Source organism: Aegilops tauschii, chromosome 7 (assembly GCF_002575655.3).
Source record: "Aegilops tauschii subsp. strangulata cultivar AL8/78 chromosome 7, Aet v6.0, whole genome shotgun sequence".
Lineage (NCBI taxonomy): Eukaryota > Viridiplantae > Streptophyta > Magnoliopsida > Poales > Poaceae > Aegilops > Aegilops tauschii.
The window spans coordinates 44,609,021-44,680,461 of record NC_053041.3 but is presented as its reverse complement, the minus strand read 5'-3'; the positions used below and the strand labels follow the sequence as shown (position 1 = coordinate 44,680,461).

Sequence of the window (71,441 nt, the reverse complement as noted above, 5' to 3'; positions counted from 1 at the left end):
AGGGTACCCTTTAGTCGCGGTCCGCCTCCCCAACCGCGACTAAAGGCATTGTGCTGCTACCACTGCCGCTCCCCTCGTTAGTTTAGTCCCACCTCGCTAGTTGAGAGGGGCGCGCAGTGGTTTATAAGCCCCACTGCCGCTCCCCTCTTGAGCTCCTCTCCATTGCAGGCTTACGGGCCTAATTGTGACTGCTATGCCTGATGAGCCTACTGGGCCTTCTGCGGGCCTGAATCCTGGCCCATCGATGGGTTACTAGTCGTATTCAGGCCGTGGTGGCCCAGTAGGTGGCATATTTTTTACTTTTTGCCTGTTTTTTGTTTTCTTTTTTGCTTTATTTATTTTGTTTTGTTTCTACTTACAACAAAAAACTTATTTATTTTATTTTATTTTGTTTCTAATTACTTATTTATTTTACTTTATGATAATTATTTTTGCTATTAAAGTTTCTAAGAAAAAAAGTTCTTTATGAAAATTCTTTTAGCTTTCAATGATTTTGAACAGAAAATACTTCGATATTTTTAGTTGAATCAATTTTATATAATTTTAGTTTCAAAAATACTAGAGGTTGCTTATAATGTTTTGAACAGAAAATACTTTGATAATTTTAGTGTCATAAATTTTATTTATGTTATTAAAATTTATTTTATTTTGTTTGTACTTATATATTTTATTAAAGTTTATATTATTTTGTTTCTAATTCATTTTAAAATCTTAAAAATGCAATTATATATAAAAAAATCAGAAAAATAAAACTAATTCATTTTAAAATCTTAAAAATACAAATAATATATCAAAAAATTCAGTTCATCGATCCCTTGAAGGTTTGACAAAAGGTTTGATACATCATTCAGTTCATCGACCAAATACAAAGTTTGGTACAATAAATTATTACACATCAATTCTTCCCTTGTGTCCCTGCTTGCTTACGATTGTGCCGTATCCATGGAGCATCCTCATCATTTAACTTAATGCTTGGGTCAGTGTTCACTTTGAAGGGCGGAATTTCACCAAACATATTATAATCTTCTGACATGTCTGTCTTGTCCTCCACTCCCACGATGTTTCTTTTCCCTGAAAGAACAATGTGGCGCTTTGGATCATCGCATGATGTACTGTTCGTTTCTTATCTTTCCGTTTCCTCGGTTTGCTACTCATGTCCTTCAAATAAAAAACCTGAGCGACATCTTTGGCAAGGACGAATGGTTCGTCAAGGTAACCAAGATTGTTGAAATCCACCATTGTCATTCCGTATTGCTCGTCCACCTTTACCCCACCTCCTGTTAGCTTGAACCATTTGCACCGGAACAAAGGGACCATAAAGGAGGGTCCATAGTCAAGTTCCCATATCTCCTCTATGTAACCATAATATGTGACCTTTCGCCCATTCTCAGTTGCTGCATCAAAGCGGACACCACTGTTTTGGTTGGTGCTCTTTTTATCTTGGGCGATGGTGTAAAATGTATTCCCATTTATCTCGTACCCTTGGAAAATCGTTATAGTCGAAGATGGTTTCTTGGCCAACATGTACAGCTGATCTCCAACATCATTGTCATTCATTAAATGTTTTCGCAACCAACTGCCGAAAGTTTCCATGTGGGCCTTTCTAATCCAGGATTCAGGCTTCCCCGGGTTGTCCGAGCGTAAAATATTCTTGTGTTGCTCGAAGTACGGAGCCACAAAGCTGGAATTTTGCAGAACTATCTGGTGTGCTTCAGTCATAGAATGACCGTCCATACATATCGTGGATTTCCTTCCGATCTTGCCTTTTCCACTTAGTCTCCCCTCGTGCCGTGATTGAGGAATACCAATCGGCTTAAGGTCAGGAACATAGTCAATACAGAACTCAATTACCTCCTCATTTCCATAGCCCTTGACGATGCTTCCTTCTGGCCTAGCACGGTTACGAACATATTTCTTTAATACTCCCATGAACCTCTCAAAGGGGAACATATTGTGTAGAAATACAGGACCGAGAATGGAAATCTCTTCGACTAGGTGGAGCAGGAGGTGCGTCATAATATCGAAGAAGGATGGTGGGAACACCAACTCGAAACTGACAAGGCATTGGACCACATCGTTCTGTAACCGTGGTAGATCTTCTGGATTGATTACCTTCTGAGAGATTGCATTGAGGAATGCACATAGCTTCACAATGGCTACTCGAACATTTTCCGGTAGGAGCCCCCTCAAAGCAATCGGAAGCAATTGCGTCATAATCACGTGGCCGTCGTGAGACTTCAGGTTTTGGAACTTTTTCTCCGCCATGTTTATTATTCCCTTTATATTCGACGAGAAGCCAGACGGGACCTTCATACTGCTCAGGCATTCAAAAAAAATGACCTTCTCTTCTTTGGTAAGAGCGTAGCTGGCACGACCTTGAAACCATTCCGGATGCCGGTCATCTGGGTCTTTCAAAAGTTGCTCGTCCTGTTGTGCTTCCTTTGTATCATTTGTCTTCCCATACACGCCCAAGAAGCTTAGCAGGTTCACGCAAATATTCTTCGTAACATGCATCACGTCGATTGCAGAGCGGACATCTAGGACTTTCCAATATTCTAGCTCCCAAAATATAGATTTCTTCTTCCACATGGGTGCGTGCCCGTCAACTCCCCGCGGAACTGATTGTCCGCCAGGACCCTTTCCAAAGATGACTTTCAAATCCTTGACCATATCAAATATCTCAGCACCAGTACGTTCCGCAGGCTTCGGCCGGTGATCTGCCTTGCCGTTGAAATGCTTGCCTTTCTTTCTTACGTTATGATTTCGGGGAAGAAATCGACGATGACCCAGGTACACGTTCTTCTTACAATTAACCAAACGTACACTTTCAGTCTCATGTAAGCAGTGCGTGCATGCATTGTATCCCTTATTTGTCTGTCCCGAAAGGTTACTAAGAGCAGGCCAATCGTTGATGGTTACAAAAAGCAACGCTCGTAGGTCAAATTCCTCTCCTTTGTGCTCATCCCAGACACGTACACCAGGTCTGGCCCACAACTGTAAAAGTTCATCAACTAATGGCCTTAGGTACACATCGATGTCGTTCCCGGGTTGCTTTGGACCTTGGATGAGCACTGGCATCATAATGAACTTCTGCTTCATGCACAACCAAGGAGGAAGGTTGTAGATGCATAGAGTCACGGGCCAGGTGCAATGGCTGGAGCTCTGCTCGCCAAAAGGATTCATGCCATCAGTACTTAGACCAAATCTTATGTTCCTTGCGCCAGCTGCAAAATCTTTGAACACTCTGTCGATCTTTCTCCATTGCGTTCCATCAGCGGGGTGTCTCAACTCCCCGTCGGACTTACGGTCCTCTTTGTGCCATCGCAACGACTTGGCATGCTTTTTGTTCATGAACAGACGTTTCAACCGTGGTATTATAGGAGCATACCACATCACCTTGGCGGGAACCCTCTTCCTGGGTTTCTCGCCCTCAACATCGTCACCAGGGTCATCGCCTCTGATCTTATAACGCAATGCAGTGCATACAGGGCATTCATTCAAATTCTCGTATTCACCGCGGTAGAGGATGCAGTCGTTAATGCATGCATGTATCTTCAGAGCCTCTAAACCTAGAGGGCAGACAACCTTCTTTGCTTCGTACGTACTGGCGGGCAACTCGTTATTCTTCGGAAACATATTCTTCAACATTTTCAGCAAATTTTCAAATGATGAGTCACCTACACCTTCCTGTGCCTTCCATTTTAGCAAATCCAGTGTGCAGCCCAGCTTTTTCAGACTATTATCGCATCCTGGATACAACGACTTTTTGTGATCCTCTAACATGCGATCCAAATTCTCCCTATCCTTGTCAGTTTCGCAGCGTCTCCGTGCATCAGCAATGGTCCGACCAAGATCATCAGCGGGCTCATCATGTGCCTCTTCTTCACCTTCACCTAACCCTTCCCCACCTTCAGCATCATCCTCCATGAAAGTATCACCGAAATGATCATGATAGTTGTCATCGATATCATCCCCTTCTTCATCTTCTTCCATTCTAACCCCTCTTTCTCCATGCTTGGTCCAACAATTATAGCTTCGCATGAAACCGCGCCGAAGCAGGTGCATGTGAACCTCTCTTGAGGAGGAGTAACCCTTCTGATTCTTACAGACAGCACATGGACAGATAATAAAACCTCGCTGCTTGTTCGCATTTGCCACTACGAGGAAATCTTTCAAACCCGTAGTGAACTCGCCGGAGAGTCGGGGACCGTACATCCATTGCCGATTCATCTGCATTATTATTATATAAAGTATATAATTAACCATCATGCATTTGTTAAACTAACTAGCTAGAAATAATACAAATTAAACAATGAACTACACACATGCATATTTTATCAATGACACATGAAAGGTTCAAGTTGCTAACCGCGATCGCGGAGGAAAAATAAATGAGAAAGCTCAAGTGTGGCTCGGACACTTCATATCATGTTTGTTTCAGGCTCTCGGGCATTTCATCGAACACCTTGTGTGCATAGGAGGAACCAAAAGCAAACCCACCACCCCCTTCTGAAAATTGTGAAGTGAGCTGAGTCCTATATATAGGGATGGGCCTTTAGTCCCGGTTGGCCTCGCCAACCGCGACTAAAGGCCTACGGGGACCTTTAGTCCCGGTTGGCCAGGCCAACCGGGACTAAAGCCCCTCCCGTCCGCCAGCTGGATGGGCCTTTAGTCCCGGTTGGCCTGGCCAACCGCGACTGAAGGCCTTCGGGGACCTTTAGTCCCGGTTGGCCAGGCCAACCGGGACTAAAGCCCCTCCCGTCCGCCAGCTGTCGACCGAGCGCGCTGGGCCCAGATAGTTGGTCGCGGGTCCCAGATAGTTGGTCGCGGGTCTCCTCCCGAACCGCGACTAAAGACCCCTTTTGTCGCGGTTCGATTATTTTGGGGACTAATGGGGGCGTATGGAAGCCTCTTTTTCTACTAGTGGAAGTAGTACGTATAGGAATTGGATTAGTTTCGGCTTTGGTACGTGTTGGCTTGGGTGAGTCAGCTTCGAGTAGGATAGTTGGTCCTGGCTATGTGTATATATACGCAGCGTTGGGTGAGTTTTGTAACCGTGGAGAGAAAACTAGAAAATAGAAATAAAGAGAAAAACAAAGGGCTCGATACGGGCCCTTGGCTATCAGTTTTGTGTGTGCGTGTTCATCGTGTGATTTGATGTGACCGATCCTAAGGGTGAATTTCCAACATTTGGTATCTAGAGCAAGGTCGCGGTGAAGCTGCACTTGCCACGGGGTGGTGACCCGACAAGCACCTCGGGGCGGGCGATATAGTTGCTGGGTGGTGCAGCGACGAGGAGCGGGCGATACAGTCATTGGTGTAGCGACGTGGAGGATAAGAGATAGTCGTTCGGCGGAGCGACGACGAAACGGCGGCGTGGACGCTGTCGCAAGCAAGGTGACGAGGTGATCGTCGTTCGACGAAACTACCTGGAGGAGGGCGACAGGGCTGTCGTCAGCAACGCGTTGGTGATCGTTGATGGTTATGGAGGTGCCAAAGTTGCGACATCGAGGAAATCATCGAGATCATTGTTGGAGGGTGCAAGATGGAGATGGCGAAGTTGCAAGCTGTCGTCTAGGTGTGCACATGAGTTCTTATAAGGTGCGTCCAAGAGTTCAGGTGTGTGAGTCTTCTGTTACAGTTGATATGCGTCACTGGCGAAGGAGAATTGCGAGCGAGAGCAGGCGGAAAAATGAATTTGTGCCTTGCATTTCCATTCGTGATCAAGGAGTAACGGCGAGTTCGTATACGGTGGAGATGAGTTGCACGCATATGGCGAGTTGTGTTGCCGCTGGATAGGAGATGTCGTTTGGTAAGTTGTGGCACCAACGACAAAGAAATAAGATGTGGCGGGTGAATAGATGTGTCTCCCCGTGTGCAAGTAGTCAACGAGAAGATGAAGACCAACGTGAAGAGGACGCGCATCAGTTAAGTTGAGTTCCTGCATGAGGCTATACGTTTAGTCTGCATGTAACACGCTAAGATGTGGCAGCGTGGCTGGAACTCCGGGTAATCGTTGGTAGTCCGGGTAATCGTTGATTTCAGTCTACAAGTCGGCATGAAAAAAGATGGTGAGGAAGTGGTGGCCATCGTTGCAAGAAGAGAGAAGTTACGATCCGATAAGTCGCGTCACCAGAGGCAGCCAACATGACAAGTTGAACAGGTGTCGTCTACGTGTCTCGTTTCTATAAAAATTCGGATGTTTGAATTAGGGGTGAATGTTGGAATAATCCAAACAATTCTATGTGTGTGAGCTTTACTAGTTGAGTTTTGTAAGAATTAGTATAAGCGTAATCAAGGTAGCCGGTGGTTAGGAGAGTCCGATTTTGTGTCTTCGTTGGCTTGTATGCCAGGAGTTGGCCGTGTCCTAGTACTGAGAAGTAGTACGTATAGGAATTGAATTAGTTTCGGTTGAGTCGGTTTCATGCGCTAGTTTTGGTACGTGTTGGCTTGGGTGAGTCGGCTTCGAGTAGGATAGTTAGTCCTGGCTATGTGTATATGTACGCAGCGTTGGGTGAGTTTTGTAGCCGTAGAGAGAAAACCAGAAAATTGAAATAAAGAGAAAAACAAAGGGCTCGATACGGGCCCTTGGCTATCAGTTTTATGTGCGCATGTTTATTGGGTGATTTGATGTGATCGATTCTGAGAATGAATTTCCAACATTGACTAGTTCTAGCAATTCCATTTGCACATTGATAAATGGTAGCTATAATCGACGAAATCTGGATGCCATGCCTATGGATGAAATCTGAATGCCATGCCTATAATATTAGTCTGACTAATAACAAAGCGCAAACAGAGGTACACTTCATTCTCCTTGCCTCTACAGAAAGGGAAGAACACCAGAGGATGTCTAAACTCTGACGGAAGTGGCGAAGCAACTGCTGAAGGTGGTTCTGCGAAGGAAATTACGTTTGTGCTCAGTGGTAGATTAAACTAGATTTTTTTCACTAATTAATATGGAACGGGTGTAAAGCATCTATCCTGGCTTGGCTTGAAGATGGGTGCTGAATCACGTACATATCAAGCAAATGTTTGGAGTAATAAATAAAAACTTGGAAGCTACTGCAATTACTCGTGTGTGTTTGACATGAAGAAATGAACTACTTTGACTTGATTATCTTTTGCACCATTTGCTGTTGATGATTTGGGATTGTATTAATTGCACTTAGTCCCTTGTTGTTACATATCATGTTCAAGTGGATGACTTTTGCATCTGTAAATTCAAATAAATAAAATACTGTAGGTAATTGTTCAACAAAAATTACAAAGCTCTTTGCACCATGTGAGTATAAAGCCCTTGATTATATTATAAAAGTAATGCTTACTCCCTGGCACATATGAACCTTGAAATAAACAGAAAACTAGTTCTATCAAAGATAGATAGACAGGTGGCAGTGGATAGATTTCTCAAAGAATCAACCGTCTAGCACACTAGCCCTGGTAAACTACATGAAAAAGATAAAAAAAATCGAGAAGCAGTGGATAGATTTCTCAAAGAATCAACTGTCTAGCACACTAGCCCTGGTAAACTACATGAAAAAGATAAAAAAAATCAAGAAAACGCAAAAGACCTTTGCATTTCATTGCATTGAAAGGATGGGGAAAAGTGCATTAATTCAAAAATTGTTCAGAAAATTGGAAAATTTCATGAATTTCGAAATTTGTTCATGATTTTGAAAAGTTCACAAACTTAGACAAAAATTCATAATTTTTTTTTAAAATTGTTAGATTTGAAAAAACTTCACGAATTGGAAAAAAAGTTCATGGGTTTTGAAATGAAGTTCTCTGGTTTGAAAAAAGTTCATCGATTTGGACCAAAAAGTTCACGGATTTGAAAAAAGTTCATCAATTTTGAAAAAAAATCACATATTTGAAAAAGCATCCGGATTTTGAACAATAATTCTCGGATTTGGAAAATTTTCATCATTTTTTGAAAAAGAATTCATGGATTTTAAAAAAGTTCACAGATTTTAAAAAGGAAGTTCACTAAGAAAGTTGCAAAAAACTGAAAAATATTCATGGATTTTAAAAAATGTTAACTAGACAGTTTGCAAAAAACTGAAAAAAACCACAGATTTGAAAAAAGTTCTAGAAAATTGAAAAAGGTTCATGCTTTTAAGAAAGAAAACAGGAAAAAGGAAAATAAAAAACTGTAGAAAAACTGGCAAAAGAAAACACAAAAAATATAATTAGAGCCTTCGTTGTAGTGTTACATAGTTGACGCATAACAAAAAAGAGGAAAAACAGTTTATTGGCACGTAAGTTGTTGTGGCCGAGTTGGTTGTCCTAGTTGACTTGATCCGTTAGGTTGAGGGATTGTAACCTACTCTTGCCCATTTTTGAAGTTTGGAAAAACAAAAGAAAATATGAATGGGCCAAGCACAGGCCATTGGTGGAGAGGTCCTCTTCGGCGCCATCAGCGCCGCTTAGGCTAGCTGGCGCTCGAAGGCAGCATGGGCCGGCCCAGCATCGCTGGCGTCTAGCAAAAATGAACCAGCATGCCAACTCTAAATACACGAGCGACTAACCACTGCACCACCATCGCTTTGATGTCATCAATTGAAAAACACGCTATTTGACCATTTTTCCGGTCCCAGTATAAATTATTTGGGGAAAAACTCGTCAATATGAAAAAAGATTTCACGAATTCTTAAGAAGTTCATCTATTTTAAAAGCAGTTCTTGGATTTTCTCAAAACAAATTCATAAAATCGAAAAAAGTTCATCAATTTTCTTAAAAAAAGTTCACAAATTTGAAAATAGTTCTCTGAATTTTGAAAAAAGCTCACGGATTTGAGAAAAGTTAATGGATTTTAAAAAGGTTCATCGATTATGATAAAAAAAGTTCACAAATTTTAAAAGAGTTCACCAAATTTTGAAAAAAAAAGTTCATGGATTTGAGAAAAGTTCATTGATTTTAGAAAAATCACCAATTTAGATAAAAAAAGTTCACAAATTTGAAAAGAGTTCACCAAATTTTGAAAAAAGGTTCTCAGGTTTATAAAAAGTTCACCAATTTCGGTAAAAAGTTCACTAATGTGAAAAAGGTTCACTAGTTTTCACAAAAGGTTCACAAATTTGAAAAGAGTTCACCAAATTTTGAAAAAAGGTTCTCAGGTTTATAAAAAGGTTCACCAATTTCGGTAAAAAAGTTCACTAATGTGAAAAAGGTTCACTAATGTGAGTTCGAGTGTCAACAGCCCACAGTTTTTTGCAGTTTAGAACAAAAAAAAGGGCAGAAATGGGCCGGCCCAGTGCGCAGAGAGGGGTATGCGCCCGTTTGCAGAAATGCCATATTCGGGCGCTAAAGGCGCCGAATAGGGTTTGGCCCGTTGGTGGGAGGGGGCCGGGGAGTTGTGCGCCCGTTTCTAAACTAGCCCTGTACGCAAAGACCGTGAGGGGTGGGCCAAGCCAAGGCCGCAGGGGGGGAGGGGGCAGTTCTGTGTCCGTTTCTAAATTAGCCTTGTACAACATATACGGTGATTAGGCAAAAGTCTATACTACCCTTTATACGAGGGGTGTATAACGTAGACTTTCTAACAATGATTCTCTCCCCCCTGATTTTGAGGGAGGTGGCCCCACAATCCTCCTATATCCAATCCAGAGTGTCTATGTTGCACATTACGTAAAGTACATAGATTAGTTTACGTAGATGTAGCATTGTCCTTGTATTAATTGCACTTAGTCCCTTGTTTTTTTTTCGCAGGCAGTTAGTCCCTTGTTGTTGAACATCATGTTCAAGGGGACGACTTTTGCATGTGTAAATTCAAGTAAATAAAATACTGTAGGTAACCGTTCAATAAAAATTACAAAGCTCTTTTCACCATGTGAGTATAAATCCCTTGATTATATTATAAAATTAATGCTTACTCCCTGGCACATATGAACCTTGAAATAAACAAAAATCTGGTTCTATCAAATATAGATGAAGATAGATAGACAGGTGGCCGTGGATAGATTTTTCAAAAAATCAACCGTCTAGCACTGGTAAACTACTTGTAAAAGATAAAAAAAACAAATCGAGAAAACACAAATGACCTATGCGTTTCATTGCATTGAAAGGATGGGGGGAAGTTATAGTCCTCCTAGGAGGTTAATTTTATAGTACATCATACAACTCAGTGGACATCCGAGGATTGGTGAAGAACAACCCGCGGTCCTTGTGCCCCTGCCTTACCCCATCATTGGATCTCATCCTTGCTCTTGTTGAGGAGCCTAGTGATGGAAGGCATTGCGTTGTCGAAGACGCATTCACTATTTGATAATTTAGCTGGACATAGCGCCTATCACTGATTTGATGCCATTGGCGATATTCTTGGCATCTGCTGCAATACCAGCCAATCCTCTCCTTCCTAACCCAGCACAGTAGAGCCCATTTTCGCCTTTCCAATGATTCGGATATTCTTTGATGGGCAGTCCATTGCCATTTAACATGCTCTCGCCATTCTGGGATAAAAAAATAACATAGAGCTTGTTAGCACATTTAACAATTGTTGCACCAAGAAAACAAACTCAGACATATTCAAACATCGATGTTGTTACCTTGAGTCATATATTTGCTGTGCTTTTGTATCCAGTTGCAAACACAATCACGTCAAATGATATCTTTTTACTGCATTGAAATTCAACTATATCGCCCATGATCTTACTAATGCTCCCCTGTACCTGTAGGAGATAAATAGAATATTGATAACTTGCCATATAAAGACAACATATGTTATGAAATTTATGTCATGTTAAGGATATACTTACTTTGATGATACCTTTTTTGATTAACCCAACAGTGCCAACATCAATAACAGCGGATCGGCCGGTTTTTGACTTGAGGATCATTGGATCCATTTTTGGCCTTCTGATGCCATACCTCGATAGGTTTCCAAATATTAAATTCACCGCCATCACAAGGAGCTTATCCACTAGATTCAGTGGAAGGCGGCGAGCAAGTGTCATCCCCAACCGGATTAGTTCCTTTGTCATTACATGAATCTGCAACCACAAAACATGTCACATCTCTTTTGAAGCCTGCATCATCGAATAAAATTTCATAGAATCATCTTCTTTCAAGAGTTAATTTTTCGGTGTAGTTCGTCTAATTGCTTAGTTGTTTGTGCATGTTATAAAACAATCTATCGCTTTATACCATGACATAATTTCTAGTAATAACTCTGAAAAATTGCATCCATCTAGTGGTGGTTATAATAAGAAATTGCCATGTACCCACAGAAAATATATAGTGCCCATAGGGTGGGGGTGGGGGATTCCCTAGTGTTTCCAGGTCAAAAAATAATATATAGTGCGTGTACATACCGGGCTTCGTATAATGACTGAAGTATTGGCACCATAGGCCGCAAGGTCATAAGCAAATTCCATTCCAGGGTTGCCAGATCCAATGACCAATACATTCATGCCAGAGTAGCTCTTGCCTGACTTGTAGCTTGAGGAGTGGACGACATCACCCGGAAAACTTTGCAGTCCGGGGATCATTGGAATATTCTCTGCACTATTCTCACCACTTGCCACAACAAGAAACTTTGCTGTGAACCTGACTATTGTGCTCTTTGCCATGTCATGTGCCATGATGGACCAACATTTTTTGTCATCGTCAAATGTGGATGACTCCACACTAGTGAGATACTTGGGTTGAATATTGAAACGCTCTACATAGTCATCCAAGTACTTCACAAACAAGGTTTTTGGTATGTATGTTGGAGCATCTAGTGGGTATGACATGTGTGGCAACTCACAGAACTCCTTTGGAAGATGCAGCTTGAGGCGATCGTAGGCGCGGTTGGACCAAAGCGACGCGCTGCAACTTTCACGCTCGACAATGAGATAGGGAATTGAGAATTGGCTAAGTCATGCTGCTGTTGCAAGGCCTGCTGGCCCAGTGCCGACAATCAACACTACCACATTATCCATTTCAAAGAGAAGAGTTGACAAGGTTGTGGGATGGGTGCAATGGTAGGCTGGAGTGTTTGCTTGTTTGCTCGATGAATCTTTGGATGCATATATGGGCATATATATACTGGTATGTTTCATGTATCAATCTATTTAGAATGAGGAATGAAAAAGGTAAAGATTTATTGACGCCTTATCCTGGTGTGTACTAGTATTCCGTCTAAATATTGAACCATTGGTGTGAAAGCATGTCCTGATACATTATAGAGGATACAAAATAGGCAGGAAACGCACTCTTGATCGATTGTTTTTCTGGAAACTTATCAACCGGCTTTGGATATGTTTAGACTAAAATCTCTTTAGAATTTCTTTCCGTTCCTGTTGTCATCAATGAAAATTCATACGGGCTAAGGATATGTTTAGTATATACTCCCTCCGTCCCAAATTATTTGTCGCAGAAATGGATGTATCTAGACATATTTTTAGTTCTAGATACATCCATTTCTATCCATTTTCAGGACGTAATTCGGGCGGGGGAGTACTTGTATTGAAAGATCGTGGATGTCGCCTAGTGGGGGCGGGGTGAATTAGTGCATTAACATAATTACGGTTTAGGCTTGAACAAATGCAGAATAAAACTAGCGTTTAATTTGTCAAGCACAAAACCTAAAATATCTAGGCTCACCTATGTGCACCAACAACTTATGCTAAGCAAGATAAACAACTAGGTGATAGCAAGATAGATAACATGAAACACTATGGCTATCACAAAGTAAAGTGCATAAGTAAAGGGCTCGGGTAAGAGATAACCGAGGCACGCGGAGACACGATGTATCCCGAAGTTCACACCCTCGTGGATGCTAATCTCCGTTTGGAGTGGTGTGGAGGCACAATGCTCCCCAAGAAGCCACTAGGGCCACCGTAATCTCCTCACGCTATCACACAGTGCAAGATGTCGTGATTTCACTAAGGGACCCTTGAGGGCGGTCACCGAACCCGTACAAATGGCAACCCTTGTGACGGTCACCGAACTCGTACACTTTGGCAACCCTATGGGGCGGTCACCGGTACCCGTAAAATTGCTCGGGGCGATCTCCACAACCTAATTGGAGACCCCGACGCTTGCCCGAAGCTTTACACCACAATGATTGAGTTTCGACAACACCAACCATCTAGGGTATCAAGGCACCCAAGAGGAACAAGCTCTAGTGTGCCCAAACACCCAAGAGTAACAAGCTTCTCAACTTCACTTCCACGTATCATCGTGGAGAACTCAAACCGATGCACCAAATGCAATGGCAAGGGCACACAGAGTGCCCAAGTCCTTCTCTCCCAAATCCCACCAAAGCAACTAATGATAGGGAGGAAAATGAGAGGAAGAACAAAGAAGAGAACACAAAGAACTCCAAGATCTAGATCCAAGGGGTTCCCCTCACATAGAGGAGAAAGTGATTGGTGGAAACATAGATCTGGATCTCCTCTCTCTTTTCCCTCAAGAACTAGCAAGAATCATTGGAGGGATTGAGAGTTAGCAAGCTCGAAGAAGGTCAATAATGGGGAAGAACACGAGCTTAAAGGATAAGGTTCAAAGGGGAAGAAGAACCCCTTTTATAGGAGGAAAAAAATCCAACTGTTACCTTGCTCCCAGCCCGCACAAAGCGGCACTACCGCTCGGGCGGTAGTAACCCAAAAGTAGTGCAATGGCACGAAGCCACGAGGGGTAGTGCAGCCGGAGCGGTACTACCGCTGGGATTGCAGCTCGGGGTTACTCAGAAGCAGAGCAGGAACAGGAGAGAAGCAGTAGAACTGCTATGGCGGTACTACTGCCCATCTAAGTGGTACTACTGCTTATAGGTAGTAGTGCTGCCCTCCACAGCCGCTTCACCTCCGCTGAGAGTGCATCGAGACCTAGAGGGAGTGGTAGTGCAGCGGTAGTAGCGTGTAGTACTACTGCTTAAAGGCGGTACTATCGCTTCACACTACCGTTGCATTTCCGCGCAAACCCAACACGAAAGCCGAGTTCCCAGAAGCAGCGGTAGTAGCCGCGGTACTGGACATCGGTTGTCACATCCTAGCTAGTTCATGCATTAGAGTGTTGCATCATGTCTACTTTTCCTAGAAACTTGAAATGGGGATGCCAGAAACCCCCAGCACCCCCCTAACACAACTAGGGTTTATTAAAATCCTTTTCAATGAACCTGAAATGCCCTCCAAAAATGTTCACCATCTTTGGTCCTGGCTAAAACCTCTGCCAAAAATGGTTTCATATTTTTGGAGGCTATTCTGGATTTTTCACCAAGCCATAAGTATTTGCATTTGGGCAATTTAAATCCTATAAATATTTTAAAATGCCCAAATAATCTTGAAGGTATTTTTAGGCTGTTGAGAATATTTTCAAAGGTGCCTCTGAATATTTTCTGGATTTTCCTAAATGGAATAGTATTTCTACTATTTCAAAACACAGAACAGAAACAAATAAAAAGAAAAACAGAAAGCAGAGAGGGAACTTACCTGGCAGGCCACCTGGCGGCCCAGCATTGTGCTGGCCCATGGCCAGTCAGCTGCTTGCTCCCGCCAGAGCAGGCACAGAGGTGACGCCGGCGTGCGCGAGCTCGCCACGGCGCCACCTGCTTGCCGCCTCGCCCGTGGACGAGCAGGACGACCCCACGTCGCGCCCCCGAGCCCCTGGACACCTCCTTTCTCCCCCATCGCCTCTCCCTCGCCTTCCTCCACCATGGCCGACGCAGCCGCTGCCACCTCGCCGGAGTAGCCGTAGCCACCGTCGTCCTCGCGCCGCCCCACCGTGTCCAGCAGCTCCGCCGTCGCCTTCTCCTTCGAGCAAGTTGGGCCCCGAGCGCTCGCTTGCCCCGAAGCCACTGCTCCGACCTCGCCTTCACCGCCCACCGCCGGAGATCCCCTCCGCCGTCACCACCGCAGCAGTTCGCCCCCGACCTCGCCGTTCGCTCCGTCGCAACCACCGTGAGCCTGGCCACCTCTCCATCCTCTCCATTCTCCCTCTCGAGCTCCGTAGCAACTGCACGTAGCTCACCCGCACGCGTCGCCGCCGAGCTCGTCGCCGACGAGGCTCCGGCCATCCAACGGTCGCACCACCATGGCCGCTAGCTTCACTGCATCGCCAGGAGCCCGTAGCACCATCGCACGCCCCTCGCCGTGCTCTCTAGCGACGGGTTCGACTACACCCGTACCCCGGCAGCCGTACAGCTCGTCGCCGGCGTCGATTCCGACGACCCCGAGCTCCACCTCCACCACCAATCGACGCGGGTTGCTCCCAGCTACGCGTAGGTGCCCTCCGCCGCCCCTTTGGTCGCCGGAGGAGGAATCCCGCAGCCTCCACCGCGTCTGGACGTCGCCGGCGAGTCAGCGTGGTTTGACCACGGGTTTGACCCCCCAGAGTCACTGACAGTGGGGCCCGCCTGCTAATTAACCTGAGTTAGAGTTAAATTAATTCTAATTAGTTTAACTAACTAACAATGACACTGACACAGGGGACCCACACGTCAGGTTTGACCTGGACGACCCCGTTGACCGCTGACGTCATCGTGACACACTGCTGACGTAATAAACAATTTAATTACTGGAATTATTTCTATACAGGAAATTCCAGAAAATATCACAAACTTCAAAAAATCATAGAAAATAATCTATAGCTCAGAATGAAAAGATTTATATATGAAAAATGATCAAAAAAATCCATTCTATCCATCTGTATTGGTGTCATGCATGTTTAAGCAACTTAACCTACTGTTTAATGCAGAACAAGATAAAGCACTAATAAGGACCACATATGAACTTGGAATTTGAATCTTTGATTCAAAATAGTCCAAACCCATCTGGTCTTAGTTGCATTAGCCCAATACACCCATTTTGCCATGTCTCATGCATGCATCATATTGTTGCACTTGCTTGGTGTTGATTATGCTTCGTTGTGTTCCTCGTGGTAGGTCTTGCCTCCGAGGATATTCACGAGTATCCAACTGAAGGGCAGTATCCCACCACCACTCCGTCATGCAAGCAACCCATTGATCATTTCGATACAAACCCATCTTCTCGCTTCTGCTCTCATTTACTGCATTAAGACAACGCGAATCAAACTGCTGTGTGTTGCGGTAGTTGAACCCACTTTCCTTTGCATGACCTGTCATTGCCACAGTAACTAGTTGAAACCCACTAGCATGTGTAGGAGTTGATTGAGCCATGTTGTGTGCCTACAATGCTATGCTTGCTACGCTTAGAGTCGTGTCAGGTCTGGCTCATCAGGGTGATGGACTAGAGTGAAAGCATGTGTCGGTAATGAGAGTGAGGTGTTGAATACGATTTGGTAAAGGTATCGATGAGAGGCCATGTAGGAGTACATGGTGGGTTGTTTCATTGAGGCCGTCCCTAAGAACTGAGATCTGTATGCGTGATTTAAGATTCAGCTACTACCACGCATTGGGCCCGAAACCAATGGACCCCCTCGGCTTCTTAATCACCCTTGTCCTCTGTCCAGGAGTTGCACGTAGTTTCTGGTGTTTGTAGTAAGCTGGAGGCCGTGGACAGCGCTGACCAAGGGGTGGGCTGTGATGCGGTAGGCTCGTGGCCCGGTGTACCGAGTCGCCCGTTTGGTGTCTCGGGAACCCTGCACACATCGTTCGGGGCCGTATGTGGAAACCTCGGCCGGACTCCCTGCGGATGGAACCTGAATAGGCGATAAACCTGGACTAGAGACTCGAGTGTTTAGGTAGGCTGTGGCCGACACCCACGTTGGGCTTCCGCTTGAAGGTTGCCGAGTACATGTCGTGTAGCGACGGTAAGTGGTGAGAGCGTGTGTGACGAAGTACACCCCTGCAGGGTATAAAACTATTCGAATAGCCGCGTCCGCGGTAAAGGACTACTTGGTCGCTTATGCAGTTCATAGACAAGTAAAAGGATACTACTAAAAGCCTCAAGATAAGTGTGAGTACCGCGGATGGCCCTCTCGTAGGTTGACGAGGGAGGATCCACGGTGTAGTATTGTGTTGGTGATTAGTGGACTCGTGTGCGAAAACTATTTTACAAGTGGTGTCTTGTAGGATAGCTTAGCCAAGAGTCAAAGCTGGCTTGCTGCATTAACTCCACTACCTTCTTGAGAATGAACATGTATAGTAGGATCTGTTGTAAGACTTGCTGAGTACCTTTGTACTCATGTTGCTTCAATTACTGTTTTCAGACGACAACACCGCCCCTTCCGATGGGTTCTATGTAGAACTCGACGACGACGAGTGACTTGCCACCCAGGTGGTGATCTAGGCTTGTGAAGGGCCTACGTAGATAGACAGGCTTCGTCAAGCCTTCTTTCTTTCTAGTGTCTGTACCCAGACAAGTTTGCTTCCGCATGTGCTTGTATGTTTGTATGACTTGAGTGTCGGGTCATGTGACCCCTATCTGTATGAACATGTTATGTAAGGCTCTCCGGAGCCCCTTTAAATAAAGTACTTGAGTTGTAGAGTTTTGTTGTGATGCCATGTTGTATTTACACATATCGAGCATATTGTGTGTATGATTGAAATGCTTGGTATGTGTGGGATCCGACAATCTGGTTGTTTGTCCTTGGCAGCCTCTCTTATGGGGAAATGTAGTCTAGTGCCTCCTTGAGCCATAGTAGTGCGCTACAGCCCGGTTCACCGGAGTCCTGCTAGCCCAGCACTACTGCTCTGGACACTTGACTGGCCGGCATGTGTTTCATATCGTTCCTGTGTCTGTCCCTTCGGGGAAATGTCACGCGGTGACATCCGGAGTCCTGCCTAGCCTGCTACAGCCCGGGTTCCCGGAGTCCTGTTAGCCCAGTGCTACAGCCCGGATTCACACGCTGCTGACCGACACATTCGATGTTGATTCATGTATGTCTGTCCCCATACGTTAGTGGCGCTTTGGGTTCACGACTAGCCATGTCGGCCCGGGTTCTCTGTCATATGGATGCTAGCGACATTGTCATATACGTGAGCCAAAAGGCGCAAACGGTCCCGGGCCATGGTAAGGCGACACCCGTGGGAGTACCGTGCGTGAGGCCGCAATGTGATATGAGGTGTTACAGGCTAGATCGGTGTGACTTAGAATCGGGGTCCTAGCGGTACTATCACTTATAAGCGGTACTACCGCTAACGAGAGCGGTACTATCGCTTGTGGCCTGCAGCTCACAAGCACAACAACAGATGACTAGAAAAAAACCAGAACTGCCATAACTTCTACAAATGAGCTCCGAATTGAGGAAACTCAAGCTTACTGGATAGATGATGATGAATATTATCCAACGGCGAAACCAAAATTGCTGTGCTCAGCATGGCGTGATCAACAAACGAGAGTCATCGGAAGAGGACTGTACATGGAGAGGCTGACAGCTGGGACCCACGAGGTCCATGGTCGCACGCAAGGAAAGTTCCTCCTTATTAAGCGGAAAGAAATGTTTTCTCCCCCTGACAGCTGGAACCCACCAGCTACATCTTCACACGCAAGGAAGTGCCTCCTTATTACATGAAAAACAATAATATGATTATCAATATGACCATATCATGTACATCATTTCTCCCAAATAAATATATGTTCGGTAGATGATGTTTCTTCCATCTCTGCAACTGTAGTTGATTGTGCAGATCTATACTGCAACTTTAGTTTTACTTATGATCAAAGTCTTCACATTTTCTTAGGAATTGCATTACTTATGCTGGACTCTTTTTGTATAAACACCATCTTAGGACTCGCAACATGATCGTCAGTGTAGTAATTTCTCTTGATGTGTATACAAACAACTACTTCACTGTATTATGTAGGACGATAGTTGATGCCACTAGAGATACTAAAGCAGTTGGAATATACCTGCAACATCTCGCCTTACCATGTAGACTTGATGTGCTTTCTTCCATTTATGCTTCTAGAGATGATATGCTCTCCACAGAGAATGACCAAAGTAGTTGTCTTTGTGTAAATTGTTTTTCTTTTTGTGATGTTGTTATCACTTGTATGTTCTCCACTTTATATGTGTTCATATTATTAGCATGACTATATTTATTAAGTGTGTATACATACATTCATTCTACATATAGTAACTTAGATATTTTTGTATTCAACTTTTTTGTCACTTCATATTTACCAAAAATCATATTTATTCTATCGAAAGAAGGGACAGGCGCAACAACGCGCGCTATCATGCTCTAGTTAATTTATAATACTGCCCACTGTGAGAGATTGTACAATCGTGGTTTGGTAGCGATAGCTGCTAGGACCAACAACATTTAGGCCCATCGCAAGGGGCACCATCTCGTGAGGCAGAGACTGGGGGAGGGGGTTGCGTGCTACCCACGGGGGCAGCAACCGAACCGGGAACCAGAAACTTTTTCTTAAGATAGTCCTAATGCCTCACTTTGGAATGTACCTATGTCGTCCATATTGTACACTTGGGCCATAATTTTTCATATGTGTGTGGATCAAAGACCCACACCTAGGTGACCGGTTTCGCTGGACGTGCAGAATCACTAGTTAAGGGGTACCCCTTACAAAGGTCACTCCTACCATCTCTGATGGTGACAAGTGTCGCACTGCATGGTGACACTTGTCGCAACCTGGAAGTTTTGGTGGAATTTCTTCTCATGCGCGGGAGGTACCTGTGGATTTGTCTATGTCTTGAACTGTGCATCTAAATCATGAACCATTTTCACCCTTGTGTTTCTCGCGTTGAGAACTTTGAAACTAGATCCCATGTTGATAGGTTTCGACGATTTTTTTTAGGAAATATGTGCTTCCAAACTCTAAGAATTCGTGCTTCCAAGTAAACTAACTTGTGCTTTTGCGTGATGTGCTTCACGCGGAAGCAGACCTGTACTTCACTTTTGGGGAAGCACAGAAGCACAATTGTGCTTCACGCGGAAGCACATCTATGATTCACTTTTTGGGGAAGCACAGAAGTGCAATTTATGCTTCACATAGAAGCACAATTGTCTTCTCGCATGAAAGCCCAGCTTCACGTGGAAACCAAAAAAAACAGAAAACCTGATATCGAAAATAAATCGAAAACCAAAGAAACCAGAGAAAAAAAAGGAAAAAGAAACCAGAAATAAAAAACTGGAAACCAAAAAAACCAAAAATAAAAAACTAGAAACCCCGAAAAATGTAAAAAAAAAGCACGGAAGCACATTTGTGCTTCACTTTTGTCGGAAGCATGAAATCACATCTATGCTTTATTTTTTTTGTGAGCACAACTATTGTTCATGCGGAACAGAACAAACACCGGAAAAAGTACCCAAAAAACCTGGAAACTCAAAAAACCCGGAAATAAAAGATAAAAGCAAAAATGATGTATGAAAAAATAGAGAATTTTTTTCCAATGAGAGAAGCAGCCAACAAGCGCCACGTGACGGCACTGGGGCGCTCTGCACTAGAAAACTACCTTCCGCCAGGGGTATCCGTATGTTAATTGCTCCCCTGGACGCGACACCCTCGTTTCCTTAGAGCGAGATGTGCATATGCCGAACTCGAAGGAGTCCATGTTGTATGGCACACAAAGCTATAATTCCACCGAGATATACCCCCATGTAAGGTCACCTGCCGCCAAGACAAATGACACATTCAAGATCTGTCAAATACCTAGAATAGCTACCCAGCCAAACCAATCTAGACATTTGTCGATATAGGACTCGTCGAATTAATGCGCAGCTCGCCGAGACCCTCAAAATCCTCCATTGTACTCTGCCTTGAGATAATCACAGATCAGCAGGAGTAGGGCTATTAACTGCATCGAGAGGAGGTGAGCCTGGGCAAAACATGTGTCCTGTGTTCATCTCCATAGGGAAATTATTATTTGAGGAGATTATTTTCTATAACATCTAAGAATATATGTAAGGAATAGAATATATTGGTTTTAGCGAGAGAACTCTCAAAGCAAACTAATTTGTTCCAAAACAACATCTAAAAAGAGTGATAACCCATATGAAAGAAGTGGAAATTGAAATGAGGTCCTAATGGAAAAATCTCTCCTACTACCCACAAACTTAGGAAAACTAAGGAAATAATGAACAGTAGAATGTCCAAGCAGAAAGAGTACGAGAAATACACATAGTGTTTGAATTCTATTTTAGAGAATTTTAAGTGATGGAGAACTAGGAGAGGAATACCAAAAAAAATATAGAGACTTGCTTTCGGTTATCATTGTAGAAAACGAGGTTCATCCCGCTAAACAAATCTCTCTAGCGACAGAATGTCCGGAATCCTTTTTTTTTACCTCAAATGATCAAAACCTTGAGCATTTAGAGTGATTTTTTTAAGCTAAAGTATTCGTGCTTCAGGAGGAAGGTAGGGTGTAAACACATGAACGTTAGCACGGTGCTCTAATTTTTTCTATCACACATCTTAATGGCCTCGAACACACTAGAAGAGCACCTATTTTTGTAGATAATACATAGAAAATCCACTAGCACTGTTTTAGAGGAATGTAGCATTTTGTTTTTCCCGAATTCTCAATCGCGCAGCTGCGCTGGATCGCTGTGTCGAGCGCACCCGGTCTGCGCCGTCCGATCAACGCGCGTGGTCCATGATTGCTGGCTGAAACCGACAGCCGTTTTTCACTGAAATTAAAACCATTCGCGGGCCCCACATCATAATGTCCACCGCTTTCTGTCCAGTCTCTCTTCTCCGCCAAAATTGCCCATTCTAGATGAGCCACAGTGGAGATCATGATGAGCAGTGTCGGCGCGATTCACCGTGATTTTCACTGGGGATTTGCGGGGACACACGTCGCGGTAGGCGTACCACGCGCTTGCACCGGCGAGCAACCAGGGACGGCGAGCGGCGAGCTGCGCGGGCCGCGCCATGTCCTAGGGATTTCAGTGGGGAGGATTCGCCGTGGTCACGAGCCAGTCCCAGCCTCAGTACTCGGGTGCGACTGTGAGGCCCGCGGGAGAAAGCCGTCGGGGTTGACCTCGTCAGCTCGGAGCATCCCGGATCTGTACAAAGAGAGGGGCGTGAGCAGCCTGCGTGTGTAGTTCAGGGCTCGGGAAGCTCCAGGCCACCACCAGCGGCTTCAGCCGGTTGCTCAAAATCAACGAGGGTGGCGTCAGGAGTACTATCTACAGGGGGCTCGTCCGCCTGCCTGTTGGCCCCACCGCCGCCGGTGGCGCCGTGGTTGCCATGACGCCATCAAAAGGCTCAACACCAGCGACCAGTAGGTACTCTTTCTGTGATGGTTAAATTTACATACTCCAGCGACCAGTATTTCATTCGATGGTGTTGATAGGTTGATTCAGTGTAACTTCTAACACGCACTACTATTTAACTCTGCAGATTACTAGTACTTGCCAATTGCGATTTGTAGTAGCAACTTTTCCTTTTGCATAGTACTCCCTCCGTTCCAAAATAGATGACTCAACTTTGTACTAACTTTAGTACAAATTTGGGTGATCTATTTTGGAACGGAGGGAGTAGCTTCTAAAAGGTGGAGGGCGGTGAGGCGGGAGACAGGAAGCATGCAGTGCTCAAGGTTGTGACTGGAGTTGCACAAAATGGCAGAAGGAGTTGCCCAGGAGTGCATCAGAAGTGTCCCGAATTTTTTCTATTTTGTCGAGTGGAGTTGCCCATTAACATTTTATTTATAAGTGTTTTATACCACATGAGCTTGCGTAAAATAACATCAGGAGTTGCCTAAATAATGTATTAGAAGTGGCACACATTATTGGGGGAGGGTATTTTTGTCACCGGGGTAAACACTTGGCGAATGATCATAAAGGGTGGCGGGGTGGAGCTGGTCATGGGACATAACTAAAACCATGAAGTTTTTTATGGGATTAAATTTAAGTGAACCCCTAAAAAATGAACATGTGTATGTTTTTAATACCATTTTCAGGTGTCATAGTTACCCACAATTAACCATACAGTTGCCTAGAAACCATGTATCTAGTTCATCCAGTTGCCATCCAGTTGCCCAATCTTCATGAACAGAAATATTATCAAGGCCATAATTTGGTTAATATGTAAAGGTTTTAGATACCTTTCAATTAAGATTGTGTCATAGAGATGCATCAAGAATATCATCACCTCGGGATGGGATCCCTTGGTATGATCATAAATACTTGGTGAAAGATGATAAAGGGGAGCGATCTGGAGCTGGTCGTGAGGACACAACTAAAACCAGAAAGTGTTTTCAGGGGACTAAGTTTATTTGTGTCCTCGGTTCGCCATCCGTTTAGGCTTAGAAATAACCCCGGATTTGATATCGCTTGTGCTCGGTTCGTCGGTTCAAAGGCTCCCCTGGTTTGATTTTGCTCGCCCTCGCCGTCACCCATTTGGGGTCGCGTGACTCGCGTCCGGTTCGGTTTTGCTCGTCATCGCCGTCGCCCGCTTGGAGTCGCGTACGGTTCGATTTTGCTCGCCCTCGCTATCACGACGATCTGATCCGTCAAGCAGAGCACAGCCGGATTGATCTTCGACTTCCTCGTCAGAGCAAAGACCTACACATCTAGCATGCTGCTGTTATAGGTGTGTGCACGCCGAGGGCGCTACCGTTGCCACTGGTGTATGCATACATGTGTTTGAGCTGTTTGTGCTTTTGTGTTCATACATGCAACACATATGTGAGGTGATTGTCTTAGACAACACATGCTTTTTATGGCATTAAGTTTATATATGAACTCCTAAAAAAATGAACATGTGCATGTTCTTTATCCCTTTTTCAGATGTTATAGTTGCCTACAATCATCCATACAGTTGCCTAGAACCATGTATCCAGTTGCCCAATCCTCATGAACAAAAATATTACCAAGACCATAATTTGGCTGATATGTAAAGGTTTTAGATACCTTTCAATTAAGATTGTGTCATAGAGATGCATCAAAAATTTCATCTCCTTGGGGTGGGATCCTTTGGTATGATTATAAATACTCGGCGGATAATCACAGAGGGGGAGTGGTGTGGAGCTGGTCATGGAGAAATAACTTAAATCACAAAGTGTTTTTAGTGGATTAAATTTATTTATGAGCCTCCTCCAAAAATGAATATGTGTATATTCTTTATCTGTTTTTTTAGGTGTCTTAGTTGCCTACAATCAGCCATACTGTTGGCTAAAACCATGTATCCAGTTGCCCACAATCATCCATACAATTGTCTAAAACCATGTATCCAGTTGCCCACAATCATCCATACAGTTGTCTAAAACCATGTATCCAGTTTGCCCAATTCTCATGAACAGAAACATTACCAAGACCATAAATTGGCTGATATGTAAAGGTTTTAGATACCTTTCAAGTTTGTGTCGTAGAGATGCGTCAAGAACTTATCTCCTTGGGGTGGGATCCTTTTGGTATGATTGTAAATACTTGGCGAATAATCACAGGGGGGAAGCGTTGTGGAGCTAGTCATGGAGACATAACTTAAAACACAAAGTGTTTTTAGTGGATTAAATTTATTTATGAGCCTCCTCCAAAAATGAATATGTGTATATTTTTTTAGGTGCCATAGTTGCCTACAATCAGCCATACTGTTGCCTAAAACCATGTATCCAGTTGCCCACAATCATCCATATAGTTGTCTAGAACCATGTATCCAGTTGCCCAATCCTCATGAACAAAAACATTACCAAGACCATAATTTGGCTTATATGTAAAGGTTTCAGATACCTTTCAAGTTTGTGTCGTAGAGATGCGTCAAGAACTTATGTCCTCGGGATGGGATCCCTTGGTATGATCGTAAATACTTGGCAAATAATCATAGAGGGGGAGCGGTGTGGAGCTGGTCATGGGGACATAACTAAAACTGCGAAGTGTTTTTAGTGGATTAGTTTATTTATGAGCCTCCTCCAAAAATGAATATGTGTATATTTTTAATCTGTTTTTCAGGTGTCATAGTTGCCTACAATCAGCCATACTGTTGACTAAAACCATGTATCCAGTTGCCCACAATCAATCATACTGTTGCCTAAAACCATGTATCCAGTTGCCCACAATCAACCATACAATTGTCTAAAACCATGTATTCAGTTGCCCAATCCTTATGAACACCAAGACCATAATTTGGCTTATATGTAAAGGTTTTAGATACCTTTCAAGTTTGTGTCGTAGAGATGCGTCAAAAACTTATCTCCTCGAGATGGGATCCCTTGGTATGATCGTAAATACTTGGCGACTAATCATAGAAGGGGAGCATGGTGGAGTTGGTCATGGGGACATAACTAAAACCGCGAAGTGTTTTTAGAGGATTAAATTTATCTGTGAACTCTACAAAAATGAACATGCGTATGTTCTTTATCCCCTTTTCAGGCGTCATAGTTGCCCACAATCACCTATACTGTTGCCTAAAACTAACTATCCAGTTGCCCACAATCAACCATACAATTTGCCTAAAACCATGTATCCAGTTGCCCAACCCTCATGAAAAGAAAACTGGTCAGGTTTACTAGCTGGAGATATGAGGCACATGACTATGTGTGTGTGTGTGTGTGTTTTCTTCTCTGCTACTGCCTAGGTGCCCAAGAAAAACTGTGGAGTTCTTTATGCATGGACTACAGATGAGTTGCCTGGTGAGCTTCGTCTTTTCTACATGTGGTCGCTTTATCTATATACCAAGTCAGACTGGGGCTACATATGAGTTGTCTGATAAATGCATTGCAGTTGCACAGAAACACCGCAAAAATTATTGGCTTTTTTAAGTACAACTCAAGTGCATACAAGTCACCTAGTTGTTTTTCTTTTCTACCCCAACAAGCTCTGTTGGGTGAACATAGTCTTTTCTACATGTGTCTGCGTTTATCAATATTCAAAGTTGTTGTTGCCTCCTCCTTGTTACAACAGAAATGGTTGGCTCAGTGGGGACAACGTCTCCTCCTTTACGCGTCATCTAGTTTTGGACGTCGCGTTTGCTCGGGAGGGGCGGAGAAAGCATCATCAGACAACGGTCAGAGGTTGACCGCTAGGTTAGCATCTCCCATTTGTAGTGCGGATTCTTTGTCCATTGCGGGGACCTCAATTAGGAGGGCTGGATTTTTCTCCTCTTGTCGTCTGAGGAAACGTGATCCGACTCGATTCAGAGGGAGAAATGGACGCTGAGGGGCTCTAAGAACGCCCCCTCGTCGTTCGGCTTGGATCATTTCGGACATACGGACTTGTTCGAACAAATTAGATGACCGTCACTGGTTAAAAGTGTCTAGAGAGGCCGATCCCGATATTTGGGCGATTTGGTGATCCACGTTGGAGTTGTCCTTATGATAAGCGACTTAGAGGTGTAGTTAGTCAATTGATAGTCATGGTACCAACTTGTAGTCATCCGCTGATATGTAGTCATACTACGGAAAAAAATGAGTTGCTTTCCTGTAGCACTAAAGTTTCCTCTATAGGACACAAAGTTGCTCGGAAAAAAAGTTCGTCGAAACCTACTCATACGGGATCTAGATTTGAAGAACTCATCGCGAGAAACCCAACGGTGAAAACGGATTTGAATGTCGACACCCGAATCAAAAGTTACAACTTTTTAAAGTTTTTGATCCGTAATAAATACGGGTGGGATATATAACGTGAGCATATGGAACCTGATGTTTTCCTTTTCTAGGTGTTCCTGCGGGAGCGTGGATGCTCTTTCCTATTATGGGGGAGTGCTTGCTCCCCCGTCCGGGCGCTCGGGCGCCGCCTAGTCGGGTCCTTTGTTGAGTGAGTAGCGAAGGGACATGTAGCATTTTGTTTTGGGGAATGCATATGCTTTACTACATTTCACTTTTTTTTGCTTTACTAAATTTCAAGCACTAGCAAGCTGAGTGAGTAGTTCGGGTTTAGTCCATGGGCCGTTAGAAGGCCCAGTAGGGAGCGAAGTAGAAAGGGCTCGGGTATCGCTCTCCATCCTCCCCTTCGGCTTGCTAGCTCCGCCGTCCCATGCCACCCGCAGATCGGAGCCACGCCATCGGTGAATGCACTCTGCTGCTGTCGTTCCTATTCGCCACCTCTCCTTTCCTCGCCGCTTCTTCTTCCCCATTCGTGACCTCTCGCTATCGCGCCACCATGGATTGCCGCTTCTTGGCGTGGGGCAAGCAGGAGACGGGAGATGAGAGGAACTCCAATGCGTCGACCTAATTCGTGTCAGTTTAGATTGAAACGGACAGAAAAATCAGGCAAACATAGCGAATCAAACGGACGCGCGTCCGCTTTTTGTCCACCACGCGACCCATTCCCGACCCAAATTTAGGTCTTGCTTGCGTCGACGCGGACACGAAACGGACGCCCGCGACGCCCGCCTACTCCTCTCCCTGGCCCGCCAATCGGCGGCATAGCCACTGCCATTTCCCTCTCTTTCCCAAAGAACTACCGCTCGCTCGTGCTCCCGGCCACTCGCCATGGACGACGCGCTGACCCTCGACGTCGATGCTGGCCTCGCCTCTGCGCAAGGCAAGCCCCGCGGCACTCGCAAGGCGGCGGCGCCGACCAAGAAGAAGCCATTGACGGACGAGCAGCGGACTATGCATTCGGTCAAGAGGAAGGGGTGGAAGCACGTGCAAGAACGCAAGCTCGAATCCGCGTCCGCCGCCGCCCTGGCCGCCGCCGCACAGCAAGAGGAAAACATTGCCAGAGTTGCTGCGACAACGAGGGAGGCCCTACACTACCTAGGATTAAACCAAGGCCAGCACGGGCTCGTCGGCCTTTCCTCGTTTGCCGTTGCCAGAGTCGCCGTGCTCGTCCACCACGCCGCCGATGCCCGGCTTCCATCCGTACCTGCAAACCTCCCGTTTTTCGTGGAGTGCTTGCCGGAGGTGAGCGTGGTCGCGCCGACCACGCGCGCGCCCATGGCCATCGAGGAAGCGCCCGTGGGAGATCCCAGCCGACATGCATCCCGACACCCGCAACCTGTTCGGCAAAATGCCGGACGAACGACGAGATGGTCAACCGTTCATCATCGAGAACATCAACTTCGAAGGCAGTACGGGGGGCGCGACCTTTGATCTCGATGAGACCCAAACCAAGACGGACGAGGCCCCTTCATGGCCGGCCACGAGGACATGGCCGGCACCTTTGATCCAGGCCATGGAGGCATGGCCGACCCCTTCGCGCAAGGCCAAGATGGCATGGGCGGCACTTCCCCGCAAGACCACGAATTTCCGGAGGACTACGACCTAGAAGAAGAAGATGAAGTGGACATCAACAGGGAGTCTATGTTTTTTGAAGATGAGCTCGCCACCCAAGCCAATGCAAATAAGAAGCGCCAAAGCATTCAAGCGAACGCATACACAAAGGATGAGGACAAGCTCTTTTTTGAATGTTGGAGCGACATTGGACAAGACCCCAAGGTCAGCGCCGAGCAAAAGGCATCAACCTTTTGGCTACGTGTTCATCGCGAATATCCTGAACGTAAGAAGTTCACGCCGTACAAGATCGATAGCAAGCGTGGGTGGGTGTCCCTCTTGAAGCGTTGGAGGGTGATACAACAAGAATGCAACAATTTTGGTGCCACCCTTGAGAGCATCGAGGGACGTCCCGTGAGGGCCTCGGCATTAAGGACATGGTATACATGTGTCCATCTTCGTCTTCTTTGTTTCTTGTCCATTTTCCCATATGCTTGCTGGTCCGTTTGCCCATATGCTTGCATGCTCTTCATTTGTAGGCATCTCAAGCTTTGAAAGATTTCAAGGCCCAACATGGGAACAAGTCGTTCAACCTCAACCATTGTTGGATGGTCATCAACAGGGATGAGAAGTTCAAGGCGCAATATGTCGCCATGAAGGCGTGTGGAGGGAAGGAGGACGGCGAGGATGACGAGGAAGAGAAGCCGCAGCCGAGGGGAAAGACCAACTCCAAGAAAGAGGACAATCGTGGTGCGGCGTTGATTGCCTTGCATGCAACATTGGAAGGCATGATGACCAAGAAGGACATAAGGGAGGAGAAGGGCCGGCAAGACAAAGAAGAGCAAATGAAGGCCTTCATGGTGATACAAAGGAAGAGGCTCGAGATGGAGGCGGAGAAGCAAGCCAAGAAGCTTGAGATGGAGGTGGAGAAGCAAATGAAGATGCTCAAAATCGAGGCCACTAATGCCAAGACCAAGGAAAAAGAAGTGGCGCTCGCTTGCAAGACGAAGGGGGTGGAGATCATGAAGGTGGACTTGAGCATGGTGTCCCCGAGGAAGAAACCTTCGTTCGAGAAGATGCAGACCGATATGCTGAAGTTCGATGACGAGTGATTATGGCGGAGAGCGCCATCTTTTTTTGTATGCCGGCAAGTGTGTCGGCAGGACCACGCTCGAGATGACGTGGTTGAACTCACGCCCCTTCTATGTGCTGGCATGTGTGCCAGCTGCTGGCAAGTGCGCTAGCATGAGCTGTATGGTGTTTTTTAGAAGGATGCATGTGTGTCAATCGCTGGCATGGCACCGGCATTAACTCTGGGCGATGGCATGGCCGCTAGCATGATCTATAGCCACAAGCCTTTTTATAATTCATAGGTTTTCTGCGCGTACGTGAATTGGGTCGGCCGGTTGGATGCATGGCCGAGCCAAACACAGAAGGGGGTGGACGACCTTACCCAAACGGACGAAAAATGGACAAAGCGCGTGTCCTTTTGGATCGGTGTGTTGGAGTTGCTCTGAGGTCAGCTGGCGGGTACGAGGATGGAGATGGAGATGACGCGTAGGCAGAGGAATTTCCCGGGGCCGGTGCTCTGCCGCGCGAGTCGTCGACCAGTGACCACTCCGGTAGGTGCGCTACTACTATACAATCTGTACTGCTGCCGGACAGCCGGGCTACGAATACATGCATAAACAGAATAGTGGGTAATAATAGAAATAAAGAAATGAACATACCTTTTTTTGTTGTTTGTGAGCCATTTTGGCTCCTCTTGCTGCGCTCATCGCCGACTAGTTCTAGCAATTCCATTTGCACATTGATAAATGGTAGTTATAATCGACGAAATCTGGATGCCATGCCTATGATAACAAAGCGCAAACTGAGGTACACTTCATTCTCCTTGCCTCTGCAGAAAGGGAAGAAATGCCAGAGAATGCCTAAACTCTAAAGGAAGTGGCGAAGCAACTGCTGAAGGTGGTTCTGAGAAGGTAATTACGTTTGTGCTCGGTGGTAGATTAAACTGGAAATTAGTTTTCACTAATTAATATGGAATGAAATCCTGTCCTCGCTTGAAGATTGGTGCTGAATCATGTACATATCAAGCAAATATTGGGATACATTGTTACCATTCATTTCAATTACCATCATATTTCTAGAAATCATCAATTTGATTTTCATTTGGCAATTAATAAATAAAAACTTGGAAGCTACTACAATTACTCGTGTGTATCTGACGTGAAACAATGAACAACTTTGACTTGATAATCTTTTGCACCATTTGATGTTCATGATTTGGGATTGTATTAATTGCACTTAATCCCTTGTTGTTAAACATCATGTTCAAGCGGATGACTTTTGCATATGTAGATTCAAGTAAATAAAATACTGTAGGTAACAATTCAACAAAAATTACAATGCTCTTTGCACCATGTGAGTATAAAGCCCTTGATTATATTATAAAAGTAATGCTTACTCCCTGGCACATATGAACCTTGAAATAAACAAAAATTTAGTTCTATCAAAGATAGACATGTGGCGGTGGATAGATTTCTCAAAGAATCAACCGTCTAGCACACTAGCCCTGGTAAACTACATGTAAAAGATAAAAAAATCGAGAAAACGCAAAAGACCTTTGTGTTTCATTGCATTGAAAGGATGGGGAAAAGTTACAGCCCTCCTAGGAGGTTAATTTTATAGTACATCATACAACTCAGTAGACATCCCAGGATTGGTGCAGAACAACCCACGGGCCTTGTGCCCCTGCCCTAGCCCTGCATCGGATCTCATCCTTGATCTTGTTGAGGAGCCTAGCAATGGAAGGCATCGCGTTGTAGAAGACACATTCACTGATTTGATAATTTAGCTGGACATAACGCCTATCATTGATTTGATGTCATTGGCGATATTCTTGGCATCTGCTGCAATACCAGCCAATCCTCTCCTTCCTAACCCAGCACAGTAGACCCCATTTTCACCTTTCCAATGATTCGGATATTCTTTGATGGGCAGTCCATTGCCATTTAACATGTTCTCACCATTCTGGGATAAAAAAACAACATGGAGCTTGTTAGCAGATTTAACAATTGTTGCACCAAGAAAACAAACTCAGACATATTCAAACATCGATGTTGTTACCTTGAGCCATATATTTGTTGTGCTTTTGTATCCAGTTGCAAACACAATCGCGTCAAATGATATTTTTTTACTGCACCAAAATTCAACTATATAGCTCATGATCTTACTAATGCTCCCTTGTATCTATAGGAGATGAATATAATATTGATAACTTGGCATATGAAGACAACATCTGTTATGAAACTTATGTCATGTCAAGGATATACTTACTTTGATGATACCTTTTTTGATTAACCCAACAGTGCCAACATCAATAACAGCGGATCGGCCGGTTTCTGACTTGAGGATCATTGGACCCATTTTTGGCCTTCTAATGTGATACCTTGATAGGTCTCCAAATATTAAATTCGCCGCCATCACAAGGAGGTTATCCACTAAATTCAATGGAAGACGGCGAGCAAGTGTCATCCCCAACCGGATTAATTCCTTTGTCATTACATGAATCTGCAACAACAAAACATGTCACATCTCTTTTGAAGTCCTGCATCATAAAGTAAAATTTCATTGAATCATATTCTTTCAAGAGTTATTTTTTCGGTGTTCGTCTAATTGTTTAGTTGTTTGTGCATGTTATAAAACAGTCTATCACTCTATACCATGAAATACTTTCTATTAATAACTCTGAATAATTGCATCCTTCTAGTGGAGACTATAATAAGAAATTGCTATGTACCCACTGAAAATATATACTGCCCATACGGTGGGGGTGGGGGGATCCCCTAGTGTTTCCAGGCCAAAAAATATATATAATGTGTGTACATACCGGGCTTCGTATAATGATTGAAGTATTGGCACCATGGGCCGCAAGGTCATAAGCAAATTCCATTCCAGAGTTGCCAGATCCAACGACCAATACATTCATGCCAGAGTAGCTCTTTTCTGACTTGTAGCTTGAGGAGTGGATGACATCACCCGGGAAACTTTGCAGTCCGGGGATCATTGGAATATTCTCTGCACTATTCTCACCACTTGCCACAACAAGAAACTTTTCTGTGAACCTGACTATTGTGCTCTTTGCCATGTCATGTGCCGCGATGGACCAACATTTTCGCCATTGTCAAATGTGGATGACTCCAAACTAGTGAGATACTTGGGTTGAATGTTGAAACGCTCAACACAATCATCCAAGTACTTCACAAATAAGGTTTTTGGTATGTATGTTGGCGCATTTAGTGGGTATGACATGTGTGGCAACTCACAGAACTCCTTTGCAAGATGCATGTTGAGGCGATCGTAGGCGCGGCTGCGCCAAAGCGACGCGCTGCAACTTTCACGCTCGACAATGAGATAGGGAATTGAGAATTGGCTAAGGCATGCTGCTGTTGCAAGGCCTGCTGGCCCAGCGCCAACAATCAACACAACAACATTCTCCATTTCAAAGAGAAGAGTTGACAGAGTTGTGGGATGGTTGCAATTGTAGGCTGGAGTGTTTGCTTGTTTTCTTGATGAATCTTTGATGCATATGTGGGCATATATATACTGGTATGCTTCATGTGTCAATCTATTTAGAACTAGGAATGAAAAAGGTAAAGATTTATTGACACCTTATCCTGGTGTGTACTAGTATTCCATCTAAATATTGAAACGTTTGTGTGAAAGCATGTCCTGATACATTATAGGGGATACAGAATAGGCAGGAAACGCACTCTTGATCGATTGGTTTTTTTGGAAACTTATCAACTGGCTTTGCACACTGATTAATTTGTAACCACATCAGTTTGACACATTCAGCTGGTACTGACGGCATTCCACATATTCAGTTTAAACTGATGTATTTCTCAAGACATAGCCATCCAGGCAGCAACAACTTAAAACAAAAATTGCAGTAGAGCACCCTTGTTTCTGTCATATCCTTACATGAACAAGAACAGTACGAGCCAAGTAATAAGAAGGTTGTAAACCTGTACATGGGGAAATGTTAGGACATTGCAATTTCATCACGTAGATCTGGATCTGTCATGGGCAAGGCCATAACAATAGGTTCTGGTATTAGGATCAGTTGTGGAGCTAATATATTGTTGTGACATCAGCAATAGGTTGTTTACTACTTCCTCCAACCACGACAAGAATTATGGAACGGAGGGAGTAGTATATTAGGTACCTTGCATTCAAGCAACCATTTGAGTTGTCTCTTGCTCCTACCGTGGCTTTGGGGCATCCTGAAGCTTTTCTCGCCAAACAAGGAAAGAAAGCAGAGCCACCATCTGCTCTACAGTAGCATCTTTCAAAGTACCACTGAACATAAGTTCAGTCAATGTCAGTTCATCAGGAGCTGACCTCACATGGCACTTTGCCCTTCACTTCGAGAACATCACTGGTGACGTATCTGAAAGAAATAAGATACCCTGATAAGAATTTGTGAAACACAAAAGGTTGGGAACTGAAGCAACAGACAAATTCTTTAAATTCACACAGGAAACGGGCAACATTGGCTTTCATGTAATCACAATACAACAGCATTGCAATTTACAATGAGTATCTGTTAGATACATTTATAAGTTTCAAACGATAAAATAGTTGTGTCATCTGATTGTTTTCATTAGGTCCCCGCACAGAAAGATCATAAATTTGTTCTCCTGCAAATATCCCTGCAAGGAATACTTCCTAAGAATCCACGATGTGCAGTACAGAACAGCAAGGGCTTTGCTGTCAGAAACATCAGAATGTTATATTACCTACTTCACTCAATATTCCCTAACAAGAAAGTTCCCTTTGCAAGTTTCCAAGGAGCAAGCACTCCAAAGACTAACATAATTTTGGATGTGCTACCCCATCCTACGAAGAACTCATTCTTGAAAGCTAGAGCAGTTGAGACCCACTTTGTTTTCTCATGGACTTCATTTTGGCTGATATTTCTTGCTTGGCATGGTCAGCTTATATTGGATGCGAGAAGCATTACGATGTCATGCTTCTCAAATAAGCTCACATGCCCTTCGCCCTTCAGTTCGACAACACCCTCACTAGTGATGTATCGAAGATACAAGATACCCTGATAAACTATTTAAATCCAGGCAGACACATCTGACAACATCTTTCATATAGTCACCGTACAAACTAACTAGTGATGTGTATATATATATATATATATATATATATATATATACACATCACTACAGCCTACCAGTTAGTGATTATCCATTTCAGCAGAATAGGTGTGCTCTTCATTGTTCCTTTCCATTGGGTGCCCAAGAAGAACATAATTTGGCTCTCCTGCAAACATCTAGAGGGGATACTTCCTAAGAATTCAAGATTTCGATGTCAGAAACATGAGAATGCTGTGCTGCCTAATTAACTCAATATTCTGTAACAAGAAAGTTCATTTTGCAACTTCCAAATTAGCAATCACTCCAAATACTAACATCATTAAAGATTCAACAGAAGTGTTACGTCATATAGGCATGTGCGAAGCAGACAGAAACAGAACAAACACCGTTTCAATAGCATTATGAAAACTTCCTGTTTTCAAGCATTGCAACCACATCGTGCACGGATAAAAGCAAGTGCCCTCCCATATTCTACAAATAACCAATTATATGGCTATTTAGTAAATGATCATGCTAGTTATAAGACGGAATTTCATTGCAAGCATAGATCGCTCACCATACCTGGAGCTGTATATCCAAAGCTACCAAATACAAACCCCGCGATAGGCAATGGTTGGTTGAGCCCGGCCATGTTCATCTGTGCAGCACCAAAACTGGCGATCTTGGCATTCAACTCCTGATCAAGCAAGATGTTATTAGAGGTGATGTTGTGGTGGACAATCGGTCTATTGCATCCATGGTGTAAGTGGCAGAGCCCTTGGGCCACGCCAATGGCGATGGCCTTCCTCTGCGGCCAGCTGAGCGGTGGTTCGCCCTCCTCCGCTAGTGCAGCCAGTGGTCAAGGCTGCCATTCACCTCGTACGTGTGAACGAGCATCATCGCGTCTTCTGGATGAAGTGTAGGCTGTTGACGATGTTGTCGTGACAGATGCTGGCTTATAGGATCATCTCTGACTTGCAGCGGTTCTCTAGATTACCGTCCACTATTCCATCCACACTCTGGAGCTTCTTGACGACCAGCGTAACTGGGAGACCGATGCCAGCATTGCCCTGAACATGGATTATGTACAGTTGTTCGTCCTCCACTATCCTTCTGCTAGCCCACATGCTTCTCTGATTAGTTTCAGTAAGGTGGTTCACTATGCTTTGCGCATTGAGCACAGTAGGCAGCGTTGCAGCAAGACAGCTGCTGCGCCGGAGCCGGCGCGAAACGGCCATTTTCAGCGGCCGGGTAGCGCGTGAAGTGGTCTTGTGAAGGATGTATCAACCTGCAGAAGAATTATTTATTAACATTCAATAGTACTCCCTCTTTCTGCAAAGATATATATACATTAATAATTATTGAAAGATAAAGAGAGATGCATGTTCATAATTAGTTTGAGACCAAAGACGTACAGTAACTAATTTGAAAGCAAAATGCTTTTTTTGGGGGGTAAATTTGAAAGCCACAACAAAGATCGGTGAATCTGAAGAAGTTCTGTGCCTTCTCAAAGAGTTCAGGGTATTCCTTCAGTTAAGACGATCAGAAGTTGCTATTTTTGTTGGTGCGCAGTTCATTTTGCATGGTTTTCTGCGCGGATGTGAATTGGGTCGGCCGGTTGGGCGCACGGCTGTCCCAAACAAAAAGGGGGGCGGACGACCCGACCCAAACAGACAAAAAGCGGACAAAGCGCGTGTCCATTAGGGTCGGCGCGTTGAAGCTGCTCTGATGTCAGCTGGTGAGTACGAGGATGGAGATGGAGATGGCGCGCAGGCAGAGGCATTTCCTGGGGCCGGTGTCGCTTGCGTGGCGGAGGGGTGGGAGGCGTCTGTCAGTGACCACTCCGGTAAGTGCGCTATTACTATATAATCTGTACTGCTGCCGGACAGCCAGGCTACGAATATAGGCATAAACAGACTAGTGGGTAATAATAGAATAAATAAATTTTCATACTTTTTTGTTGTTTGTGAGCCATTTAGGCTCCTCTTGCGGCGCTCATCGCCGACTATGTTTGAATAATCCGAACAATTATATGTGTGTGAGCTTTACTAGTTGAGTTTCGTAAGAATTAGTATAAGCGTAATCAAGGTAGCCGGTGATTAGGAGAGTCCGATTTGGTGTCTCGTTGGCTTGTATGCCAGGAGTTACTGAGAACACTGGTAGAAAAAAGCCCTTTAGTCCCGGTTCACAACAGCCTTTAGTCCCGGCTGTGCAACCGGGACTAAATATGCGCGACTAAAGACCCCCTTTAGTCGCGCCACTTACGAACCGCGACTAAAGGCTTTAGTCCCGGTTCTCGTGGCTGACCGGGACTAAAGGCCCGTCCACGTGGCCGCCAGGGGTCCGTCGGGGCGGAGGACCTTTAGTCCCGGTTCTCGTGGCTAACCGGGACTAAAGGCCTCGTCCGCAGGTTTAGGGTTTTAGCCCCCCTAAACCTGCTTTCTTTCTAATTTGTAGTATTTTATTTCTTTTATATTTTATTTTGTGTTTTGTTTTAATTTTGATGAAGTTTCAGTACACATATTCTACGATACTATATACATGCATATGAAATTTCAAACAAGAAGAATTCAAGAGGAATATATAATATATATTCAATCTCGGGTGACCATATACAACTTCGAACAAGTTTCCATACACAATTAGGATGGAGGACCATATACAACTTCGAACAAGTTTCAATCTCGGGTATGCATATAAATGTCTGCGTCCTCGGTATAGTGTTCTCCTTTAGGATTGATGACTTCCCTGAAGAAAAATCCTGCTAATTCATCTTGAATTGGTCGGAAGCGAGCTTCTGGATTAAGCCTCCTCCGCAAGTTATCCATCGCGTTCCGCACGCTATCCGATGCCTTCCGCTCAGAGGTTAGTCTCCGGATGTTCTCACAAACATAGTATCCACATAGATTGGTCCCCGGTGGCTGCTTATCCACATTAACTAACCTTCTGAAATCTAGCTCATGTTTGAATTCACCGACAATTTCTTCTGAGAACCATCTCCAAACCCTACAGGGCAAAGAAAATTAAATAAACAAGGGAGTTATTAGTTACTTGATATTAGGAAATGAACGAAAGAGACCGATCGATATAGAGCTCAAATGATTGAAAATAATTACTTTTGCAGCATTTTTCTCATGTCGGCCCAACGCTTTGGATCCGAATCCATAGAGTCCATGATTAGAACTCTGGAGGTGTGAAGTTCAATATTTAGCAGAATCCAGTGGAACCTGCGGACACGTTACATGCACAGTCATGCATAACTCATCGATTAGACATACCATGCATGGAGTAAACAAAAGAGAATGGGCACAAGAGAGAAACACTCACCCAAAATGGTAAGGAAATAGAATATGACTTTTGAGTTGATGCTTTCTCAGAAACTTGTACAAGTCTTTCTCCACGTCTTCGGGGTGATATTGTAACACATGTCCATTAACGATATGTGGGTCAATGAACCCAACATCATGAATATTTCTTATTTTGCATTCCCAAATCTTCAATCTGCATAATAGCGTACGCAACAATATAGTTAGGACAATATATATATATATATATATATATATATATATATATATATATATATATAGTGTAGGCAATGAAGAACGAGATGAGGTAGAAATAAATCACTTACAGAACGTAGCAACTCAGCATAGATTTGTCGAGGTCGCGCAGATTGAACAGCTGGAACAATTCACTCATATGAACTTGTACAGAGTACCGTTTGGTGTGATGCTCCTCTGTAACATCCGCATAAATATATTCTTTGTCGGCCCATGTTATGAATTGCTTGTACCAACGTAGCAGATTTCACATTTGTGGCGGTAGACTCTTCTCCCGCGCAGGCTCGACGAGAGGCCCATTCCGCACATATTGTAATGCTATCTCACATACTGGCGCATCCTCAAGGCCTAAGAAGGCACGAAGAGTCAAACCCATCTCGGACGCTTGTTTCATGGCACTCGCTACAGTCAATCCAAGTGCTGCCGCAGCTGCTATGATCTCGGGGTCCTCTTCCGGACCGGCTTTCACTATGAGCGGGGGGATCGATTGTTTCTTCTGCATCCCGAGCTGGTCAACTTGTTTCCCGCTTTTTTTACTTTCTTCTTTCTCCTCCTTCAATATTTTTGCTTGCCTACGAAGTTCATGTCCATAGTCGTCAGGCATATTCAGCTCGGCTTGGGATGGTGTCGTCAAAAAATCCTTAGCCCACTTCTTTTGCTTCTCAGTGAATACTTGCTTGGGCTCGGGCTCTTTTATCGCCTTCATATCTGCCTTCCATTTATCATCATCAGCAGACGCGGCCAATTTGGTTTCAGCTTCACTAAGTTCCCCAGGCCTTGGGAGGAGAGGCTTCAGTGATGGCTCCGGTACCCTTGTGGTCTTAGGTACATAAGGGTCCGGGTTAATAGTCCAGGAGCGGGTTTCCTTGCTGTCCGCCTGCTTCTGCTTCTTCGCCGGAGGTGGATTGGGGGGCGTCGTACCCGCCGGAGGAGGATTGGGGGGCGTCGTACCCGCCGAAGGTTGTGGATCGGGGGACGGCGTCGAATGGCGTGAAGGAGGTGTAGGTGAACCACCACGACCACCACCACCGCCACCACCGCCACCACCACCACCACCATCGGAGGGGGGTGGACTTGCTAGCCTTGGCGCCTCGCCTGGAAACACTATGTACTTCTTTTTCCATAGAATGAACTGGCGCTTGACATCTCCAAGTCTTCTCTCCCCTTCGGGTGTAGGTTTGTCAATCTCCAGGTCCTCAAACCCTTGGACTATGTCTTCCACCGTGACACGAGCATAGCCATATGCAATGGGGTTGTTGTGGTGGAGTGCTCCAGGTGTACAGGGTAAAGCACTGCCGCTAGCTACCTTCGTGGAAACGTTCCCCACGGGATAATGCAGATCACATTCTTTCATCTCCTTTACATCATCCACGGGGTAGTGAGGCTCCGGTGCACGAATCTCGATCATCGGTGCACTAGCACCAGGCGGGGCATCCGTGGAAGCCACGCTGCTTCTCCGCTGCTGGCTTCCGCGATCCGCTTCATGATCTTCATGCGGCCCTGCAGCCGATTTTTCTTTTACTAGTTCATGCACGGTCTGCTTCAACTCATGGAGTTCCGATGCAAACTTCATCATAAGATCTGCATCCCGGTCCGTCTTTCTCTTACGGCTTCTGTAACAGTACGGGTCATTGTCCTGGGAAAACCCTACTTTCCACGGAACTTTGCCTTTGCCTCGTACACGTCCTCCGTGTTCATCATTCCCGAGGGCTGTTGTCAGTGCGTCTTTCTCTCTGTTGAACTTGATCAAGCCCACTTGAGCTTGGGTCATTGCGTCAATAAGGGCTTGGGTGGGAGCAAACTGTCTCTGCCGGTGAACACACACCCCGGTCTCCGGGTCTAGCGATCCCCCATGCCCGTACCACCAGCTTTTGGCCCTTGGGTCCCATCCCTCTGTACCTAGAGGGATTCCTCGCACCCTCAGGTCCTCCTCCATCTTCTGCCACCTAGGCTCCGAAAGGCGGTATCCTCCTGGCCCCATAATATGATGGAACTTTTTCTTACTCGCATTATCCTTATTTTTTTTCGATATTTCCTTGAAATGCTCCGATTGCTTTTGCCTCACAAATTCTGGCCAATCATCTTTCAGTTTCTCATGTTGTCCATTGAAATCCGGAGTCTTGCCCTTGTTGACATAGTCACGGGTTAAATTTTTCTTGAAGTTCCGGAATGCTTCGCCCATCTTCTGAAGAGCGAACTCTTTAACTAGCCTCCTCCTCTGACGTCCACCCGGAACCTCGTTACCGAATTCATCGACTTTGTTGTATTCCGGAGGTAGAATGAAATGTTCCATAAGCTTTCTCCAGCAATCCTTTTTCGTTCTCTTGTCGACAAAACTGAAACCAATACGTGCCTTCTTTGGCTCCTTCCATTACTGGACGGTGATCGGGACGTTGTCTCTAACAACGACTCCGCATTGGTTGATAAACTTTGAGGTGTGCTGTAGGGGCTTGCCAGTTTCACTGACAAACTCAATGGCATATGTTTCTCCTGTTTTCATCTCCTTGGATTTGCCATGCTTTGTCGTACTCGATCCGGAGGGCTAAAAAAAGAAAGAGAGTCGCGCGCGTTAATACATATGTATTCACATTTCAGTAAGTTTGTATCACGAGAGGCTCAATGTATATATATACCTCGCCGGAGGTGGTTGCTACTTGCAATTCGAGATCGTCGTTTGTTGACGGTTGACCTCCGTCGACAATGTCCGTTCCTTCACCTTCTTGATCATCGACAATCTCTGTTCCACCTTCAAGGTTCAGAAAAGAAGAGACTACATCCTCTTCTTGCTCATATTCTGAGCCTCGCACATAAGGAATCTCGTTGTTGATGATGCCCATTAGATAACGTTCAGCCTCCGGATCCCTAAGCGGCTCGGCTCTATCGTCCGCCATATGTCACTCCTGCATGTAGTAAAAATTCTTTAAGTATAAAGGAATTAAAAAATAAGATTAAGGGGACATACAGGAGGAGGAATTAAAAAATAAGATTATTGAGCACTGCCAAGTATTTTGTTTTGTTTTCTTTGTTTTTCTTTTTGGTTTTCATTTGGTTCTTTCTTCTTCCTTTTTTCTTCTTTTTTTCTTCTTCTTCCTTTCTTCTTCCTCTTTCTTCTTTCTTTCTTCTTCTTCCTTTTTCTTTCTTCTTTCTTTCTTTCTTCTTCCTTTCTTCTTCCTTTCTTCTTCTTTTTTTCTTCTTCCTTTTTCTTTCTTCTTTCTTTTGGTTTTCATTTGGTTTTCATTTTTTTCTTCTTCCTTTTTCTTTCTTCTTTTTTCTTCTTCCTTTTTCTTTCTTCTTTCTTTCTTCTTTCTTTTTTTCTTCTTCCTTTTTTTCTTCTTCCTTTTTCTTCTTTCTTCCTTCTTTCTTTTTTTCTTCTTCCTTTTTTTTTCTTCTTTCTTTTGGTTTTCATTTGGTTTTCTTTCTTCTTTCTTTTTGGTTTTCATTTGGTTTCTTTTGTTTTGTTTTCTTTTTTTTCTTCTTCCTTTTTCTTTCTTCTTCCTTTTTTCTTCTTCCTTTTTCTTTCTTCTTTTTTTCTTCTTCCTTTTTTCTTCTTCCTTTTTCTTTCTTCTTTCTTTCTTCTTCTTCCTTTCTTCTTCCTTTCTTCTTCTTTTTTTCTTCTTCCTTTTTCTTTCTTCTTTCATTGTGTTTTCATTTTTTTTCTTCTTCCTTTTTCTTTCTTCTTTCTTTTGGTTTTCATTTGGTTTTCATTTGGTTTTCATTTTTTTCTTCTTCCTTTTTCTTTCTTCTTTTTTTCTTCTGTTTTCTTTTGTTTTTCTTCTGTTTTTTCTTCCTTTTTCCTTTTTCCTTTTTTCTTCTGTTTGTTTTTCTTGTGTTTTCTTTTGTTTCCTTTTTTCCTTTTTCCTTTTTTCTTCTGTTTTTTTTCTTCTGTTTGTTTTTCTTGTGTTTTCTTTGTTTTTTTTTTGGTTTTCATTTGGTTCTTTCTTCTTCCTTTTTTCTTCTTTTTTTCTTCTTCTTCCTTTCTTCTTCCTCTTTCTTCTTTCTTTCTTCTTCTTCCTTTTTCTTTCTTCTTTCTTTCTTTCTTCTTCCTTTCTTCTTCCTTTCTTCTTTTTTTTTTCTTCTTCCTTTTTCTTTCTTCTTTCTTTTGGTTTTCATTTTTTTCTTCTTCCTTTTTCTTTCTTCTTTTTTTCTTCTTCCTTTTTCTTTCTTCTTTCTTTCTTCTTTCTTTTTTTCTTCTTCCTTTTTTTCTTCTTCCTTTTTCTTCTTTCTTCCTTCTTTCTTTTTTTCTTCTTCCTTTTTTTTTCTTCTTTCTTTTGGTTTTCATTTGGTTTTCTTTCTTCTTTCTTTTTGGTTTTCATTTGGTTTCTTTTGTTTTGTTTTCTTTTTTTTCTTCTTCCTTTTTCTTTCTTCTTCCTTTTTTCTTCTTCCTTTTTCTTTCTTCTTTTTTTCTTCTTCCTTTTTTCTTCTTCCTTTTTCTTTCTTCTTTCTTTCTTCTTCTTCCTTTCTTCTTCCTTTCTTCTTCTTTTTTTCTTCTTCCTTTTTCATTCTTCTTTCATTGTGTTTTCATTTTTTTTCTTCTTCCTTTTTCTTTCTTCTTTCTTTTGGTTTTCATTTGGTTTTCATTTGGTTTTCATTTTTTTCTTCTTCCTTTTTCTTTCTTCTTTTTTTCTTCTGTTTTCTTTTGTTTTTCTTCTGTTTTTTCTTCCTTTTTCCTTTTTCCTTTTTTCTTCAGTTTTTTTCTTCTGTTTGTTTTTCTTGTGTTTTCTTTTGTTTCCTTTTTTCCTTTTTCCTTTTTTCTTCTGTTTTTTTTCTTCTGTTTGTTTTTCTTGTGTTTTCTTTTGTTTTCTTTTTTGCTTTCTTCTTCCTTTTTCTTTTGTTTTCTTTTGTTTTCTTCCTTTTTCCTTTTTTCTTCCTTTTTCTTGTTTTTCTTCTGTTTTTCTTTTGTTTTCTTCTTCCTTCTTTCTTCTTCTTCCTTTTTCCTTTTTCTTTCTTCTTCTTCTTCCTTTTTCTTCTTCCTTCTTCTTCTTCTGCCGGCGCGCGGAGGATGGCAGGCAGGGGCAGCGGACGGCGGGCGGCGGGCGGCGGGCGGCAGGGCGTCGGGCGGCGGGCGGCGGGCAAGGGCCACGGGCACGCTGCGGCGGCGGCGGAGCGCTAAGGGCAGGGCACGGGCGGCGGCGGCGCTCACTGGGGACGGGGGCGGCGGCGCGCAGGGCTTCGGCGTCGGCGTCGGCGTCGGGGCAGGGCTTCGGCGTCGGGGCAGGGCGTCGGGCGGCGATCGGCGTCGGGGCAGGCCTTCGGCGTCGAGAGAGGAGAATGGGAAGTGGCGGAAACTGCTAAGTGCAGTATATATAGACGTACCTTTAGTCCCGGTTGGGGAGGCGGACCGCGACTAAAGGTACCCTTTAGTCGCGGTTGGCCACACCAACCGCGACCTTTAGTCGCGGTCCTCCTCCCCAACCGGGACTAAAGGGTTTTGGCGCCGCTTTCGTTCCCGCGCACAAAGACCCTTTAGTCGCGGTTGGGGACAACAACCGCGACTAAAGGGTACCCTTTAGTCGCGGTCCGCCTCCCCAACCGCGACTAAAGGCATTGTGCTGCTACCACTGCCGCTCCCCTCGTTAGTTTAGTCCCACCTCGCTAGTTGAGAGGGGCGCGCAGTGGTTTATAAGCCCCACTGCCGCTCCCCTCTTGAGCTCCTCTCCATTGCAGGCTTACGGGCCTAATTGTGACTGCTATGCCTGATGAGCCTACTGGGCCTTCTGCGGGCCTGAATCCTGGCCCATCGATGGGTTACTAGTCGTATTCAGGCCGTGGTGGCCCAGTAGGTGGCATATTTTTTATTTTTTGCCTGTTTTTTGTTTTCTTTTTTGCTTTATTTATTTTGTTTTGTTTCTACTTACAACAAAAAACTTATTTATTTTATTTTATTTTGTTTCTAATTACTTATTTATTTTACTTTATGATAATTATTTTTGCTATTAAAGTTTCTAAGAAAAAAAGTTCTTTATGAAAATTCTTTTAGCTTTCAATGATTTTGAACAGAAAATACTTCGATATTTTTAGTTGAATCAATTTTATATAATTTTAGTTTCAAAAATACTAGAGGTTGCTTATAATGTTTTGAACAGAAAATACTTTGATAATTTTAGTGTCATAAATTTTATTTATGTTATTAAAATTTATTTTATTTTGTTTGTACTTATATATTTTATTAAAGTTTATATTATTTTGTTTCTAATTCATTTTAAAATCTTAAAAATACAATTATATATAAAAAAATCAGAAAAATAAAACTAATTCATTTTAAAATCTTAAAAATACAAATAATATATCAAAAAATTCAGTTCATCGATCCCTTGAAGGTTTGACAAAAGGTTTGATACATCATTCAGTTCATCGACCAAATACAAAGTTTGGTACAATAAATTATTACACATCAATTCTTCCCTTGTGTCCCTGCTTGCTTACGATTGTGCCGTATCCATGGAGCATCCTCATCATTTAACTTAATGCTTGGGTCAGTGTTCACTTTGAAGGGCGGAATTTCACCAAACATATTATAATCTTCTGACATGTCTGTCTTGTCCTCCACTCCCACGATGTTTCTTTTCCCTGAAAGAACAATGTGGCGCTTTGGATCATCGCATGATGTACTGTTCGTTTCTTATCTTTCCGTTTCCTCGGTTTGCTACTCATGTCCTTCAAATAAAAAACCTGAGCGACATCTTTGGCAAGGACGAATGGTTCGTCAAGGTAACCAAGATTGTTGAAATCCACCATTGTCATTCCGTATTGCTCGTCCACCTTTACCCCACCTCCTGTTAGCTTGAACCATTTGCACCGGAACAAAGGGACCTTAAAGGAGGGTCCATAGTCAAGTTCCCATATCTCCTCTATGTAACCATAATATGTGACCTTTCGCCCATTCTCAGTTGCTGCATCAAAGCGGACACCACTGTTTTGGTTGGTGCTCTTTTTATCTTGGGCGATGGTGTAAAATGTATTCCCATTTATCTCGTACCCTTGGAAAATCGTTATAGTCGAAGATGGTTTCTTGGCCAACATGTACAGCTGATCTCCAACATCATTGTCATTCATTAAATGTTTTCGCAACCAACTGCCGAAAGTTTCCATGTGGGCCTTTCTAATCCAGGATTCAGGCTTCCCCGGGTTGTCCGAGCGTAAAATATTCTTGTGTTGCTCGAAGTACGGAGCCACAAAGCTGGAATTTTGCAGAACTATGTGGTGTGCTTCAGTCATAGAATGACCGTCCATACATATCGTGGATTTCCTTCCGATCTTGCCTTTTCCACTTAGTCTCCCCTCGTGCCGTGATTGAGGAATACCAATCGGCTTAAGGTCAGGAACATAGTCAATACAGAACTCAATTACCTCCTCATTTCCATAGCCCTTTACGATGCTTCCTTCTGGCCTAGCACGGTTACGAACATATTTCTTTAATACTCCCATGAACCTCTCAAAGGGGAACATATTGTGTAGAAATACAGGACCGAGAATGGAAATCTCTTCGACTAGGTGGAGCAGGAGGTGCGTCATAATATCGAAGAAGGATGGTGGGAACACCAACTCGAAACTGACAAGGCATTGGACCACATCGTTCTGTAACCGTGGTAGATCTTCTGGATTGATTACCTTCTGAGAGATTGCATTGAGGAATGCACATAGCTTCACAATGGCTACTCGAACATTTTCCGGTAGGAGCCCCCTCAAAGCAATCGGAAGCAATTGCGTCATAATCACGTGGCAGTCGTGAGACTTCAGGTTTTGGAACTTTTTCTCCGCCATGTTTATTATTCCCTTTATATTCGACGAGAAGCCAGACGGGACCTTCATACTGCTCAGGCATTCAAAAAAAATGACCTTCTCTTCTTTGGTAAGAGCGTAGCTGGCACGACCTTGAAACCATTCCGGATGCCGGTCATCTGGGTCTTTCAAAAGTTGCTGGTCCTGCTGTGCTTCCTTTGTATCATTTGTCTTCCCATACACGCCCAAGAAGCTTAGCAGGTTCACGCAAATATTCTTCGTAACATGCATCACGTCGATTGCAGAGCGGACATCTAGGACTTTCCAATATTCTAGCTCCCAAAATATAGATTTCTTCTTCCACATGGGTGCGTGCCCGTCAACTCCCCGCGGAACTGATTGTCCGCCAGGACCCTTTCCAAAGATGACTTTCAAATCCTTGACCATATCAAATATCTCAGCACCAGTACGTTCCGCAGGCTTCGGCCGGTGATCTGCCTTGCCGTTGAAATGCTTGCCTTTCTTTCTTACGTTATGATTTCGGGGAAGAAATCGACGATGACCCAGGTACACGTTCTTCTTACAATTAACCAAACGTACACTTTCAGTCTCATGTAAGCAGTGCGTGCATGCATTGTATCCCTTATTTGTCTGTCCCGAAAGGTTACTAAGAGCAGGCCACTCGTTGATGGTTACAAAAAGCAACGCTCGTAGGTCAAATTCCTCTCCTTTGTGCTCATCCCAGACACGTACACCAGGTCTGGCCCACAACTGTAAAAGTTCATCAACTAATGGCCTTAGGTACACATCGATGTCGTTCCCGGGTTGCTTTGGACCTTGGATGAGCACTGGCATCATAATGAACTTCTGCTTCATGCACAACCAAGGAGGAAGGTTGTAGATGCATAGAGTCACGGGCCAGGTGCAATGGCTGGAGCTCTGCTCGCCAAAAGGATTCATGCCATCAGTACTTAGACCAAATCTTATGTTCCTTGCGTCAGCTGCAAAATCTTTGAACACTCTGTCGATCTTTCTCCATTGCGTTCCATCAGCGGGGTTTCTCAACTCCCCGTCGGACTTACGGTCCTCTTTGTGCCATCGCAACGACTTGGCATGCTTTTTGTTCATGAACAGACGTTTCAACCGTGGTATTATAGGAGCATACCACATCACCTTGGCGGGAACCCTCTTCCTGGGTTTCTCGCCCTCAACATCGTCACCAGGGTCATCGCCTCTGATCTTATAACGCAATGCAGTGCATACAGGGCATTCATTCAAATTCTCGTATTCACCGCGGTAGAGGATGCAGTCGTTAATGCATGCATGTATCTTTAGAGCCTCTAAACCTAGAGGGCAGACAACCTTCTTTGCTTCGTACGTACTGGCGGGCAACTCGTTATTCTTCGGAAACATATTCTTCAACATTTTCAGCAAATTTTCAAATGATGAGTCACCTACACCTTCCCGTGCCTTCCATTTTAGCAAATCCAGTGTGCAGCCCAGCTTTTTCAGACTATTATCGCATCCTGGATACAACGACTTTTTGTGATCCTCTAACATGCGATCCAAATTCTCCCTATCCTTGTCAGTTTCGCAGCGTCTCCGTGCATCAGCAATGGTCCGACCAAGATCATCAGCGGGCTCATCATGTGCCTCTTCTTCACCTTCACCTAACCCTTCCCCACCTTCAGCATCATCCTCCATGAAAGTATCACCGAAATGATCATGATAGTTGTCATCGATATCATCCCCTTCTTCATCTTCTTCCATTCTAACCCCTCTTTCTCCATGCTTGGTCCAACAATTATAGCTTCGCATGAAACCGCGCCGAAGCAGGTGCATGTGAACCTCTCTTGAGGAGGAGTAACCCTTCTGATTCTTACAGACAGCACATGGACAGATAATAAAACCTCGCTGCTTGTTCGCATTTGCCACTACGAGGAAATCTTTCAAACCCGTAGTGAACTCGCCGGAGAGTCGGGGACCGTACATCCATTGCCGATTCATCTGCATTATTATTATATAAAGTATATAATTAACCATCATGCATTTGTTAAACTAACTAGCTAGAAATAATACAAATTAAACAATGAACTACACACATGCATATTTTATCAATGACACATGAAAGGTTCAAGTTGCTAACCGCGATCGCGGAGGAAAAATAAATGAGAAAGCTCAAGTGTGGCTCGGACACTTCATATCATGTTTGTTTCAGGCTCTCGGGCATTTCATCGAACACCTTGTGTGCATAGGAGGAACCAAAAGCAAACCCACCACCCCCTTCTGAAAATTGTGAAGTGAGCTGAGTCCTATATATAGGGATGGGCCTTTAGTCCCGGTTGGCCTCGCCAACCGCGACTAAAGGCCTACGGGGACCTTTAGTCCCGGTTGGCCAGGCCAACCGGGACTAAAGCCCCTCCCGTCCGCCAGCTGGATGGGCCTTTAGTCCCGGTTGGCCTGGCCAACCGCGACTGAAGGCCTTCGGGGACCTTTAGTCCCGGTTGGCCAGGCCAACCGGGACTAAAGCCCCTCCCGTCCGCCAGCTGTCGACCGAGCGCGCTGGGCCCAGATAGTTGGTCGCGGGTCCCAGATAGTTGGTCGCGGGTCTCCTCCCGAACCGCGACTAAAGACCCCTTTTGTCGCGGTTCGATTATTTTGGGGACTAATGGGGGCGTATGGAAGCCTCTTTTTCTACTAGTGGAAGTAGTACGTATAGGAATTGGATTAGTTTCGGCTTTGGTACGTGTTGGCTTGGGTGAGTCAGCTTCGAGTAGGATAGTTGGTCCTGGCTATGTGTATATATACGCAGCGTTGGGTGAGTTTTGTAACCGTGGAGAGAAAACTAGAAAATAGAAATAAAGAGAAAAACAAAGGGCTCGATACGGGCCCTTGGCTATCAGTTTTGTGTGTGCGTGTTCATCGTGTGATTTGATGTGACCGATCCTAAGGCTGAATTTCCAACATTTGGTATCTAGAGCAAGGTCGCGGTGAAGCTGCACTTGCCACGGGGTGGTGACCCGACAAGCACCTCGGGGCGGGCGATATAGTTGCTGGGTGGTGCAGCGACGAGGAGCGGGCGATACATTCATTGGTGTAGCGACGTGGAGGATAAGAGATAGTCGTTCGGCGGAGCGACGACGAAACGGCGGCGTGGACGCTGTCGCAAGCAAGGTGACGAGGTGATCGTCGTTCGACGAAACTACCTGGAGGAGGGCGACAGGGCTGTCGTCAGCAACGCGTTGGTGATCGTTGATGGTTATGGAGGTGCCAAAGTTGCGACATCGAGGAAATCATCGAGATCATTGTTGGAGGGTGCAAGATGGAGATGGCGAAGTTGCAAGCTGTCGTCTAGGTGTGCACATGAGTTCTTATAAGGTGCGTCCAAGAGTTCAGGTGTGTGAGTCTTCTGTTACAGTTGATATGCGTCACTGGCGAAGGAGAATTGCGAGCGAGAGCAGGCGGAAAAATGAATTTGTGCCTTGCATTTCCATTCGTGATCAAGGAGTAACGGCGAGTTCGTATACGGTGGAGATGAGTTGCACGCATATGGCGAGTTGTGTTGCCGCTGGATAGGAGATGTCGTTTGGTAAGTTGTGGCACCAACGACAAAGAAATAAGATGTGGCGGGTGAATAGATGTGTCTCCCCGTGTGCAAGTAGTCAACGAGAAGATGAAGACCAACGTGAAGAGGACGCGCATCAGTTAAGTTGAGTTCCTGCATGAGGCTATACGTTTAGTCTGCATGTAACACGCTAAGATGTGGCAGCGTGGCTGGAACTCCGGGTAATCGTTGGTAGTCCGGGTAATCGTTGATTTCAGTCTACAAGTCGGCATGAAAAAAGATGGTGAGGAAGTGGTGGCCATCGTTGCAAGAAGAGAGAAGTTACGATCCGATAAGTCGCTTCACCAGAGGCAGCCAACATGACAAGTTGAACAGGTGTCGTCTACGTGTCTCGTTTCTATAAAAATTCGGATGTTTGAATTAGGGGTGAATGTTGGAATAATCCAAACAATTCTATGTGTGTGAGCTTTACTAGTTGAGTTTTGTAAGAATTAGTATAAGCGTAATCAAGGTAGCCGGTGGTTAGGAGAGTCCGATTTTGTGTCTTCGTTGGCTTGTATGCCAGGAGTTGGCCGTGTCCTAGTACTGAGAAGTAGTACGTATAGGAATTGAATTAGTTTCGGTTGAGTCGGTTTCATGCGCTAGTTTTGGTACGTGTTGGCTTGGGTGAGTCGGCTTCGAGTAGGATAGTTAGTCCTGGCTATGTGTATATGTACGCAGCGTTGGGTGAGTTTTGTAGCCGTAGAGAGAAAACCAGAAAATTGAAATAAAGAGAAAAACAAAGGGCTCGATACGGGCCCTTGGCTATCAGTTTTATGTGCGCATGTTTATTGGGTGATTTGATGTGATCGATTCTGAGAATGAATTTCCAACATTGACTAGTTCTAGCAATTCCATTTGCACATTGATAAATGGTAGCTATAATCGACGAAATCTGGATGCCATGCCTATGGATGAAATCTGAATGCCATGCCTATAATATTAGTCTGACTAATAACAAAGCGCAAACAGAGGTACACTTCATTCTCCTTGCCTCTACAGAAAGGGAAGAACACCAGAGGATGTCTAAACTCTGACGGAAGTGGCGAAGCAACTGCTGAAGGTGGTTCTGCGAAGGAAATTACGTTTGTGCTCAGTGGTAGATTAAACTAGATTTTTTTCACTAATTAATATGGAACGGGTATAAAGCATCTATCCTGGCTTGGCTTGAAGATGGGTGCTGAATCACGTACATATCAAGCAAATGTTTGGAGTAATAAATAAAAACTTGGAAGCTACTGCAATTACTCGTGTGTGTTTGACATGAAGAAATGAACTACTTTGACTTGATTATCTTTTGCACCATTTGCTGTTGATGATTTGGGATTGTATTAATTGCACTTAGTCCCTTGTTGTTACATATCATGTTCAAGTGGATGACTTTTGCATCTGTAAATTCAAATAAATAAAATACTGTAGGTAATTGTTCAACAAAAATTACAAAGCTCTTTGCACCATGTGAGTATAAAGCCCTTGATTATATTATAAAAGTAATGCTTACTCCCTGGCACATATCAACCTTGAAATAAACAGAAAACTAGTTCTATCAAAGATAGATAGACAGGTGGCAGTGGATAGATTTCTCAAAGAATCAACCGTCTAGCACACTAGCCCTGGTAAACTACATGAAAAAGATAAAAAAAATCGAGAAGCAGTGGATAGATTTCTCAAAGAATCAACTGTCTAGCACACTAGCCCTGGTAAACTACATGAAAAAGATAAAAAAATTCAAGAAAACGCAAAAGACCTTTGCATTTCATTGCATTGAAAGGATGGGGAAAAGTGCATTAATTCAAAAATTGTTCAGAAAATTGGAAAATTTCATGAATTTCGAAATTTGTTCATGATTTTGAAAAGTTCACAAACTTAGACAAAAATTCATAATTTTTTTTTAAAATTGTTAGATTTGAAAAAACTTCACGAATTGGAAAAAAAGTTCATGGGTTTTGAAATGAAGTTCTCTGGTTTGAAAAAAGTTCATCGATTTGGACCAAAAAGTTCACGGATTTGAAAAAAGTTCATCAATTTTGAAAAAAAATCACATATTTGAAAAAGCATCCGGATTTTGAACAATAATTCTCGGATTTGGAAAATTTTCATCATTTTTTGAAAAAGAATTCATGGATTTTAAAAAAGTTCACAGATTTTAAAAAGGAAGTTCACTAAGAAAGTTGCAAAAAACTGAAAAATATTCATGGATTTTAAAAAATGTTAACTAGACAGTTTGCAAAAAACTGAAAAAACCACAGATTTGAAAAAAGTTCTAGAAAATTGAAAAAGGTTCATGCTTTTAAGAAAGAAAACAGGAAAAAGGAAAATAAAAAACTGTAGAAAAACTGGCAAAAGAAAACACAAAAAATATAATTAGAGCCTTCGTTGTAGTGTTACATAGTTGACGCATAACAAAAAAGAGGAAAAACAGTTTATTGGCACGTAAGTTGTTGTGGCCGAGTTGGTTGTCCTAGTTGACTTGATCCGTTAGGTTGAGGGATTGTAACCTACTCTTGCCCATTTTTGAAGTTTGGAAAAACAAAAGAAAATATGAATGGGCCAAGCACAGGCCATTGGTGGAGAGGTCCTCTTCGGCGCCATCAGCGCCGCTTAGGCTAGCTGGCGCTCGAAGGCAGCATGGGCCGGCCCAGCATCGCTGGCGTCTAGCAAAAATGAACCAGCATGCCAACTCTAAATACACGAGCGACTAACCACTGCACCACCATCGCTTTGATGTCATCAATTGAAAAACACGCTATTTGACCATTTTTCCGGTCCCAGTATAAATTATTTGGGGAAAAACTCGTCAATATGAAAAAAGATTTCACGAATTCTTAAGAAGTTCATCTATTTTAAAAGCAGTTCTTGGATTTTCTCAAAACAAATTCATAAAATCGAAAAAAGTTCATCAATTTTCTTAAAAAAAGTTCACAAATTTGAAAATAGTTCTCTGAATTTTGAAAAAAGCTCACGGATTTGAGAAAAGTTAATGGATTTTAAAAAGGTTCATCGATTATGATAAAAAAAGTTCACAAATTTTAAAAGAGTTCACCAAATTTTAAAAAAAAAAGTGCATGGATTTGAGAAAAGTTCATTGATTTTAGAAAAATCACCAATTTAGATAAAAAAAGTTCACAAATTTGAAAAGAGTTCACTAAATTTTGAAAAAAGGTTCTCAGGTTTATAAAAAGTTCACCAATTTCGGTAAAAAAGTTCACTAATGTGAAAAAGGTTCACTAGTTTTCACAAAAGGTTCACAAATTTGAAAAGAGTTCACCAAATTTTGAAAAAAGGTTCTCAGGTTTATAAAAAGGTTCACCAATTTCGGTAAAAAAGTTCACTAATGTGAAAAAGGTTCACTAATGTGAGTTCGAGTGTCAACAGCCCACAGTTTTTTGCAGTTTAGAACAAAAAAAAGGGCAGAAATGGGCCGGCCCAGTGCGCAGAGAGGGGTATGCGCCCGTTTGCAGAAATGCCATATTCGGGCGCTAAAGGCGCCGAATAGGGTTTGGCCCGTTGGTGGGAGGGGGCCGGGGAGTTGTGCGCCCGTTTCTAAACTAGCCCTGTACGCAAAGACCGTGAGGGGTGGGCCAAGCCAAGGCCGCAGGGGGGGAGGGGGCAGTTCTGTGTCCGTTTCTAATTAGCCTTGTACAACATATACGGTGATTAGGCAAAAGTCTATACTACCCTTTATACGAGGGGTGTATAACGTAGACTTTCTAACAATGATTCTCTCCCCCCTGATTTTGAGGGAGGTGGCCCCACAATCCTCCTATATCCAATCCAGAGTGTCTATGTTGCACATTACGTAAAGTACATAGATTAGTTTACGTAGATGTAGCATTGTCCTTGTATTAATTGCACTTAGTCCCTTGTTTTTTTTTCGCAGGCAGTTAGTCCCTTGTTGTTGAACATCATGTTCAAGGGGACGACTTTTGCATGTGTAAATTCAAGTAAATAAAATACTGTAGGTAACCGTTCAATAAAAATTACAAAGCTCTTTTCACCATGTGAGTATAAATCCCTTGATTATATTATAAAATTAATGCTTACTCCCTGGCACATATGAACCTTGAAATAAACAAAAATCTGGTTCTATCAAATATAGATGAAGATAGATAGACAGGTGGCCGTGGATAGATTTTTCAAAAAATCAACCGTCTAGCACTGGTAAACTACTTGTAAAAGATAAAAAAACAAATCGAGAAAACACAAATGACCTATGCGTTTCATTGCATTGAAAGGATGGGGGGAAGTTATAGTCCTCCTAGGAGGTTAATTTTATAGTACATCATACAACTCAGTGGACATCCGAGGATTGGTGAAGAACAACCCGCGGTCCTTGTGCCCCTGCCTTACCCCATCATTGGATCTCATCCTTGCTCTTGTTGAGGAGCCTAGTGATGGAAGGCATCGCGTTGTCGAAGACGCATTCACTATTTGATAATTTAGCTGGACATAGCGCCTATCACTGATTTGATGCCATTGGCGATATTCTTGGCATCTGCTGCAATACCAGCCAATCCTCTCCTTCCTAACCCAGCACAGTAGAGCCCATTTTCGCCTTTCCAATGATTCGGATATTCTTTGATGGGCAGTCCATTGCCATTTAACATGCTCTCGCCATTCTGGGATAAAAAAATAACATAGAGCTTGTTAGCACATTTAACAATTGTTGCACCAAGAAAACAAACTCAGACATATTCAAACATCGATGTTGTTACCTTGAGTCATATATTTGCTGTGCTTTTGTATCCAGTTGCAAACACAATCACGTCAAATGATATCTTTTTACTGCATTGAAATTCAACTATATCGCCCATGATCTTACTAATGCTCCCCTGTACCTGTAGGAGATAAATAGAATATTGATAACTTGCCATATAAAGACAACATATGTTATGAAATTTATGTCATGTTAAGGATATACTTACTTTGATGATACCTTTTTTGATTAACCCAACAGTGCCAACATCAATAACAGCGGATCGGCCGGTTTTTGACTTGAGGATCATTGGATCCATTTTTGGCCTTCTGATGCCATACCTCGATAGGTTTCCAAATATTAAATTCACCGCCATCACAAGGAGCTTATCCACTAGATTCAGTGGAAGGCGGCGAGCAAGTGTCATCCCCAACCGGATTAGTTCCTTTGTCATTACATGAATCTGCAACCACAAAACATGTCACATCTCTTTTGAAGCCTGCATCATCGAATAAAATTTCATAGAATCATCTTCTTTCAAGAGTTAATTTTTCGGTGTAGTTCGTCTAATTGCTTAGTTGTTTGTGCATGTTATAAAACAATCTATCGCTTTATACCATGACATAATTTCTAGTAATAACTCTGAAAAATTGCATCCATCTAGTGGTGGTTATAATAAGAAATTGCCATGTACCCACAGAAAATATATAGTGCCCATAGGGTGGGGGTGGGGGATTCCCTAGTGTTTCCAGGTCAAAAAATAATATATAGTGCGTGTACATACCGGGCTTCGTATAATGACTGAAGTATTGGCACCATAGGCCGCAAGGTCATAAGCAAATTCCATTCCAGGGTTGCCAGATCCAATGACCAATACATTCATGCCAGAGTAGCTCTTGCCTGACTTGTAGCTTGAGGAGTGGACGACATCACCCGGAAAACTTTGCAGTCCGGGGATCATTGGAATATTCTCTGCACTATTCTCACCACTTGCCACAACAAGAAACTTTGCTGTGAACCTGACTATTGTGCTCTTTGCCATGTCATGTGCCATGATGGACCAACATTTTTTGTCATCGTCAAATGTGGATGACTCCACACTAGTGAGATACTTGGGTTGAATATTGAAACGCTCTACATAGTCATCCAAGTACTTCACAAACAAGGTTTTTGGTATGTATGTTGGAGCATCTAGTGGGTATGACATGTGTGGCAACTCACAGAACTCCTTTGGAAGATGCAGCTTGAGGCGATCGTAGGCGCGGTTGGACCAAAGCGACGCGCTGCAACTTTCACGCTCGACAATGAGATAGGGAATTGAGAATTGGCTAAGTCATGCTGCTGTTGCAAGGCCTGCTGGCCCAGTGCCGACAATCAACACTACCACATTATCCATTTCAAAGAGAAGAGTTGACAAGGTTGTGGGATGGGTGCAATGGTAGGCTGGAGTGTTTGCTTGTTTGCTCGATGAATCTTTGGATGCATATATGGGCATATATATACTGGTATGTTTCATGTATCAATCTATTTAGAATGAGGAATGAAAAAGGTAAAGATTTATTGACGCCTTATCCTGGTGTGTACTAGTATTCCGTCTAAATATTGAACCATTGGTGTGAAAGCATGTCCTGATACATTATAGAGGATACAAAATAGGCAGGAAACGCACTCTTGATCGATTGTTTTTCTGGAAACTTATCAACCGGCTTTGGATATGTTTAGACTAAAATCTCTTTAGAATTTCTTTCCGTTCCTGTTGTCATCAATGAAAATTCATACGGGCTAAGGATATGTTTAGTATATACTCCCTCCGTCCCAAATTATTTGTCGCAGAAATGGATGTATCTAGACATATTTTTAGTTCTAGATACATCCATTTCTATCCATTTTCAGGACGTAATTCGGGCGGGGGAGTACTTGTATTGAAAGATCGTGGATGTCGCCTAGTGGGGGCGGGGTGAATTAGTGCATTAACATAATTACGGTTTAGGCTTGAACAAATGCAGAATAAAACTAGCGTTTAATTTGTCAAGCACAAAACCTAAAATATCTAGGCTCACCTATGTGCACCAACAACTTATGCTAAGCAAGATAAACAACTAGGTGATAGCAAGATAGATAACATGAAACACTATGGCTATCACAAAGTAAAGTGCATAAGTAAAGGGCTCGGGTAAGAGATAACCGAGGCACGCGGAGACACGATGTATCCCGAAGTTCACACCCTCGTGGATGCTAATCTCCGTTTGGAGTGGTGTGGAGGCACAATGCTCCCCAAGAAGCCACTAGGGCCACCGTAATCTCCTCACGCTATCACACAGTGCAAGATGTCGTGATTTCACTAAGGGACCCTTGAGGGCGGTCGCCGAACCCGTACAAATGGCAACCCTTGTGACGGTCACCGAACTCGTACACTTTGGCAACCCTATGGGGCGGTCACCGGTACCCGTAAAATTGCTCTGGGCGATCTCCACAACCTAATTGGAGACCCCGACGCTTGCCCGAAGCTTTACACCACAATGATTGAGTTTCGACAACACCAACCATCTAGGGTATCAAGGCACCCAAGAGGAACAAGCTCTAGTGTGCCCAAACACCCAAGAGTAACAAGCTTCTCAACTTCACTTCCACGTATCATCGTGGAGAACTCAAACCGATGCACCAAATGCAATGGCAAGGGCACACAGAGTGCCCAAGTCCTTCTCTCCCAAATCCCACCAAAGCAACTAATGATAGGGAGGAAAATGAGAGGAAGAACAAAGAAGAGAACACAAAGAACTCCAAGATCTAGATCCAAGGGGTTCCCCTCACATAGAGGAGAAAGTGATTGGTGGAAACATAGATCTGGATCTCCTCTCTCTTTTCCCTCAAGAACTAGCAAGAATCATTGGAGGGATTGAGAGTTAGCAAGCTCGAAGAAGGTCAATAATGGGGAAGAACACGAGCTTAAAGGATAAGGTTCAAAGGGGAAGAAGAACCCCTTTTATAGGAGGAAAAAAATCCAACTGTTACCTTGCTCCCAGCCCGCACAAAGCGGCACTACCGCTCGGGCGGTAGTAACCCAAAAGTAGTGCAATGGCACGAAGCCACGAGGGGTAGTGCAGCCGGAGCGGTACTACCGCTGGGATTGCAGCTCGGGGTTACTCAGAAGCAGAGCAGGAACAGGAGAGAAGCAGTAGAACTGCTATGGCGGTACTACTGCCCATCTAAGTGGTACTACTGCTTATAGGTAGTAGTGCTGCCCTCCACAGCCGCTTCACCTCCGCTGAGAGTGCATCGAGACCTAGAGGGAGTGGTAGTGCAGCGGTAGTAGCGTGTAGTACTACTGCTTAAAGGCGGTACTATCGCTTCACACTACCGTTGCATTTCCGCGCAAACCCAACACGAAAGCCGAGTTCCCAGAAGCAGCGGTAGTAGCCGCGGTACTGGACAACCCGGTTGTCACATCCTAGCTAGTTCATGCATTAGAGTGTTGCATCATGTCTACTTTTCCTAGAAACTTGAAATGGGGATGCCAGAAACCCCCAGCACCCCCCTAACACAACTAGGGTTTATTAAAATCCTTTTCAATGAACCTGAAATGCCCTCCAAAAATGTTCACCATCTTTGGTCCTGGCTAAAACCTCTGCCAAAAATGGTTTCATATTTTTGGAGGATATTCTGGATTTTTCACCAAGCCATAAGTATTTGCATTTGGGCAATTTAAATCCTATAAATATTTTAAAATGCCCAAATAATCTTGAAGGTATTTTTAGGCTGTTGAGAATATTTCAAAGGTGCCTCTGAATATTTTCTGGATTTTCCTAAATGGAATAGTATTTCTACTATTTCAAAACACAGAACAGAAACAAATAAAAAGAAAAACAGAAAGCAGAGAGGGAACTTACCTGGCAGGCCACCTGGCGGCCCAGCATTGTGCTGGCCCATGGCCAGTCAGCTGCTTGCTCCCGCCAGAGCAGGCACAGAGGTGACGCCGGCGTGCGCGAGCTCGCCACGGCGCCACCTGCTTGCCGCCTCGCCCGTGGACGAGCAGGACGACCCCACGTCGCGCCCCCGAGCCCCTGGACACCTCCTTTCTCCCCCATCGCCTCTCCCTCGCCTTCCTCCACCATGGCCGACGCAGCCGCTGCCACCTCGCCGGAGTAGCCGTAGCCACCGTCGTCCTCGCGCCGCCCCACCGTGTCCAGCAGCTCCGCCGTCGCCTTCTCCTTCGAGCAAGTTGGGCCCCGAGCGCTCGCTTGCCCCGAAGCCACTGCTCCGACCTCGCCTTCACCGCCCACCGCCGGAAATCCCCTCCGCCGTCACCACCGCAGCAGTTCGCCCCCGACCTCGCCGTTCGCTCCGTCGCAACCACCGTGAGCCTGGCCACCTCTCCATCCTCTCCATTCTCCCTCTCGAGCTCCGTAGCAACTGCACGTAGCTCACCCGCACGCGTCGCCGCCGAGCTCGTCGCCGACGAGGCTCCGGCCATCCAACGGTCGCACCACCATGGCCGCTAGCTTCACTGCATCGCCAGGAGCCCGTAGCACCATCGCACGCCCCTCGCCGTGCTCTCTAGCGACGGGTTCGACTACACCCGTACCCCGGCAGCCGTACAGCTCGTCGCCGGCGTCGATTCCGACGACCCCGAGCTCCACCTCCACCACCAATCGACGCGGGTTGCTCCCAGCTACGCGTAGGTGCCCTCCGCCGCCCCTTTGGTCGCCGGAGGAGGAATCCCGCAGCCTCCACCGCGTCTGGACGTCGCCGGCGAGTCAGCGTGGTTTGACCACGGGTTTGACCCCCCAGAGTCACTGACAGTGGGGCCCGCCTGCTAATTAACCTGAGTTAGAGTTAAATTAATTCTAATTAGTTTAACTAACTAACAATGACACTGACACAGGGGACCCACACGTCAGGTTTGACCTGGACGACCCCGTTGACCGCTGACGTCATCGTGACACACTGCTGACGTAATAAACAATTTAATTACTGGAATTATTTCTATACAGGAAATTCCAGAAAATATCACAAACTTCAAAAAATCATAGAAAATAATCTATAGCTCAGAATGAAAAGATTTATATATGAAAAATGATCAAAAAAATCCATTCTATCCATCTGTATTGGTGTCATGCATGTTTAAGCAACTTAACCTACTGTTTAATGCAGAACAAGATAAAGCACTAATAAGGACCACATATGAACTTGGAATTTGAATCTTTGATTCAAAATAGTCCAAACCCATCTGGTCTTAGTTGCATTAGCCCAATACACCCATTTTGCCATGTCTCATGCATGCATCATATTGTTGCACTTGCTTGGTGTTGATTATGCTTCGTTGTGTTCCTCGTGGTAGGTCTTGCCTCCGAGGATATTCACGAGTATCCAACTGAAGGGCAGTATCCCACCACCACTCCGTCATGCAAGCAACCCATTGATCATTTCGATACAAACCCATCTTCTCGCTTCTGCTCTCATTTACTGCATTAAGACAACGCGAATCAAACTGCTGTGTGTTGCGGTAGTTGAACCCACTTTCCTTTGCATGACCTGTCATTGCCACAGTAACTAGTTGAAACCCACTAGCATGTGTAGGAGTTGATTGAGCCATGTTGTGTGCCTACAATGCTATGCTTGCTACGCTTAGAGTCGTGTCAGGTCTGGCTCATCAGGGTGATGGACTAGAGTGAAAGCATGTGTCGGTAATGAGAGTGAGGTGTTGAATACGATTTGGTAAAGGTATCGATGAGAGGCCATGTAGGAGTACATGGTGGGTTGTTTCATTGAGGCCGTCCCTAAGAACTGAGATCTGTATGCGTGATTTAAGATTCAGCTACTACCACGCATTGGGCCCGAAACCAATGGACCCCCTTGGCTTCTTAATCACCCTTGTCCTCTGTCCAGGAGTTGCACGTAGTTTCTGGTGTTTGTAGTAAGCTGGAGGCCGTGGACAGCGCTGACCAAGGGGTGGGCTGTGATGCGGTAGGCTCGTGGCCCGGTGTACCGAGTCGCCCGTTTGGTGTCTCGGGAACCCTGCACACATCGTTCGGGGCCGTATGTGGAAACCTCGGCCGGACTCCCTGCGGATGGAACCTGAATAGGCGATAAACCTGGACTAGAGACTCGAGTGTTTAGGTAGGCTGTGGCCGACACCCACGTTGGGCTTCCGCTTGAAGGTTGCCGAGTACATGTCGTGTAGCGACGGTAAGTGGTGAGAGCGTGTGTGACGAAGTACACCCCTGCAGGGTATAAAACTATTCGAATAGCCGCGTCCGCGGTAAAGGACTACTTGGTCGCTTATGCAGTTCATAGACAAGTAAAAGGATACTACTAAAAGCCTCAAGATAAGTGTGAGTACCGCGGATGGCCCTCTCGTAGGTTGACGAGGGAGGATCCACGGTGTAGTATTGTGTTGGTGATTAGTGGACTCGTGTGCGAAAACTATTTTACAAGTGGTGTCTTGTAGGATAGCTTAGCCAAGAGTCAAAGCTGGCTTGCTGCATTAACTCCACTACCTTCTTGAGAATGAACATGTATAGTAGGATCTGTTGTAAGACTTGCTGAGTACCTTTGTACTCATGTTGCTTCAATTACTGTTTTCAGACGACAACACCGCCCCTTCCGATGGGTTCTATGTAGAACTCGACGACGACGAGTGACTTGCCACCCAGGTGGTGATCTAGGCTTGTGAAGGGCCTACGTAGATAGACAGGCTTCGTCAAGCCTTCTTTCTTTCTAGTGTCTGTACCCAGACAAGTTTGCTTCCGCATGTGCTTGTATGTTTGTATGACTTGAGTGTCGGGTCATGTGACCCCTATCTGTATGAACATGTTATGTAAGGCTCTCCGGAGCCCCTTTAAATAAAGTACTTGAGTTGTAGAGTTTTGTTGTGATGCCATGTTGTATTTACACATATCGAGCATATTGTGTGTATGATTGAAATGCTTGGTATGTGTGGGATCCGACAATCTGGTTGTTTGTCCTTGGCAGCCTCTCTTATGGGGAAACGTAGTCTAGTGCCTCCTTGAGCCATAGTAGTGCGCTACAGCCCGGTTCACCGGAGTCCTGCTAGCCCAGCACTACTGCTCTGGACACTTGACTGGCCGGCATGTGTTTCATATCGTTCCTGTGTCTGTCCCTTCGGGGAAATGTCACGCGGTGACATCCGGAGTCCTGCCTAGCCTGCTACAGCCCGGGTTCCCGGAGTCCTGTTAGCCCAGTGCTACAGCCCGGATTCACACGCTGCTGACCGACACATTCGATGTTGATTCATGTATGTCTGTCCCCATACGTTAGTGGCGCTTTGGGTTCACGACTAGCCATGTCGGCCCGGGTTCTCTGTCATATGGATGCTAGCGACATTGTCATATACGTGAGCCAAAAGGCGCAAACGGTCCCGGGCCATGGTAAGGCGACACCCGTGGGAGTACCGTGCGTGAGGCCGCAATGTGATATGAGGTGTTACAGGCTAGATCGGTGTGACTTAGAATCGGGGTCCTAGCGGTACTATCACTTATAAGCGGTACTACCGCTAACGAGAGCGGTACTATCGCTTGTGGCCTGCAGCTCACAAGCACAACAACAGATGACTAGAAAAAAACCAGAACTGCCATAACTTCTACAAATGAGCTCCGAATTGAGGAAACTCAAGCTTACTGGATAGATGATGATGAATATTATCCAACGGCGAAACCAAAATTGCTGTGCTCAGCATGGCGTGATCAACAAACGAGAGTCATCGGAAGAGGACTGTACATGGAGAGGCTGACAGCTGGGACCCACGAGGTCCATGGTCGCACGCAAGGAAAGTTCCTCCTTATTAAGCGGAAAGAAATGTTTTCTCCCCCTGACAGCTGGAACCCACCAGCTACATCTTCACACGCAAGGAAGTGCCTCCTTATTACATGAAAAACAATAATATGATTATCAATATGACCATATCATGTACATCATTTCTCCCAAATAAATATATGTTCGGTAGATGATGTTTCTTCCATCTCTGCAACTGTAGTTGATTGTGCAGATCTATACTGCAACTTTAGTTTTACTTATGATCAAAGTCTTCACATTTTCTTAGGAATTGCATTACTTATGCTGGACTCTTTTTGTATAAACACCATCTTAGGACTCGCAACATGATCGTCAGTGTAGTAATTTCTCTTGATGTGTATACAAACAACTACTTCACTGTATTATGTAGGACGATAGTTGATGCCACTAGAGATACTAAAGCAGTTGGAATATACCTGCAACATCTCGCCTTACCATGTAGACTTGATGTGCTTTCTTCCATTTATGCTTCTAGAGATGATATGCTCTCCACAGAGAATGACCAAAGTAGTTGTCTTTGTGTAAATTGTTTTTCTTTTTGTGATGTTGTTATCACTTGTATGTTCTCCACTTTATATGTGTTCATATTATTAGCATGACTATATTTATTAAGTGTGTATACATACATTCATTCTACATATAGTAACTTAGATATTTTTGTATTCAACTTTTTTGTCACTTCATATTTACCAAAAATCATATTTATTCTATCGAAAGAAGGGACAGGCGCAACAACGCGCGCTATCATGCTCTAGTTAATTTATAATACTGCCCACTGTGAGAGATTGTACAATCGTGGTTTGGTAGCGATAGCTGCTAGGACCAACAACATTTAGGCCCATCGCAAGGGGCACCATCTCGTGAGGCAGAGACTGGGGGAGGGGGTTGCGTGCTACCCACGGGGGCAGCAACCGAACCGGGAACCAGAAACTTTTTCTTAAGATAGTCCTAATGCCTCACTTTGGAATGTACCTATGTCGTCCATATTGTACACTTGGGCCATAATTTTTCATATGTGTGTGGATCAAAGACCCACACCTAGGTGACCGGTTTCGCTGGACGTGCAGAATCACTAGTTAAGGGGTACCCCTTACAAAGGTCACTCCTACCATCTCTGATGGTGACAAGTGTCGCACTGCATGGTGACACTTGTCGCAACCTAGAAGTTTTGGTGGAATTTCTTCTCATGCGCGGGAGGTACCTGTGGATTTGTCTATGTCTTGAACTGTGCATCTAAATCATGAACCATTTTCACCCTTGTGTTTCTCGCGTTGAGAACTTTGAAACTAGATCCCATGTTGATAGGTTTCGACGATTTTTTTTAGGAAATATGTGCTTCCAAACTCTAAGAATTCGTGCTTCCAAGTAAACTAACTTGTGCTTTTGCGTGATGTGCTTCACGCGGAAGCAGACCTGTACTTCACTTTTGGGGAAGCACAGAAGCACAATTGTGCTTCACGCGGAAGCACATCTATGATTCACTTTTTGGGGAAGCACAGAAGTGCAATTTATGCTTCACATAGAAGCACAATTGTCTTCTCGCGTGAAAGCCCAGCTTCACGTGGAAACCAAAAAAAACAGAAAACCTGATATCGAAAATAAATCGAAAACCAAAGAAACCAGAGAAAAAAAAGGAAAAAGAAACCAGAAATAAAAAACTGGAAACCAAAAAAACCAAAAATAAAAAACTAGAAACCCCGAAAAATGTAAAAAAAAAGCACGGAAGCACATTTGTGCTTCACTTTTGTCGGAAGCATGAAATCACATCTATGCTTTATTTTTTTTGTGAGCACAACTATTGTTCATGCGGAACAGAACAAACACCGGAAAAAGTACCCAAAAAACCTGGAAACTCAAAAAACCCGGAAATAAAAGATAAAAGCAAAAATGATGTATGAAAAAATAGAGAATTTTTTTCCAATGAGAGAAGCAGCCAACAAGCGCCACGTGACGGCACTGGGGCGCTCTGCACTAGAAAACTACCTTCCGCCAGGGGTATCCGTATGTTAATTGCTCCCCTGGACGCGACACCCTCGTTTCCTTAGAGCGAGATGTGCATATGCCGAACTCGAAGGAGTCCATGTTGTATGGCACACAAAGCTATAATTCCACCGAGATATACCCCCATGTAAGGTCACCTGCCGCCAAGACAAATGACACATTCAAGATCTGTCAAATACCTAGAATAGCTACCCAGCCAAACCAATCTAGACATTTGTCGATATAGGACTCGTCGAATTAATGCGCAGCTCGCCGAGACCCTCAAAATCCTCCATTGTACTCTGCCTTGAGATAATCACAGATCAGCAGGAGTAGGGCTATTAACTGCATCGAGAGGAGGTGAGCCTGGGCAAAACATGTGTCCTGTGTTCATCTCCATAGGGAAATTATTATTTGAGGAGATTATTTTCTATAACATCTAAGAATATATGTAAGGAATAGAATATATTGGTTTTAGCGAGAGAACTCTCAAAGCAAACTAATTTGTTCCAAAACAACATCTAAAAAGAGTGATAACCCATATGAAAGAAGTGGAAATTGAAATGAGGTCCTAATGGAAAAATCTCTCCTACTACCCACAAACTTAGGAAAACTAAGGAAATAATGAACAGTAGAATGTCCAAGCAGAAAGAGTACGAGAAATACACATAGTGTTTGAATTCTATTTTAGAGAATTTTAAGTGATGGAGAACTAGGAGAGGAATACCAAAAAAAATATAGACTTGCTTTCGGTTATCATTGTAGAAAACGAGGTTCATCCCGCTAAACAAATCTCTCTAGCGACAGAATGTCCGGAATCCTTTTTTTTTACCTCAAATGATCAAAACCTTGAGCATTTAGAGTGATTTTTTTAAGCTAAAGTATTCGTGCTTCAGGAGGAAGGTAGGGTGTAAACACATGAACGTTAGCACGGTGCTCTAATTTTTTCTATCACACATCTTAATGGCCTCGAACACACTAGAAGAGCACCTATTTTTGTAGATAATACATAGAAAATCCACTAGCACTGTTTTAGAGGAATGTAGCATTTTGTTTTTCCCGAATTCTCAATCGCGCAGCTGCGCTGGATCGCTGTGTCGAGCGCACCCGGTCTGCGCCGTCCGATCAACGCACGTGGTCCATGATTGCTGGCTGAAACCGACAGCCGTTTTTCACTGAAATTAAAACCATTCGCGGGCCCCACATCATAATGTCCACCGCTTTCTGTCCAGTCTCTCTTCTCCGCCAAAATTGCCCATTCTAGATGAGCCACAGTGGAGATCATGATGAGCAGTGTCGGCGCGATTCACCGTGATTTTCACTGGGGATTTGCGGGGACACACGTCGCGGTAGGCGTACCACGCGCTTGCACCGGCGAGCAACCAGGGACGGCGAGCGGCGAGCTGCGCGGGCCGCGCCATGTCCTAGGGATTTCAGTGGGGAGGATTCGCCGTGGTCACGAGCCAGTCCCAGCCTCAGTACTCGGGTGCGACTGCGAGGCCCGCGGGAGAAAGCCGTCGGGGTTGACCTCGTCAGCTCGGAGCATCCCGGATCTGTACAAAGAGAGGGGCGTGAGCAGCCTGCGTGTGTAGTTCAGGGCTCGGGAAGCTCCAGGCCACCACCAGCGGCTTCAGCCGGTTGCTCAAAATCAACGAGGGTGGCGTCAGGAGTACTATCTACAGGGGGCTCGTCCGCCTGCCTGTTGGCCCCACCGCCGCCGGTGGCGCCGTGGTTGCCATGACGCCATCAAAAGGCTCAACACCAGCGACCAGTAGGTACTCTTTCTGTGATGGTTAAATTTACATACTCCAGCGACCAGTATTTCATTCGATGGTGTTGATAGGTTGATTCAGTGTAACTTCTAACACGCACTACTATTTAACTCTGCAGATTACTAGTACTTGCCAATTGCGATTTGTAGTAGCAACTTTTCCTTTTGCATAGTACTCCCTCCGTTCCAAAATAGATGACTCAACTTTGTACTAACTTTAGTACAAATTTGGGTGATCTATTTTGGAACGGAGGGAGTAGCTTCTAAAAGGTGGAGGGCGGTGAGGCGGGAGACAGGAAGCATGCAGTGCTCAAGGTTGTGACTGGAGTTGCACAAAATGGCAGAAGGAGTTGCCCAGGAGTGCATCAGAAGTGTCCCGAATTTTTTCTATTTTGTCGAGTGGAGTTGCCCATTAACATTTTATTTATAAGTGTTTTATACCACATGAGCTTGCGTAAAATAACATCAGGAGTTGCCTAAATAATGTATTAGAAGTGGCACACATTATTGGGGGAGGGTATTTTTGTCACCGGGGTAAACACTTGGCGAATGATCATAAAGGGTGGCGGGGTGGAGCTGGTCATGGGACATAACTAAAACCATGAAGTTTTTTATGGGATTAAATTTAAGTGAACCCCTAAAAAATGAACATGTGTATGTTTTTAATACCATTTTCAGGTGTCATAGTTACCCACAATTAACCATACAGTTGCCTAGAAACCATGTATCTAGTTCATCCAGTTGCCATCCAGTTGCCCAATCTTCATGAACAGAAATATTATCAAGGCCATAATTTGGTTAATATGTAAAGGTTTTAGATACCTTTCAATTAAGATTGTGTCATAGAGATGCATCAAGAATATCATCACCTCGGGATGGGATCCCTTGGTATGATCATAAATACTTGGTGAAAGATGATAAAGGGGAGCGATCTGGAGCTGGTCGTGAGGACACAACTAAAACCAGAAAGTGTTTTCAGGGGACTAAGTTTATTTGTGTCCTCGGTTCGCCATCCGTTTAGGCTTAGAAATAACCCCGGATTTGATATCGCTCGTGCTCGGTTCGTCGGTTCAAAGGCTCCCCTGGTTTGATTTTGCTCGCCCTCGCCGTCACCCATTTGGGGTCGCGTGACTCGCGTCCGGTTCGGTTTTGCTCGTCATCGCCGTCGCCCGCTTGGAGTCGCGTACGGTTCGATTTTGCTCGCCCTCGCTATCACGACGATCTGATCCGTCAAGCAGAGCACAGCCGGATTGATCTTCGACTTCCTCGTCAGAGCAAAGACCTACACATCTAGCATGCTGCTGTTATAGGTGTGTGCACGCCGAGGGCGCTACCGTTGCCACTGGTGTATGCATACATGTGTTTGAGCTGTTTGTGCTTTTGTGTTCATACATGCAACACATATGTGAGGTGATTGTCTTAGACAACACATGCTTTTTATGGCATTAAGTTTATATATGAACTCCTAAAAAAATGAACATGTGCATGTTCTTTATCCCTTTTTCAGATGTTATAGTTGCCTACAATCATCCATACAGTTGCCTAGAACCATGTATCCAGTTGCCCAATCCTCATGAACAAAAATATTACCAAGACCATAATTTGGCTGATATGTAAAGGTTTTAGATACCTTTCAATTAAGATTGTGTCATAGAGATGCATCAAAAATTTCATCTCCTTGGGGTGGGATCCTTTGGTATGATTATAAATACTCGGCGGATAATCACAGAGGGGGAGTGGTGTGGAGCTGGTCATGGAGAAATAACTTAAATCACAAAGTGTTTTTAGTGGATTAAATTTATTTATGAGCCTCCTCCAAAAATGAATATGTGTATATTCTTTATCTGTTTTTTTAGGTGTCTTAGTTGCCTACAATCAGCCATACTGTTGGCTAAAACCATGTATCCAGTTGCCCACAATCATCCATACAATTGTCTAAAACCATGTATCCAGTTGCCCACAATCATCCATACAGTTGTCTAAAACCATGTATCCAGTTTGCCCAATTCTCATGAACAGAAACATTACCAAGACCATAAATTGGCTGATATGTAAAGGTTTTAGATACCTTTCAAGTTTGTGTCGTAGAGATGCGTCAAGAACTTATCTCCTTGGGGTGGGATCCTTTTGGTATGATTGTAAATACTTGGCGAATAATCACAGGGGGGAAGCGTTGTGGAGCTAGTCATGGAGACATAACTTAAAACACAAAGTGTTTTTAGTGGATTAAATTTATTTATGAGCCTCCTCCAAAAATGAATATGTGTATATTTTTTTAGGTGCCATAGTTGCCTACAATCAGCCATACTGTTGCCTAAAACCATGTATCCAGTTGCCCACAATCATCCATATAGTTGTCTAGAACCATGTATCCAGTTGCCCAATCCTCATGAACAAAAACATTACCAAGACCATAATTTGGCTTATATGTAAAGGTTTCAGATACCTTTCAAGTTTGTGTCGTAGAGATGCGTCAAGAACTTATGTCCTCGGGATGGGATCCCTTGGTATGATCGTAAATACTTGGCAAATAATCATAGAGGGGGAGCGGTGTGGAGCTGGTCATGGGGACATAACTAAAACTGCGAAGTGTTTTTAGTGGATTAGTTTATTTATGAGCCTCCTCCAAAAATGAATATGTGTATATTTTTAATCTGTTTTTCAGGTGTCATAGTTGCCTACAATCAGCCATACTGTTGACTAAAACCATGTATCCAGTTGCCCACAATCAATCATACTGTTGCCTAAAACCATGTATCCAGTTGCCCACAATCAACCATACAATTGTCTAAAACCATGTATTCAGTTGCCCAATCCTTATGAACACCAAGACCATAATTTGGCTTATATGTAAAGGTTTTAGATACCTTTCAAGTTTGTGTCGTAGAGATGCGTCAAAAACTTATCTCCTCGAGATGGGATCTCTTGGTATGATCGTAAATACTTGGCGACTAATCATAGAAGGGGAGCATGGTGGAGTTGGTCATGGGGACATAACTAAAACCGCGAAGTGTTTTTAGAGGATTAAATTTATCTGTGAACTCTACAAAAATGAACATGCGTATGTTCTTTATCCCCTTTTCAGGCGTCATAGTTGCCCACAATCACCTATACTGTTGCCTAAAACTAACTATCCAGTTGCCCACAATCAACCATACAATTTGCCTAAAACCATGTATCCAGTTGCCCAACCCTCATGAAAAGAAAACTGGTCAGGTTTACTAGCTGGAGATATGAGGCACATGACTATGTGTGTGTGTGTGTTTTCTCCTCTGCTACTGCCTAGGTGCCCAAGAAAAACTGTGGAGTTCTTTATGCATGGACTACAGATGAGTTGCCTGGTGAGCTTCGTCTTTTCTACATGTGGTCGCTTTATCTACATACCAAGTCAGACTGGGGCTACATATGAGTTGTTTGATAAATGCATTGCAGTTGCACAGAAACACCGCAAAAATTATTGGCTTTTTTAAGTACAACTCAAGTGCATACAAGTCACCTAGTTGCTTTTCTTTTCTACCCCAACAAGCTCTGTTGGGTGAACATAGTCTTTTCTACATGTGTCTGCGTTTATCAATATTCAAAGTTGTTGTTGCCTCCTCCTTGTTACAACAGAAATGGTTGGCTCAGTGGGGACAACGTCTCCTCCTTTACGCGTCATCTAGTTTTGGACGTCGCGTTTGCTCGGGAGGGGCGGAGAAAGCATCATCAGACAACGGTCAGAGGTTGACCGCTAGGTTAGCATCTCCCATTTGTAGTGCGGATTCTTTGTCCATTGCGGGGACCTCAATTAGGAGGGCTGGATTTTTCTCCTCTTGTCGTCTGAGGAAACGTGATCCGACTCGATTCAGAGGGAGAAATGGACGCTGAGGGGCTCTAAGAACGCCCCCTCGTCGTTCGGCTTGGATCATTTCGGACATACGGACTTGTTCGAACAAATTAGATGACCGTCACTGGTTAAAAGTGTCTAGAGAGGCCGATCCCGATATTTGGGCGATTTGGTGATCCACGTTGGAGTTGTCCTTATGATAAGCGACTTAGAGGTGTAGTTAGTCAATTGATAGTCATGGTACCAACTTGTAGTCATCCGCTGATATGTAGTCATACTACGGAAAAAATGAGTTGCTTTCCTGTAGCACTAAAGTTTCCTCTATAGGACACAAAGTTGCTCGGAAAAAAAGTTCATCGAAACCTACTCATACGGGATCTAGATTTGAAGAACTCATCGCGAGAAACCCAACGGTGAAAACGGATTTGAATGTCGACACCCGAATCAAAAGTTACAACTTTTTAAAGTTTTTGATCCGTAATAAATACGGGTGGGATATATAACGTGAGCATATGGAACCTGATGTTTTCCTTTTCTAGGTGTTCCTGCGGGAGCGTGGATGCTCTTTCCTATTATGGGGGAGTGCTTGCTCCCCCGTCCGGGCGCTCGGGCGCCGCCTAGTCGGGTCCTTTGTTGAGTGAGTAGCGAAGGGACATGTAGCATTTTGTTTTGGGGAATGCATATGCTTTACTACATTTCACTTTTTTTTGCTTTACTAAATTTCAAGCACTAGCAAGCTGAGTGAGTAGTTCGGGTTTAGTACATGGGCCGTTAGAAGGCCCAGTAGGGAGCGAAGTAGAAAGGGCTCGGGTATCGCTCTCCATCCTCCCCTTCGGCTTGCTAGCTCCGCCGTCCCATGCCACCCGCAGATCGGAGCCACGCCATCGGTGAATGCACTCTGCTGCTGTCGTTCCTATTCGCCACCTCTCCTTTCCTCGCCGCTTCTTCTTCCCCATTCGTGACCTCTCGCTATCGCGCCACCATGGTTGCCGCTTCTTGGCGTGGGGCAAGCAGGAGACGGGAGATGAGAGGAACTCCAATGCGTCGACCTAATTCGTGTCAGTTTAGATTGAAACGGACAGAAAAATCAGGCAAACATAGCGAATCAAACGGACGCGCGTCCGCTTTTTGTCCACCACGCGACCCATTCCCGACCCAAATTTAGGTCTTGCTTGCGTCGACGCGGACACGAAACGGACGCCCGCGACGCCCGCCTACTCCTCTCCCTGGCCCGCCAATCGGCGGCATAGCCACTGCCATTTCCCTCTCTTTCCCAAAGAACTACCGCTCGCTCGTGCTCCCGGCCACTCGCCATGGACGACGCGCTGACCCTCGACGTCGATGCTGGCCTCGCCTCCGCGCAAGGCAAGCCCCGCGGCACTCGCAAGGCGGCGGCGCCGACCAAGAAGAAGCCATTGACGGACGAGCAGCGGACTATGCATTCGGTCAAGAGGAAGGGGTGGAAGCACGTGCAAGAACGCAAGCTCGAATCCGCGTCCGCCGCCGCCCTGGCCGCCGCCGCACAGCAAGAGGAAAACATTGCCAGAGTTGCTGCGACAACGAGGGAGGCCCTACACTACCTAGGATTAAACCAAGGCCAGCACGGGCTCGTCGGCCTTTCCTCGTTTGCCGTTGCCAGAGTCGCCGTGCTCGTCCACCACGCCGCCGATGCCCGGCTTCCATCCGTACCTGCAAACCTCCCGTTTTTCGTGGAGTGCTCGCCGGAGGTGAGCGTGGTCGCGCCGACCACGCGCGCGCCCATGGCCATCGAGGAAGCGCCCGTGGGAGATCCCAGCCGACATGCATCCCGACACCCGCAACCTGTTCGGCAAAATGCCGGACAAACGACGAGATGGTCAACCGTTCATCATCGAGAACATCAACTTCGAAGGCAGTACGGGGGGCGCGACCTTTGATCTCGATGAGACCCAAACCAAGACGGACGAGGCCCCTTCATGGCCGGCCACGAGGACATGGCCGGCACCTTTGATCCAGGCCATGGAGGCATGGCCGACCCCTTCGCGCAAGGCCAAGATGGCATGGGCGGCACTTCCCCGCAAGACCACGAATTTCCGGAGGACTACGACCTAGAAGAAGAAGATGAAGTGGACATCAACAGGGAGTCTATGTTTTTTGAAGATGAGCTCGCCACCCAAGCCAATGCAAATAAGAAGCGCCAAAGCATTCAAGCGAACGCATACACAAAGGATGAGGACAAGCTCTTTTTTGAATGTTGGAGCGACATTGGACAAGACCCCAAGGTCAGCGCCGAGCAAAAGGCATCAACCTTTTGGCTACGTGTTCATCGCGAATATCCTGAACGTAAGAAGTTCACGCCGTACAAGATCGATAGCAAGCGTGGGT

At 44.5% G+C, this 71,441-nt stretch overlaps 3 protein-coding genes and 2 pseudogenes across 3 annotated transcripts; all 5 read right to left on the bottom strand.

Annotated features, from left to right (window-relative positions):
• Positions 1-10,268: 10,268 nt before the first annotated feature.
• LOC141026754 (probable indole-3-pyruvate monooxygenase YUCCA11) lies at positions 10,269-11,579 on the bottom strand. Its single transcript, XM_073503600.1, has 4 exons — positions 11,310-11,579; positions 10,755-10,988; positions 10,596-10,667; positions 10,269-10,448 (listed from the first exon to the last, which is right to left on the bottom strand). Exons 1-4 carry the CDS (start codon positions 11,577-11,579, stop codon positions 10,269-10,271), a joined length of 756 nt encoding a protein of 251 aa, XP_073359701.1.
• An 18,895-nt stretch (positions 11,580-30,474) lies between these two features.
• Positions 30,475-34,104, bottom strand: LOC141027852 (probable indole-3-pyruvate monooxygenase YUCCA10; annotated as a pseudogene).
• Positions 30,811-31,386, bottom strand: LOC141026753 (probable indole-3-pyruvate monooxygenase YUCCA11). Its single transcript, XM_073503599.1, has 3 exons — positions 31,297-31,386; positions 31,087-31,209; positions 30,811-30,990 (listed from the first exon to the last, which is right to left on the bottom strand). Exons 1-3 carry the CDS (start codon positions 31,384-31,386, stop codon positions 30,811-30,813), a joined length of 393 nt encoding a protein of 130 aa, XP_073359700.1.
• Positions 34,105-34,337: 233 nt separating the features above from the next.
• LOC141026549 (probable receptor-like serine/threonine-protein kinase At4g34500) lies at positions 34,338-35,572 on the bottom strand (annotated as a pseudogene).
• Positions 35,573-53,431: 17,859 nt separating this feature from the next.
• On the bottom strand, positions 53,432-54,742 carry LOC141026751 (probable indole-3-pyruvate monooxygenase YUCCA11). Its single transcript, XM_073503598.1, has 4 exons — positions 54,473-54,742; positions 53,918-54,151; positions 53,759-53,830; positions 53,432-53,611 (listed from the first exon to the last, which is right to left on the bottom strand). The coding sequence occupies exons 1-4, from the start codon at positions 54,740-54,742 to the stop codon at positions 53,432-53,434; spliced, it is 756 nt and encodes a 251-aa protein (XP_073359699.1).
• Positions 54,743-71,441: the final 16,699 nt, after the last annotated feature.

Bases quoted from the DNA above. Each gene is read 5' to 3' on its own strand.
- LOC141026754 (XM_073503600.1), bottom strand. From the start codon at position 11,579: ATGGCACATGACATGGCAAAGAGCACAATAGTCAGGTTCACAGCAAAG. The intron at 10,668-10,754 runs GTAAGTATATCC...TATCTCCTACAG, and splicing joins TCAAAAAAGGTATCATCAAA to GTACAGGGGAGCATTAGTAA. The intron at 10,449-10,595 runs GTGATTGTGTTT...TTTTTATCCCAG, and splicing joins GTAAAAAGATATCATTTGAC to AATGGCGAGAGCATGTTAAA.
- LOC141026753 (XM_073503599.1), bottom strand. From the start codon at position 31,386: ATGGGTCCAATGATCCTCAAGTCAGAAACCGGCCGATCCGCTGTTATT. The intron at 31,210-31,296 runs GTAAGTATATCC...CATCTCCTATAG, and splicing joins TCAAAAAAGGTATCATCAAA to ATACAAGGGAGCATTAGTAA. The intron at 30,991-31,086 runs GTAACAACATCG...TTTTTATCCCAG, and splicing joins CAACAAATATATGGCTCAAG to AATGGTGAGAACATGTTAAA.
- LOC141026751 (XM_073503598.1), bottom strand. From the start codon at position 54,742: ATGGCACATGACATGGCAAAGAGCACAATAGTCAGGTTCACAGCAAAG. The intron at 54,152-54,472 runs GTATGTACACGC...TTGTGGTTGCAG, and splicing joins CAGTCATTATACGAAGCCCG to ATTCATGTAATGACAAAGGA. The intron at 53,612-53,758 runs GTGATTGTGTTT...TTTTTATCCCAG, and splicing joins GTAAAAAGATATCATTTGAC to AATGGCGAGAGCATGTTAAA.